The 72,089-nt window shown below is 36.8% G+C and overlaps 5 protein-coding genes, 2 long non-coding RNA genes, 1 other non-coding gene and 2 pseudogenes across 10 annotated transcripts in view; 6 read left to right on the top strand and 4 right to left on the bottom strand.

The window, feature by feature from the left end:
* Positions 1–1,048, bottom strand: part of LOC146722127 (uncharacterized) — a 1,421-nt gene extending 373 nt beyond the window's left edge. For both annotated transcript variants that reach the window (XR_014925329.1, XR_014925330.1), the window contains exons 1-2: positions 603–1,048; positions 454–513 (exon numbers count right to left, since the gene is read on the bottom strand). This is a non-coding gene — a long non-coding RNA (uncharacterized LOC146722127). The remainder of the gene's footprint in view (positions 1–453; positions 514–602) is intronic.
* A 16,146-nt stretch (positions 1,049–17,194) lies between these two features.
* LOC114939125 (uncharacterized) lies at positions 17,195–24,115 on the top strand. The gene is made up of 2 exons (XM_029313354.2): positions 17,195–17,338; positions 22,487–24,115. Exons 1-2 carry the CDS (start codon positions 17,262–17,264, stop codon positions 23,394–23,396), a joined length of 987 nt encoding a protein of 328 aa, XP_029169187.2. The 5' UTR covers positions 17,195–17,261; the 3' UTR covers positions 23,397–24,115.
* On the top strand, positions 23,839–25,291 carry LOC146722126 (uncharacterized). Its single transcript, XM_085485403.1, has one exon. The coding sequence runs from the start codon at positions 23,839–23,841 to the stop codon at positions 25,225–25,227; it is 1,389 nt and encodes a 462-aa protein (XP_085341529.1). The 3' UTR covers positions 25,228–25,291.
* A 9,419-nt stretch (positions 25,292–34,710) lies between these two features.
* LOC114943613 (uncharacterized) lies at positions 34,711–36,996 on the bottom strand. The gene is made up of 3 exons (XM_085485402.1): positions 36,569–36,996; positions 35,840–36,094; positions 34,711–35,301 (listed from the first exon to the last, which is right to left on the bottom strand). The coding sequence occupies exons 1-3, from the start codon at positions 36,972–36,974 to the stop codon at positions 35,084–35,086; spliced, it is 879 nt and encodes a 292-aa protein (XP_085341528.1). The 5' UTR covers positions 36,975–36,996; the 3' UTR covers positions 34,711–35,083.
* Positions 36,997–37,000: 4 nt separating this feature from the next.
* LOC146722125 (uncharacterized) lies at positions 37,001–37,802 on the bottom strand. Its single transcript, XR_014925328.1, has 3 exons — positions 37,671–37,802; positions 37,226–37,515; positions 37,001–37,044 (listed from the first exon to the last, which is right to left on the bottom strand). It is a non-coding gene; the product is annotated as an uncharacterized LOC146722125 (long non-coding RNA).
* Positions 37,803–37,862: 60 nt separating this feature from the next.
* LOC146722124 (uncharacterized) lies at positions 37,863–40,193 on the bottom strand. Its single transcript, XM_085485401.1, has 4 exons — positions 39,710–40,193; positions 39,351–39,449; positions 38,332–39,257; positions 37,863–37,958 (listed from the first exon to the last, which is right to left on the bottom strand). Exons 1-4 carry the CDS (start codon positions 39,840–39,842, stop codon positions 37,863–37,865), a joined length of 1,254 nt encoding a protein of 417 aa, XP_085341527.1. The 5' UTR covers positions 39,843–40,193.
* Positions 40,194–40,407: 214 nt separating this feature from the next.
* On the top strand, positions 40,408–43,157 carry LOC114943615 (ABC transporter C family member 9-like). 2 transcript variants are annotated; one of them, XR_003822058.2, is made up of 4 exons: positions 40,408–40,938; positions 41,020–41,211; positions 41,280–41,525; positions 42,658–43,157. XR_003822058.2 is itself a non-coding variant. In XM_029319268.2 (3 exons), exons 1-3 carry the CDS (start codon positions 40,931–40,933, stop codon positions 41,413–41,415), a joined length of 336 nt encoding a protein of 111 aa, XP_029175101.2. In that variant the 5' UTR covers positions 40,408–40,930; the 3' UTR covers positions 41,416–41,568. The 2 variants fall into 2 exon arrangements, 1 of the variants encoding a protein (XP_029175101.2); XM_029319268.2 differs by lacking the exon at positions 42,658–43,157 and having other exon boundaries at positions 41,280–41,568.
* Positions 43,158–46,820: 3,663 nt separating this feature from the next.
* LOC146722123 (small subunit ribosomal RNA) lies at positions 46,821–48,070 on the top strand (annotated as a pseudogene).
* Positions 48,071–48,877: 807 nt separating this feature from the next.
* Positions 48,878–49,037, top strand: LOC146722122 (5.8S ribosomal RNA). The gene has a single exon (XR_014925331.1). It is a non-coding gene; the product is annotated as a 5.8S ribosomal RNA (ribosomal RNA).
* Positions 49,038–50,104: 1,067 nt separating this feature from the next.
* Positions 50,105–52,434, top strand: LOC146722121 (large subunit ribosomal RNA; annotated as a pseudogene).
* The last annotated feature ends 19,655 nt before the right edge of the window (positions 52,435–72,089 follow it).

The following is a 72,089-nucleotide window of genomic DNA, read 5'->3' as shown; positions in this document are numbered from 1 at the left end:
GACAAATATATTAACTTTCTTATGGCTATATAAGTTTATACATTATGTAATCACAAGTAAGTTTATATATTTGTATAGCCTTAATTATTATTACATATGTGAATAATCTTTTGTAGTAGATAATTGGCTATGTAAGTTAATATATTTGTCTGCATTGCCATAATTATTGGTGCGCTAATATCTTTGTATAACTATAAATATATTTGTATACATATTTTTAATTAATTATATAATTATTATATAATATACAAATAAGAGAAAAAATAACTATATACATTTATACAATTATATATGTGGATATTTATAGCAATGTGGCTACGTAGCAAATTTAATAGCAAATAAGTGGCTACGCAGACAAATATAGATTCATATAGCCATGTTATGACTACAACAGATTAATTATATTATTAATTATATTATATATTTTTATTAATTATTAATAACAAGATTTACTTGTTTTCTATTATTAATAATGTTTTCTTCTTCAGATATCTTCAAGCGAGTATCTTCTTCCTACATATAAATAAAGAAACAATAAATAAATAATAATAACAATATTCTAAATAAAGAAAAAAACAATAAATATAAAAGAAGAAACTTACTCCTTTATTTATATCTTCTTGAGATATATCCATAATAATACACTTCACTTAATATTGTTGTTGACAATAACACGCAACAGGTGACAGCTAACCTTTCCTATCAGTCCCGTCATTATTACTTCGAGATGTATATACCAATGTCACCAACATTCCCTATCCGGATACTACAACGAATCTCATTGGTGAATCATTTTTCCTCTTAGGTTCACACAGCAGCCAATGAGAGACCGTATTGACGAAATAATACTCATTTTTCACTTTTTATTAATAGAATAAATAACGATAATAATACGCTTTAAACCTTCCTTGATTAATAAGAAACTTATGTTCCAAAGTTGATATAAAACTATGCAGTAGTTATCGAGAATTAAGGTCACGACCGATCCGGGCTCGATGAAACGCATACTTCCTCTCTTTTCGCCAACCTACGGTTGGCAGCAGTCGGGAGAAAAAATCATAAAAATGAAAAAGTCAGGCCATGTTCAAAAGAAGGTACTCAAAAATTTAAACGATCTAATAATAAATTATCACGAAAAGTAACTGATATGTTATTCAAGGTGCCAGTTCAAAGTGAACATACGTAAAGTGTATATTATCTAAATTTAGTAATAATATATTACCATGAAAAGTAACTGTGATATTTTATTCAAGGTGCAAGTTCACATTGAATATACATACATATAAGTAAAACTGATTACAATTTGATTCTAGAAAATAAGTGCGATATGTTATTCTTAGTGCACAAAATATAATAGTCGTTTATAGAGATTTGATTTGAAATTCATACTAGCCCGTACAATGAAAAATAATTGCTCGTAATTCCAGAGTACCAATTTGTTAATGACTCAGAAAAATAACATGGCGGCCTGCTCTCAAAAAACTATGATGTTTCTTGATGTCCATTTAGAAATAATGTCGAAGCTCTTACAGAATAACTACTACAACATTTGAAATACGAAAAGTATTACATTAGAAGAAGATTAGATTAAAATAAGGATTCAACGTATTTTTAAAAGCTCTACACACACAACGAAGTGAATATACAAAACTATATACAAATACCTTTTCCTTCTGTGTTTCTGAAGAAAATTGTAAGTCAAATGAAACCTTGCACTTTGAGAACCATGTCACTTACTTTTCAGAGTCAAATTGATAAATTTTTTTTGTATATTTTAATGATATTTATTTCTCACTTGTATCTTGAATAATTAATATGTAATTTTTTATTGTATATTACGACAAATAATCAGTAAACTTTTTAAGCGTATAGCTTTATTGTAGTTGACCTGAGAACTGTACATTTATAAATTTTACTTAATATACACCCGTTTCGAGCAACAAGGCAAAGTTTTCTGATCAATAACTTACTCCCTGAAAATACGGTATAACACAAATCGGAAGTTGATACAAAAATTCGAAATTTTACTAAAGAAAGATTGGAGGTTTTTAATTTATACAATTTTCACAACTCTTATTTCAATTATTTATTCTACCCATCGAAAGTTTTTTGAGAGCAGGCCGCCATGTTATTTTTCTGAGTCATTAACAAATTGGTACTCTGGAATTATGAGCAATTATTTTTCATTGTACGGGCTAGTATGAATTTCAAATCAAATCTCTATAAACGACTATTATATTTTGTGCACTAAGAATAACATATCGCACTTATTTTCTAGAATCAAATTGTAATCAGTTTTACTTATATGTATGTATATTCAATGTGAACTTGCACCTTGAATAAAATATCACAGTTACTTTTCATGGTAATATATTATTACTAAATTTAGATAATATACACTTTACGTATGTTCACTTTGAACTGGCACCTTGAATAACATATCAGTTACTTTTTGTGATAATTTATTATTAGATCGTTTAAATTTTTAAGTACCTTCTTTTGAACATGGCCTGACTTTTTCATTTTTATGATTTTTTTAGGATATCACTTACTTTTTAAAGTACAGATATATAGAGCAGCTTTCTAGTAATTCAAGTATCACAAATATATGTATTTTCGATTCTTATCACATAACTTTGTATAAGTAACAATTTATGCAATACAGTCCAAAATAATTGAAATATATGGTATATATGTACATATATAAAATATATAATTATATTATAGTATACATATATATTTTATTTAATCATATATGTAAATGTTTGTATAATTGTAATAACTTTTAACGATACATTGCACATTTATTTCAATTGCAACAGAATGAATTTATATTCTTGTATGAATATTGAAAATAAAGAATGGGCCCCTCCATCGCCCAGTCTCGTGAGAACGCAACCATATATTTTTCTTCGTCTCTCCGATTTTAACACGACATACATATTTCTGTCTGATAATTTTTTTCTTGATGATACTTTTTGAAATGTCATGAAGCCTAGGTCAAATTAGAAACTTATTGCACTCGTTTTAATGCAGCGCTTACAGCAGCTTTTATAAAGCGCCAGAGCAGCCGATATTTTATTTTGGCGCTTACGGCAACTTTTATACAGCGCTAGAACAGTTGATGTTTTAATGTAGCGTTTACGGCAGTCTTTATACAGCGCCATTATTTAATCTGTTTTAAGAACAATATGTATGCCCTTGTGCTTCTTTGGGCCATTTTTTCTTGAACACTTCCATATCATTAGAATAATACCATTCCGATTTTGTGTCAGCTCTCAACATACACGTGTAGTGACCACGATTCATTTCTTCACCTTCGTGAAATATAGCGCTTATTAGCTTGTACTTTTTTTTATTAATCGTGATATTACTCGTCGGCACGGCGGTCATTCGATTGTTGATAATTTTTTTAGAAGCACCGTTTATAAAAGTATATAAATTGAGCTGTATTACTACGACGGATAAAGTTGATTCGATTACGGTTTTCTTTTTCAACACGGTGCCCTTACATTCGTTACAATTGCCGTTTATCGTTTCCCATTTAAAAAATTCTACATTAATCAAACTTTGTAGAGTGACACCTTTTTTCCTTTTTAATGTCGAATGTATAGGTAATATTAACAAACTACTGCTTTCCAGCTTAGTTACATTGTAATTACATTTGACATTCGAGCAACATGTTACGTGCTTTAATTCGAGTTTTAATACATCATTGATGTCGGAATACGTCGACATTAGAGCCGTAAAAAATTCCGAAACATCTTGTTGTGTTCGTTCTTCGAAGCGTTTTCCGACAGATCTTCTAACCGCTTGAATGTTGCAATATTTACGTTCACCATACGCGCAGATAGCATCAATCAATGCATTCGATGCTTTATTTTTCAGTATTTGTTGCCTAATACGTACGCAATGAAACGCACATTGTAATATTACATTAGCGTAACACGAAACAGCATCGTTATTGCAAAGGCCATATATTTTCCACGTAACTATACTTTCTGGTTCCTCACAATCATAATTCTGCATATCATTAATGATATTAGGGATGTCCCATCGACGATCGTACATTTTCACAACCTTTTTCTCGGACGGATTGATTTGTGGCAGTTCAGATTTGAATATAGATCTCAGTCGATTCTACAATGGCTCTCGAGTTTGCTTTAACTGATGCTGGATTGAAATTTATCAAATGTAGGCCTTCCAATTTACTTACTCGTGACAAACCTACATAGGCTTGACCATCACTGAATACAGTCGTTCCTAAATCCATCATTGCATTGTTACATGTAATTCCTTCGATTATAAATAATTCGACATTCTTTAATTTGTCTCTCGAAATTTTCAAGACCATGTCTGACAATTGCGTATATTTTGGTGTAGATTCATGACTAACCGGTAGTTGAAACATTCTATGGATTGTCAAGCCATCGATATTGAATGCTGCGATACCCGTGGGAGCAGATATGGCAGTCGTTTTTTCCAAATTTATTCTGATCCAATGTTTAATCGTTTCAATTAGAAAACTTTTCCCTGTACCACCCTCGCCACTTACGTACAGTCGCAGAATCTGATTCTTATCTTGTAAAACTTGGCATACTCCATCAAAGACTCTTTTCTGGTCTTTGTTCAATTGCGACATCATTTGCGATAAATCAATCGGGTCGTCAATCTTACCAAAATCTTCCAGATCTTTCATCGCGTTGTCAGCTTCTATCGGATTACAATCCAGTTCATCGTCATCGGATCTGTCTCTGTCTGCTGTTTTCAGATCATTTTCGCGCTTCTCGATTAATTCAGCAACGTTCTCTAAAGCTTTCTGTATTTCTTCGAGCCTTTCGTGATATTTCATTGCCTTCGTTAAAACAGACTCTGAATTCTTAAAGGCATCCGTGTAAGTCTCGAATGTACCTTTGAGTTCACTCAAATCTCTCCATGGTTTGAACAGAAGCAGCGAGTAAAAGTATTTTTCGGGCTCAGTTTTTATATTAAATCGATAATGGTTAATTAAATAACCCTTTTTTCGTTTTTTTAAAAATAAACCCGATGCCAGTTTGTAACACTTGACTTCGTCATTATTTGACATCTGTTTCGTAATTTCCCAGAATCTGGCAAAATCGTACAAATTCAATGATTCTAATTCCTGAGGTCTATTTGGATAGTAATCATTGATGAGTGACGAACAGTAAATATTCGTAGAATTTTCATCGAGAGCTTAAATTTCATTAAATGTTTTAACTTTTCTATTTCTCACCTCATTAACATCGATCCATTTGACTATGGTATCATTATCCGTACCGTACAAGGGATTCCCTAATAGTGTATCCGCAGCTTCTAAAGCACCGCATTCTCTGTTATTTAATGAACGCATTGCAAAATTCCACAGTTTTGATGCCAAGGACTTATTCGAATCTATCACTTCAAAGTCTGTATTGCATTTTTCCGACTTTGTCGTGTATTTTGTTAAATAATCTCTAAAAACTCACCTTTAAAAAAAGGTAAAAAAAGGCGACCAGTTAAGGGCACGCCATTAACAAAAATTATCCATTGCAAACCCATGTAGAATCCTATCCTATTGCAAACCCATGTAGAATCCTATGAAAAATTAATCATTGCAAACCCATGTAGAATCCTAGGCAAAATTAACCATTGCAAATCCATGTAGAATCGTACCCATTGCAAACCTATGTAGAATCCTATGAAAAATTAACCATTGCAAACCCATGTAGAATTGTATTAAAAATTATCCATTGCAAACTTATGTAGAATTGTATTAAAAATTATCCATTGCAAACTTATGTAGAATCCTACATTGCAAACCCATGTACAATAGAATTGTATGAAAAATTATCGATTATAAACCCATGTACAATCGTAACAAAAGTAATGAAATAAAAAAAAAATTGCGCCAAGTGAAAGTAGAAACTTGTACCAGTGGAAAATTAAAGTTGCAGACATATATAGAGTCGTAAAATGAATCAATAAAAATTTAAATTTGCAAATGTAGAATCGTACCATAAAAAAATTTATCTTTTAAAAAAAAAGATAAACAAAATGCCAAGTCCATGCGCCATGTGAAAAAAAAATAAAAAAATTTTAGTTAAAAAAACTGGGCGCGCTGCTAAGTTTCAAAATTACAATGCACCTTAAAGTAACATTAATTAATTTAAACACAAAACATATTTTAACTGTAATGAGTTTAAAAGTAACAATTTAATTTTAATATTGTTAGAATATTATTTAGCAGCGCTCCCAGTTTTTTTAACTAAAATTTTTTTATTTCTTTTTCACATGGCGCATGGACTTGGCATCTTGTTTATCTTTTTTTTTAAAAGATAAGTTTTTTTATGGTACGATTCTACATTTGCAAATTTAAATTTTTACTGATTCATTATACGACTCTATATATGTCTGCAACTTTAATTTTCCACTGGTACAAGTTTCTACTTTCACTTGGCGCAATTTTTTTTTTATTTCATTACTTTTGTTACGATTGTACATGGGTTTATAATCGATAATTTTTCATACAATTCTATTGTACATGGGTTTGCAATGTAGGATTCTACATAAGTTTGCAATGGATAATTTTTAATACAATTCTACATGGGTTTGCAATGGTTAATTTTTCATAGGATTCTACATGAGTTTGCAATGGTTAATTTTTCATAGGATTCTACATAGGTTTGCAATGGGTACGATTCTACATGGGTTTGCAATGGTTAATTTTGCCTAGGATTCTACATGGGTTTGCAATGATTAATTTTTCATAGGATTCTACATGGGTTTGCAATAGGATAGGATTCTACATGGGTTTGCAATGGATAATTTTTGTTAATGGCGTGCCCTTAACTGGTCGCCTTTTTTTACCTTTTTTTAAAGGTGAGTTTTAAGAGATTATATCATTCATTTTTGTATATTTTTATGACCGGAATAGAACAATTATTAAACATGTTTATCTAAACTTCTTTGCTTAAAATGATGTGTACAATCATATCCTAGAATCCTGATCATTCCTCCTAAAGCACCCTATTTATATAAATTTACCCATATGTGTGTGTGTGTGTGTGTGTGTGTGTACTAATGTCGAGCATTTTTTATACATTTTCTATTAAATTTAGATAAAAGTTGCAGGATTTCGAAAAAGAAAAAGTTGACACAGACTTTTTCCTAAACGGCGATTTTCAAGGTTATTTAAAGGTCACTTATATTTTCAAAATAGAATTACCTTAATTTTTCTCATATAAATCGATTCCTCGCAATATTTACTATAAAAAGTTGTAAAGGTATAATTTTTACATAATCTTACATAAACTTCGAAATATTACAAATATTTTATTTTATGAAATATTTCAGTTTATGTAAAATTATGTTAACTATCTTTTAAATTATTCACTTTTAGCCATCTTACCCTTACAACTTTTTATAGTGAATATTGCAACAAATTGGTTTATATATATAATATATATATAACATCAGTTATTATTAATTGATGTTTACATTTATTTTTAGACTTACTAGAGCTCAAATGCTCCACATTTTTTGCAAAAACTGTTTATTCTACAGATTTCAAATATGCTTTTAAATGATGATTGAATATTTCCTTTTTTTAATTATTTTTATTATTATTTTTCAATCTCAATCAACTTTTATAACTTTATGCCAGCACGATACAAATACATGTGTCTTTATTTTTTTTATTATTTTCATTATTATTTTTCAATCTCAATCAACTTCTATAACCTTATGCCAGCAGGATACAAATACATGTATGTCTTTATTATTGTATCAACTCTTGTCTTTTCCATGTAACCATGTCTTCATAGTTTGAATTATCCCTTCATCTTCTCAATCTTTCGCAGAGATTTAATTAATTAAATACACTTCACACGAAATAAAGTTTGCTGGAAGATATACAGCAAACGATAACTGTAAAAACATGATTACGTGGAAAGAACAAGAGTTGGTACAGTAAAGGCAAGTAAGTAAGTACATGTAATGTATCGTATTGGCATAACGCTATATCCGCGGAGCAGATAATGTGGCTGTAGAGGTAGTCTGCAGTGCAGCTAATGTGGACGTAGATGTTGATTGAGATAATTGTCTAATATAAAATAGAATTTAAAAATTTAGTTTAAAAAGCTGTTGCATATATAAATAAAGTTTATTTTTTCTAAATTTGGAATATGTTTAATTAATTAATTTTTTAAGTCTATGTTTAATAAATTTTTTAAGTCTGTATTCAATAATTTTATTCATTTGATAAATACATGTATGTCTTTATTTTGATATGTTTAATATAATTAGAAATTCATTATTAATTAGATATGTAAACTATAAATTCATATATAATATTTGAAAATATATGTGAATATTTAAATTTTTATCTTCTCCTTCCTCTCCTTCATTCTCTTTAATATCAATAGGTGTATGTGTGTACACGCGCGCACATTTGTACGTATTTATTTAATTATTGGATAGTTGAGAGTACTTAATTGATAAAAAATTATGACAATAATAATCCTTGTTTTTTTTTCTTATTATTTACTCAGATTTTTTTGTCTATCTTATAAGATAAACACTTTAGAGATTGAATATTTCAAGTAAACTAATTGTAAGTAAATTTCACATTAATGCATATAGATGTTTAATCATGAATGTACTAAATAAGTACACAAGACGAACAGTGAGTGAGTGAGTGAGAATGAGAGAGAGTGTGTGTGTGAGAAAGAGAGAGAGAGAGAGAGAGAGAGAGAGAGAGAGAGAGAGAGTTAGCCAACATAACCCCGCACGCTGCCGATCATGAATGTACTAAATAAGTACACAAGACGAACAGTGAGTGAGTGAGTGAGAATGAGAGAGTGTGTGTGTGTGTGCGTGTGTGTGTGAGAAAGAGAGAGAGAGAGAGAGAGAGAGAGAGAGAGAGAGAGAGAGAGTTAGCCAACATAACCCCGCACGCTGCCGATATGGCGGAGCGCCACTATCGCCATCTGTTGTAAAACGTGCGAGATGGACAAAATTACCACTACATGCATCTTGCATGTGTTGTGTACGTGTGATATATGTGTGCGCATGTGTTGTATACGTGTGAATACGTGTAGCACGATACTACTATGTATGCGTGGTCGATGATGATAATGATGATGATAATGATGATAATGATGATAATGATGACGGGGACGTTTCTTAATAGAAATTTTTCATATTTCGACTTTGCATTTATATATCTCTGCTTACAAATCACGTAGAGCAGAAATAAAGACACTTTTATTATATAATTCGAACTCAATCTATCGATTAAGTCTAGTATAAACTCGATTGCTTCAGCCATTATTGAGGATTCGAAATATTATAAAGACTCAAATGTCCGACTCGCGTTAAGATACACGGTGTCTCCGCTACGCCCTTAACTGGTCGCGAGACACTACCGTGTCTCTTGATATGAGTTTAAAAACTCTGATTTTTCTCTAATAAATTGTATGTCCATATTTCCCTCCCAGGCTAATTTGATAGACGGATTATAATCATTTATAAACCTTTCCGACTCCTTGCGAGGAAGATCGTACAATCTGCTCTTACTGCGTAAATTTTTTCTACCGACTATCGAAGTGATAACGTCTCTTAAAACGAAATTCTCAGTAACTGGCCGAGGAAAATCGAACCGACACTTTCTGTATATATTAGTTTCCGTTTTTTTCGTACGCATGCAATACGAGTTATGTTTATGATTCTGATCACTTATTACCATATCGTACAACGTTGGCGAAACATTTTCATCTGGAATTTCACACGTTACGTATTTTTGAATAAACGTAGCAACTTCTTCATCCGGCGATTTTCCTAATACTGGAGCATCTTTTATCCAAATCATACAATGCATGTGCTGGATACTTCTACGTTGATATTCCAGTCGCCAGAAGTAATGAATAACCTTTCCTATTGGATTATCGGACGAACAAATAAAATCAATCATGGCTTTGAATTTTATGCACATAAATCTAGAAGTACTTACAGGATCGTATGCGATTAGTTCGCTGATGCCTAACTTCTCTTTATCGGGATTCATATCTCGTAAATATTTACCCAAATCGGACCATTTCCATTCACTAGGACTCAAAGTCAAAAACCACGTCGCTGGACCGTAATGCAAAGTCATGCATTTTACATTATTGGACGGTTGTCGCCAAAATTGATCCGTATTTCTCAATTTTGCGAAAATACTCATTAAATTCGATTCTAATTGGTAACCTTTCAATTCGTTCAAGTATCTACCAGCAGTGTATCTCTCTCGTGGGTTAGTAACCATCATCGTATAATAGATACCACTTTTCAACTGTCGGTAGTTAGCATCATTGAGAAGGAAGAACAGATACTGCAGATTCAACCTGAATCTACTATGTTTCATCAATCGTGTTCTAATAAATAAATATTCCGGCAATGCAAAGTTTCTATCTTCTCGTTGTCCATTGACACCATCAGGATATAAATCAGGGAAACACATGACATCCAGATATTTATAACGATTATCCATTGGAAAATCTTCAATTTTCACCATTTGATAAAGCTTCAATGCAGATTCGTTATCGATTCTTTTCGCGTGTATTGGGTATATTGTATACTGATCGTTAATATCCGAATGTTCAGTGATTTGTGTGAGAAAAGCCGTACGTTTTAAAACGGTTTGATTATTATTGTTTTTGTTTTGCTGTACATTGTACAAATTCAATGCTGGTAATTCCTCAACCACCTCATTTATTTCGTCATTGTCGCTTTCCTCATCGACAATCCTATATTCTGTTTCCTGCAACTTATCCTTTAATAGATCATCAGATGACGCTGGAAGACGAATTTTTGAGTAATGAGGATTATTTTCTTTCAACCATTGTAAAGCCTTATACATTTTATTAATATCTACCAAATTTTCCCAAACCACTTTAGATTTCTTGGGTATACCTCGAACGAGAATGTGCAACTCGTGATTCAAATTTATAGGATCTTCCGGAGGACATACCTTATCCAATGTTTCTTGTAAAGGCAGAGGCAAATGAAATGTTCTACGTTTCCTAAACAGAGTTCGATTATATAAGTTTCTTGATTTAAAATGTGCTATATTTAAATCATTTAATTATTTTTTTCGTTCAAGTACAATTAACAGCAAAAACTGCATATACGTAGGTATGTATTTGACTCTACTGCCATTACTTGAAACAAATACATTATTCGATATTAACAAATTGGAACTCTGGAATTACGAGTAATTATTTTTCATTGTACAGACTAGGTTTAAATTTTTGAGGACCTTCTTTTGAACATGGCTTGACCTTTTCATTTTTATGATTTTTTGGAGATAGGGTGAGAGAGGACGAATGAGGGTAAGAGAAGACGAGATAGGCGAAAGAGGGTGAAAAGAGAACGAAAAAGGGTGAGAAAGGACGTACGAGGGTGAAAGAGATGAGAGAGGGTGAGAGAGGACGAAAGAGGGTGAAAGAGGACGAAAGAGGGTGAGAGAGAACGAAAGAGGGTGAAAGAGGACGAAAGAGGGTAAGAGAGGACGAAAGAGTGTGAAAGAGGTCGAAAGAGGATGAGAGAGGGCGAAAGAGGGTGAGAAAGAATGAAAGAGGGTGAGAGAGGACGAAAGAGAGTGAAAGAAGGTGAAAGAGGACGAAAGAGGGTGAAAGAGGGTGAGAAAGAATGAAAGAGGGTGAGAGAGGACGAAAGAGAGTGAAAGAGGACGAAAGAGGGTGAAAGAGGACGAAAGAGGGTGAGAGGGAATGAAAGAGGGTGAAAGAAGACGAAACAGGGTGAAAGAAGGTGAGAGAGAATGAAAAAGGGTGAGGAGAGGACGAAAGAGGGTGAGAAAGAATGAAAGAGGGTGAAAGAGGACGAAAGAGGGTAAAAGAGGACGAAAGAGAGTGAAAGAGGACAAAAGAGGGTGAGAGGGAATGAAAGAGGGTGAAAGAGGACGAAAGAGGGTGAAAGAGGGTGAGAAAGGACGAAAGAGGGTGAGGTAGGACGAAAGAGGGTGAAAGAGGACAAAAGAGGGTGAGAGGACGAAAGAAGGTGAAAGAGGACGAAAGGGGGTGAGAGGGAATGAAAGAGGGTGAAAGAGGGTGAGAGAGAATGAAAGAGGGTGAGAGAGGACGAAAGAGGGTGAAAGAGGCGAAAGATGGTGAAAGAAGACAAAAGAGGGTGAAAGAGGGCGAAAGAGGACGAAAGAGGGTGAAAGAGGACAAAAGAGGGTGAAAGAGGACGAAAGAGGGTGAAAGAGGACGAAAGAGGGTGAAAGAGGCGAAAGAGGGGTGGGAGTGGGGTGGGAGTGGGGTGGGGGTGGGGCGTGAGGCGGGATGTGGGAGGGAAAGGGGTGGGTGGAAGTTGAGGGAGGTGTGAGTGAAAGGTGAGAAGAGATTTATATATATATATAATCCTGATGACGTCAGCGGACAGAGAAGAAGACGACGTTACTTCATTTTTCATGAAAAACGTCACTTTTTGACCACTTGTATCTCCAGAACGGCTTGACCGATTTTATTTTTTCTTGGCTCAAATTACTCGTGGCGATGCCGCCTTTCAGGTTATATTACGTGCAATTCAAAATTTTTTATATTTTAGTAGTTCTACACCCCCAAAAAATGGACTTTGATGGTGCAGGATAAGGAGACTTGTAGTGTCTTTTAAGGTCTTTTAGGGTTTGAACATGGCCGGAGACACTACCGCGTCTCCTAATATTCCGATCGTTCGAAAATTCGAAACATTATTCTATATGCCTGATACGTAATAAAAAAATATATTTCTACTTACTACTTCTTCTTGTAGCGTGCGATGATCTCTGCATCTTTGCTGCACATCTGATCCGACTGATCGACACGAGACACGAGCACGACTCAACACGATTCGCACAAGACAACGACGCGACGCAACTGGACGACCAGGACGACTGCTACGAAAACGAAACTGGACGAAACGACGAAACAAATGAGCGGCGTAAACAGCACACAAGTGCGACTATGTATGTGTACATACGTATATACGTGTGTAGGTTTGCAAGCAGCGACACGAAAACAACAGCGTGCGCGCACGTGCTTCTGGCGTTCGACTTCGAGTAGTAGAAGAGGACAGATATATCATCTACTGTCTCTTTCTTTCTCGAGTCATGTTAGCGCTGGCGCCTGTTTTATCTCTCACGTAAAAATGAAATTATAAGTAGAGTACATCTTGTTATTATACAGGGTGTCCGGTAACTAACGGACCAATGATTAAGGGCGGATTCTCTGGCCAATTTGGAGACGATTTTTCCTTAGCAAAAATGTTGAGAAGTCAATAATTTTAGAGTTATAAGCGATTGAAAAAAATGGGTTTTTTGAAAACTAAACGTTTTGGAGTTAAAAGTCTAACATAATTACATTCTTCAGTTAATTTTAGATAGAATTTACTATAATAAAATTTTAATTTGAGGCTTAGTTATAAAAATACATAATGACAAATATTGGAAAGTTGTAAAAAATGATGACCTTTTTCGACATTTTCGCTGAGGAAAAATCGTTCCCAAATTGACCAAAGAATCCATTTGTAATCGTTGGTCCGTTAGTTACCGGACATCCTGTATATATGTATAATGTTATAACAATTTATCCATTTATTTATCCTATATATACGTACATTGCACCAAACATTTTTATGAATATATATATATATATATATATATATTTTTTACGAATGATTTTCAAGAATATTTTGTTTTGGGGATATATATATATATATATATATCCCCAAAACAAAATATTCTTGAAAATCATTCGTAAAAAATATATATATATATATATATATATTCATAAAAATGTTTGGTACAATGTACGTATATATAGGACAAATAATGTAAAAATTATAAGTAGATATCAATGTAATTACATATGTCTAATGTTATATCATGAATATGATAATTTTATCCTTTATATTGAAAGTTCTTATTTCTCCTGTATTTCATCGGTTGCATAAAACATTTTCTTCAAGATCATTTTGCTTCAAAAATATTTTTTAAAAATAGAAGATACTTAAAAAATTATATGTATAATATTATACACACACACACATACATATATATATATATATATATATATGTGTGTGTGTGTGTGTGTGTGTGTGTATAATATTATACATATGATTTTTAAGTATGTTCTATTTTTAAAAAATATTTTCGAAGCAAAATGATCTTGAAGAAAATGTTTCATGCAACCGATGAAATACAGGAGAAATAAGAACTTTCAATATAAAGGATAAAATTATCATATTCATGATATAACATTAGACATATGTAATTACATTGATATCTACTTATAATTTTTACATTGTTACGTGAGAGCTAAAAGACAGGTGCCGGCGCTTACATGATTCTTGAGACGTTAGGTATATGTCTCGAGAAAGAAAGAGATAGCAGATTCTTGTCTGCGCTCTTCTACCTGAACGTCGAGCCGCCGAGCAGTATATGTATGTACACATGGTTTCTTCGTCATGTGGGCAGCGGACGAATGTGACATTTCTTCGACGAGCGTAGTTGGCTTTTCCCTAATCAAGATTTTTATGTTGCTACGCTCTCTTTCTTTCTTTCTCTCTCTGTCTCTCTCTCAAATTTCTCGAGCTACTGTACACACATATACATGTGTAAAGTATATAAATATATGTATGAAAGTTTGCTTTGATTTTATTTTTATACAAATATGTGTAAACGTGAAACAATAATCTGACTTAAAAAAAATTCGATTTATAAAGTTCCTAAAAATAATTTTACTCCATTATTGTTATAAACAAATTATGTCGAGACAATAATAATTTGGTTTATTACATATCGAGGCATAATAATAATTCCAAATTTTTTAGTGTGACGACATAGTTTTAATTCACTAATTTCAACAAATTAGTAATATTCCTGAAAAGAATTCATCAAATTTTTCATTATGTCCCGACGTGTAATTCAACAAATCATTATTATGCTACAACATAGTTACAATTGAGTGAAATTATATCCCAATAAAAATGTCGTAATAAAAATTCTCAATTATTCTTAAATAAATACCGCACTGTGTGTGTTATTATGTTCTGGCAATTTTAATTACTCAATAACAATTGAATACAATTATTCTTTGAAACTTAGCGACGTGCTACAGATTTGTTTCACGTTTACTCATATATTCGTATAAAAAATTAAAATAAATTTTTTTTACATATATTTATATATTTTAAACGTGTATATGTGTGTATAATTGCTCGATAAATTAGGAGAGAGAAAGAGAGGGAGAGAGAGAGAGAGAGAAAGAGAGAAAGAGAGAGAGCGTAACCATTTTTTTCTATCTTCTTTCAATGGTTGGAAAACCCGATTTGATTGGCGAGATATCATATTCGCCCCTCTCACGCGTATATTTTTTTTAAATGATAAAAATAAATAAATCCATCAATATTTATGAAAAATAGGTTTTCTTTTAAATAATGTATACACGTAAACTTGATATGATACACAACGATTAATAGAAATAATTACTATATATATTTTAATTTGAAACATCTTTATTGAAAGATTTTAATTTTTTTTAAACGTTTATATCTCTATTATAAAATAATATTTGTGTGTACTTTATTACATAAATATTTATCATATATATATATATATATATATATGTATATCAGTGCTCGGAATTATCTCAGCATTTCAGCCGATTTTCGTATGTCGACGCCTCCTTCTCTCCCTTTGCCGCGCGCGCTGCAGCCGCTAGGACGAGCGCGGCCGAGCCTCAGGAACGGTACTATCCAATTATGATACGATCTTTCTCCCTTGATTTTTAAAATTTCAAAAAATGTATTAAACATAATTTTTTTTATATAATATTATTATTATGATTATATACCGTTTGATGAAGCATGGCAAAAGTATTTTTTAATCATAAATTTATGTTTATATTTTTATATTTTTATTGTTTAATCATAAATTCTCCTCTCTATTTTTTTCTCTACAGTGGAATAGGCCTACTAGGGGATACCACTCTAAAAAAACACGTCAGCAATAATACCTCACATGAAAATATATTGAAATATTTCTACGTATAATGTAAAAATAAAAAAAATTATGTTTAATACATTTTTTGAAATTTTAAAAATCAAGGGAGAAAGATCGTATCATAATTGGATAGTACCGCTCCTGAGGCTCGGCCGCGCTCGTCCTAGCGGCTGCAGCGCGCGCGGCAAAGGGAGAAAAGGAGGCGTTGACATACGAGAATCGGCTGAAATGCTGAGATAATTCCGAGCACTGATGTATATATATAAATATGTTCTTGTCGAAGATGTGAACTATATTTTAGAAAACGTTTATAAAATAAATAAACGTCTTTTTAATAATATAAAGAAATAAAAATAGTAGGCAGAGTAAAAAATCATTCAATATAAAAGTTTCTGATTGATTCTGTAGAAATTATAATTATGTCAAACATAATAATAATTTGATGAATAATGTTGGGACAAAAATTTTTATTATGTCACGATATAATTTGCATCAATTTTGTTTTATGTCTCGAAGTCATTTTTCAAATGTTTTAGAAAATTATTTTTTCATATTTTTTTATATTGCATGAAATTTTTTTACTCGGCATGCAATTTTTATTCCTTTATATTCATCATAAAAAAGATGTTTACTTATAGACAAATATACATGTACATACAGTTTGCAGTTTTTTAGGTATAAATGTGTTGTAATTCAAAACGTTCTTCTAAATATTTAGTTCACCTTTGACAATATTATTATATCTATGTGATAAGTATTTAGCTAAAATTAAATACCACTAATCACTTTATGTATATACAAACGGTTTAAAAAAAACGTGAATCAAATAAAAATACATATGATAATTATATGTATAAATAATTATGTCTAATAGCGAGTTTACGTATAAACATTTCTTACAAATCAATGTCTTTTTCGTCGTGAATATATAAACAGATCTACATATATACGAAAAATAAAATAAGTTATTTTGCTTACGCGCCAAAAACGTCTATTGCGCGTATGACCGGGCTGGTACATACCTACACTTGCGCGCATTGTGTACTGCTATCTGTACGCGGCTCGCAGTAATAGCGCGAGATAACAGCTGACTTACACACGTTGAGTCTAGACAGACTGTGTATATACGTGTAGTGAAAGCTGTATAATGTTTATAGTAGTAAGTGTATAGAAGTGTTTAGAAGAGTGTATACAAGTAAAAGAAGAATATATTATAAAAGTGATGGGAAGAAAATACGACAAAACACATTTGCCTCTCACTCGCCGCAGGATGTCGCGAAAGAAAGGATGGATGAAAAGGTTAGTAACACCATTTTAAATTTAGGTGTCCGAAAATTCGCAGAACACCCTGGGAAGGTAGAGAGTGTTATCTGAACAGAAAAGTTCTGTATCATTCTCTACCTTCTCGAGTGTTCCGCGAATTTTCAGACATCCTGTATAGAACTTGGGTTCGGCGAAGCAATCTGAAACGTCTGGATGCTCTTTTGACTCATTCTGTTATTTATTATATATAAATTTATTAGTGATGTAAAAAATACTTTGAAAAAAAAAAATATTTTTAATAATTTTTTTCTTACATTAGATTTATACAGAGTGACCAGAAGTCCAAAAAAGGTGGAATATTTCATGAATAATGCGATTTTGAAAAAAATATTTTAAACTAAATTCGTAAAACAAGGCGTATCATAATTTTATAACCCAATTATATTGTACCTTACAGTTTTTTAAATTTTAATGAAAATAAATTAAACTTACAATATAATTATATATAATTATAGATAAATAGACTAAAAGTAGAATTACACTTAAAAATACTGTGGCCTGAAATTTTCCAATCAGTGTATTGTAATAGAACAAAAATAGAGTAAAGAAAGAGACGTCTGCAACGTCTTAGATTTACTTTGCCGAACCCAAACAGAGTATCCCAACGTATTCCAAGCTTTGAGTGCATAAAGAATAAAAAAAAATTTTATAATTGTTGCAAAAGATATAGCCGGGCAAGCATAGTGCCCCCAACTAGTTTATAAATGACATTTGGCCTGTCATTTTCTAACTATAAAAAACAATTTTTCCTAGTTTTGCTCCCTAACTCTATAATGTCCAGAGAAAAGGTTATTTTTATTTCTTTTCTCTATCGCAAATATTTTACATTATCACACATCAATTTTTTGCTAAATTCTAATAAACCAAAGACACCAAAAAAATTTTTTTTATTCTCGAATAAGAACTCAATTAAAAATTTTAAATAAAATAAAGAAATGGCCTTTTCAGTACGTTCCTTTCGAGGTTCAATCACAAAACTTTTACAGAATATTTTGTCTTTGTCTCAATACTCTCAAATTGTTTCAAATTTTTCGAGTTGGTGCATCATTTAAAAAAAAATAAAAATTACTTTTTTTGCATTATTTCCAAACATTATTTATTTTTCTTATAACAATTATAGTTTTGATCATACATAAAAAATATAAAATTATGTTTATACAAAAATTACAGCAACTTTTACAAAGATGTAATCGAAAAGTAAATTTCTATATGAGAAGAAATTAGCTCTTTTAAATTTTTGAATATAATGCTAAAAAATAGTTTTTATTTTTTTTAAGATATTCCAACAACTTGAAAAAAATTGAAAACTTTGAAAGTATTCAGACATAAAAAAAAGAATATTCTGTAAAAGTTTGGTTATTGAACCTCGAAAGAAACATTCTGAAAAGGCCATTTCTTTATTTTATTTAAATTTATCGAGTTTTTATTCGAGAAACCAAAAAAAATTTTTTTTAGTGTCTTTGGTTGATTCTGCAAAAAATTTATGTGATGATGTAAAATATTTGCGATAGAAAAAAGAATTAAAATAAAAATAACCTTCTCTCAGGAAATTATAGAGTTAGGGAGCAAAACTTTTGGAAAAATTGTGTTTTTTACAGTTAGAAAAAGACAGGCCAAATGTCATTACGAAACTCGTTGGGGACACTTTTATAATAGCATGCTTACCCAGCTATGAACTTTGCTCATTTTTGCTTTATTTTAAAGAAAATAAAGCCATGTTGGTAAATTCATTCAAATATGTACATATTGTTACATGTATTATTAATTTACTTGTACACTTCTAATGAGTAACAGACTAATTTTAAATAAAAAGAGAATAAAATAAACGCAAACAAAAAAAACCATACAATAATTTTGTTATCACGGCTCTATCTTATTTTACTTCAAAGATTTTTAATTTGCTCTAATTTTATATTTTGCAATGTTTATTTTATGATATTTTTTGATATATTTTATTACTGCTTTAAATTTCTGTACCATATTTTTTGTTTGCATTATTATTAAATAAAATACGTTATAGAAAAAAAGAAAGTTTCCTAAAATAAAATTATAAAATTATAAATAAATGCAAGATAGTAACCTGCTTACTTTTATTTGTTTATATTTACATCTCTGTTGTTTTCTTACAAATTATATTACAGTTATTACTCTTCAAAAATGTGCATGTGAATTTATTAGACTTGTGACAATATATCGCGTACATTCAAATGTTGAATAAACTAATATTTTTTTGGTGATTTTCTACAACACAGCATAAATGAGTAAATCTGAAGTATAATATTTTCTTCATTTTTTTTACACACCCAAAGTTTTGATATTTTGAGATACGCTGTATAAAAATTATGGAAATTTTTTTGTTCTGTTTTACAATAATTTTATATATAATAACAATTAAATAATATTTTATATATTATTTGTTAACATTTTTTAATTACAAATTTTTTAAATTAATTTTAAAAATTATTATAAATTATTATTAGAAATTATATTTAAATTGTTTTTTTAATTAATTATTTACATTTTTAAAAATACATTTAAAAAAATTTTTATTTTAAATAAAAATAAATAAAAAATAATAAAATAATAAATTTTATTTAAAAAAATTTTTTCATATTTTTAATTTTCATATACTTTACTAGTACGAACTGTACTAATTTTTTTACCAAAGTATAAAAAATACTTTTTGTATAATTTTTAGATACAGAGTAATTGACAACTTGTTCTTGAAATGTTATATCCATGAGTGAATTCTGAGACAATTTAAAATGTTGCTAAAAGCCTATTTTTAATATTGTAAATATTGCTATTTTGTTATATTGAGAAGGATATACTACAAAATATTTTTATTTTAATACTTGTAAAGAAATTAGTTATTACTAAGAAAAAAATAATATAATAATACCGTAAAAGTATAAATAAAAAAATCTGTTTATTTTTATTTTGTTATCTATCTTGAAAACAAAATCTCTGAAAATAAATTACTTTATACAATATATATACTAAATTTACAGAGTAGTGGTGGTAGTAGTGGTAGTGGTGGTAGTAGTGGTAGTGGTGGTAGTGGTGGTAGTGGTGGTAGTGGTGGTAGTGGTGGTAGTGGTGGTAGTGGTGGTAGTAGTAGTAGTAGTAGTAGTAGTAGTAGTAGTAGTAGTAGTAATATAAAGAGTATTATACTTTTATTATTACAGTTGTTAGCACCAGAGGCGATCTTTTCGTGGGCTGGTTATATAAAATCCAGAGGCGGTCTATTCGTGTGCTGGTTATATTAAATCCAGAGGCGATCAATTCGTGTGCTGGTTATATTAAATCCAGAGGCGATCAATTCGTGTGCTGGTTATATTAAATCCAGAGGCGATCTATTCGTGTGCTGGTTATATTAAATCCAGAGGCGATCTATTCGTGTGCTGGTAACTTTCTAGATTAGAAACGATTTGCATGTGTGTTCTGGTTATACAAAATTTGATCCAGAGGCGATCTTTTCGTGGGCTGGATTATATAAAATCCAGAGGCGGTCTATTCGTGTGCTGGTTATATTAAATCCAGAGGCGATCTATTCGTGTGCTGATAATTAAAAAAAATATTACACAATTACAATTACAATTTTACATTAGATGTGGTTTGCATGTGCGCTACAGTAGTAGTATTTATATTGTTAGCTATCTATTTTTTCAGTAATACATAATTTTATAATTAATAATTTATTTTTAATTGTACATTAAAATAAAGTTAATAGTAGATATCTTGTATCGCCAGTGATGAATAAAATTAAAAATAAATGTGAGACGACCCAACTGGCTTAAATTAATTCTTATTATTATTAGTTTGATGCCATGTACAAGAAAAGACAACGTTTCGACCTTAGGTTTAGGTCCTTATCAAGTCTAAAATTAACATTAAAAAATACAATAGATGTACATACAAGAATTTTGATTTTTAAGAAAGTAAAGCGCAAACCAAGATTATAATAACAATTTAAACGTACCTTACAAATTCTTTAGTGCAATATATAATTAATTTTTTTCATTTTACATATTTCAATATAAATACTGTGTCACGTAAACGTTCAGTATGGATGGTAAAGACGAACTAAATTAAACAGCTTTGATTATTCTATCATAGATCGGATTCAAATTCTCTGTGTCTTTCTGTAGGTTGATCGTGTTATTAAATTTTTTTATAAAAAACATTTCAGCAATCTCTCTTTTCCTAGTGTTTGTTTCTCGATGTAAAATATTTAAGTTTGTCCATTTAAAGTCATGCGAAAAATCATTTCTATGTTTGCTTATAACATTTTGATTGCTGACATGCATTTTTATATTAAACCCCGAAAAGACAAATTACCTAAAGCCGATATGACCGAGATAGTTTATAAAGTTGACTGCAATGACTGTGACGCCACATACATCGGACAAACTAAAAGACACCTTAATACTCGGATTAAAGAACATATGAATAATATAAAAATGCATGTCAGCAATCAAAATGTTATAAGCAAACATAGAAATGATTTTTCGCATGACTTTAAATGGACAAACTTAAATATTTTACATCGAGAAACAAACACTAGGAAAAGAGAGATTGCTGAAATGTTTTTTATAAAAAAATTTAATAACACGATCAACCTACAGAAAGACACAGAGAATTTGAATCCGATCTATGATAGAATAATCAAAGCTGTTTAATTTAGTTCGTCTTTACCATCCATACTGAACGTTTACGTGACACAGTATTTATATTGAAATATGTAAAATGAAAAAAATTAATTATATATTGCACTAAAGAATTTGTAAGGTACGTTTAAATTGTTATTATAATCTTGGTTTGCGCTTTACTTTCTTAAAAATCAAAATTCTTGTATGTACATCTATTGTATTTTTTAATATTAATTTTAGACTTGATAAGGACCTAAACCTAAGGTCGAAACGTTGTCTTTTCTTGTACATGGCATCAAACTAATAATAATAAGAATTAATTTAAGCCAGTTGGGTCGTCTCACATTTATTTTTAATTAAAATAAAGATTTATTTTTAAAAGATTTTGTTTTCAAAAATATTTATAAATATTTTTTTATAATTTTTATAATAATATTTAACAAAATACTTATCAATAAATGTTTTCTTGCAGGCGACAGTTACTTATCAGTGAGAAGACAAAGCAAGACGTAAAAAACTTGTCGGAGATGTGTCAAATTGTAAGTGATACAGGTATGTATAATGTCGAACAAGATGTTCGATTAGCTAATAAATTAGACTCGAGAAGCATTGAAGATGTTAGTATGGAATCCGTCAACTTTAAAACATCGGATGAATTATTTCCCGATATGACGTATTCAAATATCAAAACAATGCAGTGTCTCGAGTCAAATACATGCATGTATGTCGAACAAGATATTCGTCTTTTCGACGATAACGAAAAGTTAATTGACTCGAGAATCGTTGAGGATACTAGCGAATCCGTCGATTTAAACAAATCGGAAGAATTATTTCCCGATACGACGGATTCAAATATCAAAACAATGCAGTGTCTCGAGTCAAATACATGCATGTATGTCGAACAAGATATTCGTCTTTTCGACGATAACGAAAAGTTAATTGACTCGAGAAGCGTTGAGGATACTAGCGAATCCGTCGAATCGGAAGAATTATTTCCCGATACGACGGATTCGAAAATCCAATCAATGCTGTATCAGAAGTCAAATACAGCTATGTATTCTGTAAAGCAAAATGTTAAACTTGGCATAGATAAATGTTTCGAAAGCATGTATATTGATGATTCCAATGACTCCAAAAGCATGCATTATGATAAATCCATTGATTTTGAAAAATCGGTAGAATCATTTACCGATACAATGGATTCTAATATTCAAGTAATGCGATGTCTAGAGTCAAATACAGATATATGCAATGTAGAAAATGGTGTCGAAGATGACAAATATTATGTTATAGAAAAAATTAAAAAGAGCTCTATTGATAAAGATGATATCAAAGAAAATTTGCCTGCAGGCCGTCGCATTATGGACTTCTCTTTTATATAGACTGAGCTGCACAGAATCTTTGACAGACATAATAAAGCACTGGACTGCTCGTCAATTGAAAATTTGTTACTTATAAAGTCTGAAAAATGTGGGTTGAAAACCCAGCTGTTCTTCCAATGTAAAATGTGCAAAACAAAAGCCAGCATTTGGTCAGAACCCACAAAACCGGAAATAATGGATATTAATACGGCTGCTGTAGCAGGAACACTTACTGTGGGAACTGGTTATGACCAGCTGGAAAAGCAGCTTGCAGTCATGAATGTTCCTAGCATGTCCGAGCCAATGTACATCAAGAGTAGAGACAAATTAGTCGAGGAGTTTGTAAACACATCTATAGAAAATATGAAAACGGCTGGTGAAATTGAAAAAAAAAATCGCTCTTGATAACAACGAAGTTATAAACGGTATTCCGTATATAACAGTTGTAGCGGATGGTAGTTGGATGAAAAGATCGTATGGTACCACATACGACTCTCCTGCCGGTATTGGAGCCATAATTGGTTACCGCACGAGAAAGGTTCTCTACGTCGGTGTTAAAAATAAATATTGCATAATATGCGATATGGCAGAGCGAAGAGGTATCGAGCCGAAAACTCACAATTGCTATAAAAATTTTGATCGCAACGTAAGCTCCACAAAAATGGAGAGCGATGCCATTGCAGAAGGTTTTAATTGTAGCCTCGAAATGCATGGTCTAATTTTTAAAACGCTTGTTGCTGACGGTGACAGTAGCGTATACCAAAGTATTAAAAATAATAATCCATACGGAGAACATATGAAAACAGTTACCAAAATAGAATGCACGAATCATCTGCTACGTAATTTATGTAAAAAAATTAAAACTGTAGCAGAGAAAACTCGGCCAAAAACATCCAGACGGCCTGGCTTAATACAAGTGCGAAATGTAATAAAAAACAAAATTTTAGAAATACGAAAGAAAATAACTGAGGCAGCCGCTCTACGAAGACAAGAACGGCAACCTCAACATCGTCAGGCTATGGAATTACAAACAGATATTTTAAACATTCCTAGGCATGTTTTTGGCGATCACAAGCAATGCAAAGAACGTGGCAAAGAGACTTGCGATGGAGAAGAAAATTATATAGATTCTTTAAAATCACATGGTCTCTATTTAGAAATAGAAGAAGCTGTCGAGTATATAAGTGGTTACTCTGACAGCTTATTGTTAAATTATACGAATAACATTACAGAGTCATTTAATTCGTCGATCTGCGCACAAATTGGCGGCAAACGTATTCTTGTTAATAAAAAAGGTGGTTACAATGCTAGAGTTGCGGGGGCAGTTTTGCAATTTAATACGCAACAAGTAATTACAGAAGTACATAAAAGCATGAATAAGACTGTTCCGCCTATTGTCGAGAAGTTGGAGAAGCGCCGAAGAGAAAAATTAGAGAAAAATAAAGAGTATCGACAAATAGAAGGAAGATCAAAAAAATTCAAACAAAAATCGGGAACAGACTCTTATTATGGTCCACACTCGCAAAAACCGGATCTACCGTCCGATGTAATCGAGCAATTTCGACAAAATCATTTTAAAAAATTGTCCGAAAATGCAAAAAATTGGCAAAAAATTGAACGCGACACTACAAAACAAAATGAATCACAACAATGGCTACAATTGAGACGTAAAATGTTAACGGCATCTAATTTTGGAACCGTATGTTGTAAAAGAATGAAAACGTCTTGCGCATTGCCTGTGAAAAATATTTTATATCCTTCTGCTATTGAAACCGAGGCAATAAAATATGGTCGCGAAAAAGAACCAATTGCGAGAAAAGAATTAGTCGAAATACTAAGAAAAAGAGATTAAACCTTGTGGATTATTCATTGATATTGAACATCCATACTTGGGTGCTTCTCCAGATGGACTTATAGATGAAGACGGTCTGGTAGAAATAAAATGTCCGCACTCAGCTAAGAACTTAACAGCTGAAGAAGCTATAAAGATGGCTCCACTAAAGAACATTTTTGATAAGAAAAATTCAGAACAAATGAATAAAAATCATAAATATTTCTATCAAATTCAAGGCCAGTTAAATATAACGCGGCGAGAATATTGTGTTTTTACTATGTGGACGCCAAAAAGCTTAAAAATAATACGTGTTATAAAGGATAATGATTTTTGGAGTAATAAAATGCTACCCTTTTTAACAAATTTCTATTATAATTGCATGCTGCCAGAAATCTTGGATAGTCGGCATAATAGACATATGCCTATTAGAAATCCAGATTATATAATAGAAGCTCAAAAAGGGGTAAAAAAATTAAATAGTTGTCGACAATGTAATACAGAAAACAAAAATATTATCAAAGAAAGTCAATGTTGCGAATATAATAGTTTATCTATGAAAGCAACTGTCACTCCTGTTACTGTTATAAGTGCGGAACAAGATGACGATTGCGCTATTGTAAATAGTTACTCACAAAATAAAAAAGAACTAACTGAAAACGATATGGCACGACAAAAAAATTTTCTCGATAATCGTCCTATATCTGATAGTGAAATAGAGAAAAATGGAAAAATATTACCTGTGGATAGTCTAATAAACGACAATTCATTGGACAAATTCTTGCGCGTCGTAAAAAATACATGTCCTTTTGAAACACAAAGTGTGTTATATTTAGAATATTCTCATTTAATTAAAGCAAGTCGTAGCGACAAAAGCTTACAAATTATTGGAGGAAATTGCAGTAATCATTGGCGATGTATATTTTTTGACGGCACCAAGCTTCGAGTGTATGACAGTCTACCCGATTGTACATACAATAAATTGGTGCCTAAAGAAAAAAATTACATTCATCGTCGTTATCCACAAATAAGTGCAAATGATATTATATTTGAAAAGGTTCAAAAACAACCTGATGGCACATGTTGTGGAATTTATGCTGCAGCTTTCGCTACAACTATAGCTTTAGGAGAAAATCCTTGTAATATGACATATTCGAATCGTATTGATAATATGAGGCAACATTTTCTTTACATTATCGAAGAAAATAAACTGTTGCCTTTTCCAAAATTCTAAAAAAAGAATCTTTAGGAAAAGATGCCTCAAATAAATATAACATAAATTTTATGATAAATAATAATCCTTAAGGTTGCCAGTAATAATTAATAAAAAACCACTCCTCAATGTTTAAAGTCGACCAGACTGGCAATAATTTATTATAAATAATTATTTGAAATACAACAACGTTTCGGCTGTCATTGCAGCCCTTTTCAAGTACATCTATAAAAAGTTCAATCAAAATAATTATAATTTAATACACTTATTCGCAACAATTAATTATACATTTAAAAACAAAAATGTGTTACATACCAAATTTAAAACAGTAAATCAACTTCTATGCAAACTACCGACAATGTTAACGCTTGTTTTGATGAACAATGCAAGACTGACAGAAGTAAGCACATATTAAATAGATGTTAACTGTTCACAAGAATCTTAGTCACTAAGCGTTAAGAAGAGAGAGACGAAACTAAATGTGTCTTTCGTAATTTAAATCGTCATAATAAAGTCAAATAAATAAAAATAAATAAATAGGTGGATATAAAAATAAAAATAAAATTAAAAGTAAAAATAAATATAAAACGACTTAAATAACGTCAAGAACACGATCATAAATCCCACTGAAATTCTCCGTATCTTTCTGTAAATTAATACTTTTTACTTGTTTTTTTATGTAAAACATTTCTGCAATTTCTCTTTTTCTTGTCTGTTTTTCCTCATGCAGAATCACCGGAGAATCCCAACGGAACTCATGATCGTTGCAAGTCCGATGTAAACTAACAACAGAATGCAATGTCTTGTCTTTTTTTATGTTATTTCTATGTTCTTTAATGCGCGTTTCTAAATGTCTCTTTGTCTGTCCTATATAAGCCGAATCGCAATTCGCACAATCAATTTTATAAACAACATCAGTTCTTTTTAAGTTTTCGATCCCATCTTTACCTCTTTTTATCAACGTGTCCAATTTTTTTGGGACAGTATACAAAGCATCAATTCCACTTTTATTGATGCAACGCGTAATATTCTCGCTAAGATCTTTAATGTAAGGTAACACAATGCAATTTCGCGTATCAAATTTATTTCGATTGGGCGAGTTAAGATTACCGCCAAATTTAATCGCTCGAAGTCTTTTATTGATGTTTTTGTTAATAATTGTTAACGGGTAACAATTATTAATAAGGATTCTTTTGATTAAATTAATATTTTCTTCATGAAAAATAGGGTCAGCGAGTAAAATAGCCCTATCAACTAGGCTTGTAATCACGCTAATTTTATATCTCATAGGATGATTTGACAGAAAATTAATATAGCGGCCTGAAAACGTAGGCTTTCGGTACCAATTAGTCGTCAATCTACCACCGATACGTATAACGTTCGTATCCAATCCAAAAAACTCAGAGAACAATTTTTCTCTAGTTCGAACGTAAACTTAAGTCGAGTGTGGAAACCATTGAACACACGAAGCATATCCTCAATTTTTCCTTTCGGAATAATTGAAAAAATATCATCGACGTACCTAAAATAACAATAGGGTTCGAAATCCAATTGACGCAAACAGTATGATTCCAAATCGTCCATAACAATGTCAGAAAGAATCGGAGACAATGGAGACCCCATCGGAGAACCGAAAACCTGTTCGTAAAATTTTCCGTCAAAAACGAAGCTCGTTGAGCGCATAACCGTGTCAATGGCGTGTAAAAACTGCGCAAGGCTAAACGAAGTAAATTGTGAGATGTCATCCCATCGGTTTTCTATTGCTATTTTAGTTAATTCCCAAGGGGTGTTAGTAAAAAGTGAAGTCACGTCCAACGAAATCATAACATGGCTGTCGTCGATGTTTCTGTCTTTAATCTTGTAATAGATACTCCGACTGCTCAAAACAAAATTTTTGAAATCTAACAAAAATATTTTTGCAACTAAAGCTGATAAAGGTCAGGTTACTGTACTGATGGACCGGACAGACTACGTTGAGAAAATGAATTTTTTATTGAAAGACGATTCTACGTATAGATCACTTAATAGGACTCCGCTGAAGTCACTGAGCACGAGGGTTGCTAATTTATTAAAATCTTGGTTAGATAATAAATTAATAGACGATAACACATACAGACAATTGAGGTGTACGAATGGTAATTTGCCTCGTGCGTATGGTTTACCAAAGATACATAAGGTAGGTTACCCTCTCCGCGTCATAATTTCAACTGTAGGAAGTCCTATTTATAACATAGCATCCTTTTTGAGTGAGATACTACAAAATGCAGTCAATAAACCTCGATCTCATGTCAAGGATAGTTGGTCCTTTGTGGAGATTATTAAAGACAGAAACATCGACGACAGCCATGTTATGATTTCGTTGGACGTGACTTCACTTTTTACTAACGAATTAACTAAAATAGCAATAGAAAACCGATGGGATGACATCTCACAATTTACTTCGTTTAGCCTTGCGCAGTTTTTACACGCCATTGACACGGTTATGCGCTCAACGAGCTTCGTTTTTGACGGAAAATTTTACGAACAGGTTTTCGGTTCTCCGATGGGGTCTCCATTGTCTCCGATTCTTTCTGACATTGTTATGGACGATTTGGAATCATACTGTTTGCGTCAATTGGATTTCGAACCCTATTGTTATTTTAGGTACGTCGATGATATTTTTTCAATTATTCCGAAAGGAAAAATTGAGGATATGCTTCGTGTGTTCAATGGTTTCCACACTCGACTTAAGTTTACGTTCGAACTAGAGAAAAATTGTTCTCTGAGTTTTTTGGATACGAACGTTATACGTATCGGTGGTAGATTGACGACTAATTGGTACCGAAAGCCTACGTTTTCAGGCCGCTATATTAATTTTCTGTCAAATCATCCTATGAGATATAAAATGCGTGATTACAAGCCTAGTTGATAGGGCTATTTTACTCGCTGACCCTATTTTTCATGAAGAAAATATTAATTTAATCAAAAGAATCCTTATTAATAATTGTTACCCGTTAACAATTATTAACAAAAACATCAATAAAAGACTTCGAGCGATTAAATTTGGCGGTAATCTTAACTCGCCCAATCGAAATAAATTTGATACGCGAAATTGCATTGTGTTACCTTACATTAAAGATCTTAGCGAGAATATTACGCGTTGCATCAATAAAAGTGGAATTGATGCTTTGTATACTGTCCCAAAAAAATTGGACACGTTGATAAAAAGAGGTAAAGATGGGATCGAAAACTTAAAAAGAACTGATGTTGTTTATAAAATTGATTGTGCGAATTGCGATTCGGCTTATATAGGACAGACAAAGAGACATTTAGAAACGCGCATTAAAGAACATAGAAATAACATAAAAAAAGACAAGACATTGCATTCTGTTGTTAGTTTACATCGGCAACGATCATGAGTTCCGTTGGGATTCTCCGGTGATTCTGCATGAGGAAAAACAGACAAGAAAAAGAGAAATTGCAGAAATGTTTTACATAAAAAAACAAGTAAAAAGTATTAATTTACAGAAAGATACGGAGAATTTCAGTGGGATTTATGATCGTGTTCTTGACGTTATTTAAGTCGTTTTATATTTATTTTTACTTTTAATTTTATTTTTATTTTTATATCCACCTATTTATTTATTTTTATTTATTTGACTTTATTATGACGATTTAAATTACGAAAGACACATTTAGTTTCGTCTCTCTCTTCTTAACGCTTAGTGACTAAGATTCTTGTGAACAGTTAACATCTATTTAATATGTGCTTACTTCTGTCAGTCTTGCATTGTTCATCAAAACAAGCGTTAACATTGTCGGTAGTTTGCATAGAAGTTGATTTACTGTTTTAAATTTGGTATGTAACACATTTTTGTTTTTAAATGTATAATTAATTGTTTTGTTGCGAATAAGTGTATTAAATTATAATTATTTTGATTGAACTTTTTATAGATGTACTTGAAAAGGGCTGCAATGACAGCCGAAACGTTGTTGTATTTCAAATAATTATTTATAATAAATTATTGCCAGTCTGGTCGACTTTAAACATTGAGGAGTGGTTTTTTACAAATTTTATGTATTTATATCTAACGATATATACATAAAGAGGTGCATGTTTTTGTATATAATAACAATTATATTGTTGAGTGGAAAATTACAACTAACAATTATATAACTGTAACTTGGTATTTACTGGGTATAATACTGGAATAAAATAATTTTTTGCAATATTGTACAATAAAAGATGTTAACGATAATCAATAATTTTATTAAATCATTGGCTTAAATTTCTGCGCCAAACGCTCTGCGCAATACATGTGTGCGTGTATAGCAGGCGCCGGCTTCGCTACGTAGACGTAGATTTATTTACATTTGTATACCTGTATATGCAACATTAGTTTATGGTTGCAATAACAATGCATTATTGCAAACTCATAACATTGCAATATTGTTGTAATATTTTGTTGCAATCTTCCAAAAAGCGGACATTTTAACATTGCTGCAATTCAACAGCAATGATGTAGCAACATTTTGCAGTAAATTTGCAATATTGCAATATTGCGATGAAAGATTGTTGTAATGTTTTTGCAATCTATCGGTGCTGTATGGGTATCGAAATTATATATATATCGATTTTGCAAATAATACATAAATGTCAATATTGCTATAAATATCAGCACTTGTCTCTTCTCCCTGTAAAATGAAACAAAAATTCTTTCTCGATTTACACCTACCTTGTCGTGGTGAAAAAGCTTTATACTAAAAGGTGTAAATAAGAGAGCAACAAAAAATTAAATTAGAAGTACATTTTATATCATGTTTTTTAGTGTCTAAAAGAAATTGTACAGACACTTGTACCTTTTCATCATATAAATATAAATATAGAAACACATATACATATTATGTATGTCAAAGTGAACAATAAATTGTGTTCAAATAAAGTAAAAAAAAACACATTTATATTTATATTCTTATCATCGACATTATACGCAAATATATGCGTATAAGATGATGTGTAACAATGTGTATATATAATTATTTTGTATAAAATTACAAGTTATATAAAATGGGACATTCTATTTAAATATATATCCTATATATACATATATATATATATATATATATATAGGATATATATATATATATATATAGGATATTTAAATAGGATGTCCCATTTTATATAACTTGTAATTTTATAAAAAATAATTATATATACACATTGTTATATATATACACATATATATACACATTGTTATATATATATATATATATATATATGTGCAGAGGTAGTTTTCGGGACATTGTGTGCGACACAATGGCAGTTTCCAGGACTTTTGTTGCTTTTCAGGACTGTCCTGAAAAAAATTATGTATCTAATGGCAGTTTTCAGGGCGTCCCGAAAACTGTCTTTGGACATATAAAGGAACTGTCCTCAAATGTACCTTTTAATATATATTGTTTATATATATAAATTTATTTGTATAATGGTACATTTCAGGACATATTAAGAAAATATAAAATTAATATGTACTAATGAATATATATATAAAATACAATATATATATTTCAAAGAATGATTTCTAATAAAGATTCTAGTTAATATAAGCTTTATATATTGATTCCTATTTAATATACTTTAAAAATACATAAATTAATTTGTATACTGGTTCTTTTCAGGACATATTAAGAAAATATAGAAATTAATATGTACTAATGTATATATATATAAAATACAATATATATATTTCAAAGAATGATTTCTAATAAAGATTCTAATAAATTTAAGCTTTATATATTATTTCTTATTTAATATACTTTAAAAATACATAAATTAATTTGTATAATGGTTCTTTTCAGGACATGTTAACAAATTTACGAAATTAATATGTTGTATCGATGCATATATATCATGAATCACAATATATATTTTCAAGAAAGGATCTCTAGTAACGATGTAGTAAATTTATAAGCTTTACAATTAATTTTTTATTTAATATAAAAGTACAAAAATTTATATTTGTGTAATGGTTCTTTTCAGGACATGTTAACAAAATTATGAAATTAATTCGTTATCGATGCGTATATATATCGTGAATATCACAATATATATTTTCAAGAAAGAATTTCTATTAACAATTCTGATAAATACAAGTTATATATATATATATATGTCAGTCTACTATTTTGACGACAGCAAAAAAGAATAAAAATTTTATTGTATACATAAGAGTACATTGACACTCTGATGTATACATTACTTGTGATTTGTGGTAAAATGCACTGGTACATATGTATAAGCAATTAAGTGTAGATCGGTTAGTACAGCGACAGTACAAAATTAAGTATAGTACATTTATACCCTAGCTATTTTGACGACACCATATGTTCAAAAAACGATTATTATGACACTCCAAAAGTAAATAAAGAAATTCTTCTTTTAAATAGCCATTATCATTCATCGAATATGCAAACAATCAAGATATAATAATTCAGGTTTCTCTGAACAGTTTCATAAACAGTCAAGAAATAATGCTTGCAAACATTTATTCATATGGTAGTTACACGATAGTTATTGCAGAATTGCTATTGCAGAGAAACACCATCAATTCTTTCTAGCAAATATTTCACTTATTTCACAATGCTCTGACATATGTGAGATTTAATTTTCAAAATAGTACAGTACAACATTGTTTATATATATTCTTAATTGTTTACAGGCAGCATACAAGAAACATCGATATGCAATATTATAAAAATATATTTTAATCTACATTATTTTAACATCATATTTTAAGATATGCATTATGAGATGGTACATACATACATACAATGTAAGCAATTTGTGTAAGCAATTAGGAATTCATCATTAAGAAGGTGAAAGAGGACGAAAGAGGGTGAAAGAGGACAAAAGAGAGTGAAAGAGGGTGAGAAAGAATGAAAGAGGGTTAGAGAGGACGAAAGAGAGTGAAAGAAAACGAAAGAGGGTGAGAGAGAATGAAAGAGGGTGAAAGAAGACGAAACAGGGTGAAAGAGGGTGAAAGACATATTATATATATATATAATCCTGATGACGTCAGCGGACGCGGACAGAGAAGAAGAAGACGACGTTACTTCATTTTTCATAAAAAACGTCACTTTTTGACCGCTTGTATCTCCAGAACGGCTTGACCGATTTTATTTCTTCTTGGCTCAAATTACTCTTGGCGATGCCGCCTTTCAGGTTATATTACGTGCAATTTAAAATTTTTTATATTTTAGTAGTTCTACACCCCCAAAAGATGGACTTTGATGGTGCAGGATAAGAGACTTGTAGTGTCTTTTTTAAGGTCTTTTAGGGTTTGAACATGGCCGGAGACACTACCGCGTCTCCTGAAAAGAAAGAAAGAGAGAGAGAGAGAGAGAGAGAGAAAATATAATTATGATATTTAAAATAAAATCGTAGTTAAGATAAAGATTTCTGATAGAAGATGATATTAGATGAAAACGATACATCTAATGCAATTTACTTCTCTGCGCTTGTGTTATTTATGAAATGTGTATTCACAAGATATTACTAGTTGTCAAGTATAATATATGTAATCCTTTTATAAAAAAATTATATAAATTATTTAAAATCACTATATTTTACTTACAAACTATCTGTCATTGCTATATAGAATTAATTTTAATATTTTTTTCAATTAAAAAGACAGGAATATAAGTAAACATTTGAGACATTTTGAGATACAAAAATATTGTGGAGCTCTTAAGGAAACGGGAGGGCCCTCTTTTTGTAATATTCCAAGAAATTAATCTTGAAAAATTACGAAAATTTCAATGCAACAGACTCAGTTTTATATATATTATTAGATCAATGCAAAATAATAATGTTACAGAAGTTGTAATTGTATAAAATATTGTTTTAAAAGTTAATCAAAAAAAGCATAATTGTCCGTTTTAGGACAATTATTTAAATAATTAGTATCAAAATTAATTTTACTGATTTATTTTTTTTTTACAATTTGATGAATATAAATGTTATGTAAAAAGTAGAAGGATAAAACATTAAATATGTAGATAGTAGGAATTGTAAAAATATATTTCTATGTATAGTCTCAAAAAAGTATTCTTATATATTTGTTTAAAGCAATTTGAAATATTTTTAGTAAAATAATAATTGAACAATGAACGTATGAGCATATACATGTATATTATATATATAAAAACACAAACCTAATACATATATGTATAATAGTATGTTGCACTTGTAATCATGAATACATATTATCAATGAAAGAATTAAAATAAATAACTTTACAAGTATTGCTTCTATACATATAATATAAATATATGAAGAAATCAAAATAAAAAACTTGTGTAGCTTTTGCTTTCTTTTTTATAAAATTCTCGCAATGTAACTTAACTTTTAGCTTAACGTGTTATATAATTAATTTCACATATTGCACTTGTAATCATGAATACATATTATCAATAAAAATTATAATAAATAACTACACAGTACTGCTACTCTACATATACATAACTTAACTTTAAGTTTTATGTGTTGAAATAATAAAAATTAGGTATTCTACTTATTTTTTGCATTTGCTTAAATACAAGTAATCTACGTATTATTTTTGAATAAAAAATTAAAATATTTCCGATTTGACTAAATAAATATTTTCTGAAAAAATATTTATTCATTTAGTGACGCTTAAATTTGCCAGATATATAGTTATGGATCCACGTTTTAATTTGAGCAACGGATCGATTAAATAAGCACTTATTTTTTTCTTTTATACAGGAAATTTTTTTGTTAGATGGCAGCTGTGAAGTGGTAATTTCTTTTTGAAATTCTTTCAATATTGTATTACGTTCTTCTTCCGTCCAACGTCTTCGTTTTGTTATACCAAATGGAGATGCTACAAAATAAATTAATTATCTATGAATCAGAATAAATATTTCTATATAAAAAGCAATAATTTACCTAAATTTTATTTAAATGTATTTTTATTTAAATTACTAGTAGAATAAAATTACTTTAAAATTCTCTTCAGAGTACTGACAAACTTTCATTAATAAGAAAATATTAAAATTATAACGTCATAATTATAAGAATAAAAAGAAATAGAAATGCAAAAATAAAATAATATAAATAATATAAAATAATATAAAATAATATAAAAATACAAATAATATAAATAAATATATAACTAAATTAAGCTAATGTGTGTGGAACCTTTATCATTTATCATTATTATTTTTTAATTAAATATTGTTATTATGTACATTAAAATTCTATCAAAAAATGCATTATAAATAAAAGCTTAATATATTAATATACTTTGACATAGTCACATGAAAATATAATACTAAATAATATTTAAAAGAAAATCCACTCTGACTTGATAAGTTTATAAAAACTGAATACAATATGTGAAAATGAGAAAATAAACTTACTACTGCCACGTTTCTTTATCTTTGGGGAATAAGTTTCGTCAGAATCATTGTCATTATTCACTATAGTATGGTTTTGATGCACGATTTTCTTTTTTACAGATTTTTGTTGTTCATCTGTTACGCTAAGAAATTTCGGTAATTTCCTTTCTGTTCGTAATAAAGAAGGCTTACGTGAACTTATCATACATGTTTCGGCATCGTTTTCCGATTCTGCACTCGAAGTATCTTTGTTTGTTTCTTGCATCTCTTCCTCTTCTGTTAATAATAACACAATATTATGATAATTATTATATATGTATATATATATGTAACCAATTCTTGAAACTAAGGGCTAATATATGCTACAACCGCGGACGTCGATGCATAAAAATTGAGTAAAGCAGAATGAACACAATAATGAAACGTATTCTCAATTTGAATCCATTTCAATGAATATATCATATTCATACTTTGATTTAATAGGTTCCAAACGTAACGTTTCATTGTTGCATTCATTATTACTACTTTTATTTCTACACAGACATCCATGATCGTGGCACACATTAGCCTTAATTTCATAAGTTTTGGTTTATACGGACTTTTGTCTGATTTTTTCTTCTAATTAAATAGATATATTAAGAATGCAGAAAAGTTTAAAAAAGGAATACAATAATTAATATATTTTATACAAAAATTAATATATAAAAAGTACTTGTGGCATATATATAATAAGATAAATAGTGTATATACCTGAATCACTATTATTAGATTGCTGTTGCTCATTTTCACCTAATGCTGCTTCAAGAAATTTCGTCATACGAACTATCTCTACAGCTGCTATTGACTGTCGATAATGGCGTTTATGAATTTTCTCGTGATGTCCCATAAAGTTCGCCAAATCATCCACTTCATTGTCAGATAAATTTAACGTAATGCATGTTGTAGCAATATGTTTACGTAATTCAGTACCTCTTAAAGAATGTGGTATTTGTGCATCACATTTTTTAGAAAAATATCGCATAAGGATACACGCCCTTAAATATTTGAAATGACGTTTGGTACTACTAGGTATGCCAAACACATACGGATTTTTCTCAGGAACATTTGCATCCTTTCGCTGGTTCAAAATTAGTTCAACACATTGAACTAATACCATGTCTAAAATCACAGGCACTGTACGTCCCTAATTTTCCACGAATTAAGAATCTTACGTATTTATCAGCAACCTATATACAAAAGTTATATATGGATTATTATTTTGCATCATATACCATATTGTGTGTAATTTAATTATAATATTTGTAAACAAATAATATTTATACATAATATTTATAAATAAATTTATCATATTTAATACTTTGTGTAACATCATCTTTTCCTCAAAACTGGGAATAAAAATTTTCTTACTGTCTCAATTGCACATTCATGAATTCTGCCCATCAAAGCACGTCCTAAAACTTGTACATTTCTGCCTTTCGATTTTCCTACACATTCTTTAAAATGATGCCTGATATTATTTTTAGTGAACCATCCTTTACACTTTGCGCAACTTATAAAATCTTGTACTGTTTTGCAACTATTTTTGGCAGGCCTTCGACAAACAATTAATTCTCCCGTATTTAAGAAAGGATCCGTATTATGTATGAAATTCCTTTTTTTTCTAATAGACTCTATAATTTGTTTTCTTTCTAAATTACCTGCAATGAGAATATTAAATAATGTATATATATAATGTAAATATATTAATAAAAATTATAACATATTAATATATTATATTTAACAAATAATCAATATTTATAAAAAAATATACTATAAACTTAAATAATTATACAGAATTGAAAAATATGATCACCTTTTGGTAATAATACAAATTTCTTTACTTCAGGTTCCAATTTATGCACGTTTTCTAAATGACGTGCAATTTTACTCTGAAACTTTTTGCAATAGTAGCAAAAATTTTTTTTTTGATGTCCCTTTGGTTGAAAAAATGGAACATATAAATTGTCTTCTCTAAAACCAAATGTATTGATAGAAGAAAGATCTATCAGTGATTCTGAAGAATTTTTATCATTAGTTGCAGATACTTTATTGCGGAAGCTTTCATGTTCCGTAATTTCTTTGTCAATTGTAATTTCCAATGCTGAAGGTACATATTCCAAAATACTTGATGAGTTTGCAGAAGCAATATTGTCATTAATATCATCACGGGAAATCATATTATTATCACTATCATTACTTAATGTGTTTGCACAAGCAATGTTGTCATTAATATTTTCATCATCACAGGAAATCATATTATTATCACTATTATTATAATTTATAGAAGCTTTGGCGTTAGTGAGATCATTTAACATAATAAAATTATTATCATCATTAAAAAAATATATCATGACATCTTTGAGAACAATACCCGTTTCAGACACATTGAAATTATCATTATCACAGGAAAATGTAAGATTATTATTATGAGAATTATTACTGTTCATAAAATTAATATCAATATCAGTATTTACATAACAGTTATCATCATCACAAGAAAGTATCACATTATCAAAATCAGTATCATTTGCAGAATTGTTAGCAGTAATAGTACTATCTACTACATTATGATTTCTGTCATTACAGGAAAATGTAATGTTAAGTTTAGTAGCATTTACTCTATTCTGTTCATTATTAGACTTACTAGAAATTATCATAGCATTATTACAACCAACAATTTTGTTAGAATTATTAGTGATGCAACCTTCATCATTTATTGCATTGTGATCATGTTCATTAGAACATGATATATCAATATTAGGATCATTATCATTCGCAGAATTATTGATATCACTATGTACTGTTTTCCAACCATTATTGTTCTCATAAGAAAGTATCACATTATCAAAATCAGTATCATTTGCAGAATTGTTAGCATTAATAGTACTATCTACTACATTATGATTTCTGTCATTACAGAAAAATGTAATGTTAAGTTTAGTAGCTTTTACTCTATTCTGCTCATTATTAGACTCACTAGGAATTATCATAGCATTATCACAACCAACATTTTTCTTAGAATTATTAGTTACACAATTTTCATCATTTATTGCAGTGTGATCATGTTCATTAGAAAATGTCCCGTTGTTATCAAAATCAGTACTATTCGCAGAATTATTGTCATTAATATTTTCTACAATGCTATCATTTCCATTATTATCGGCATTATTATTTGTAAAATTATCAGTATTACCAATAATTTTCGTTTTAAATCCGTTATTAGAATCAACGTGTTTTATAAGATAATTGATGTTACTTTGATCATTTGCATTGTGGCCTTGTTCATTATAAAGAAATGATACTACATTATTGTCAAAATCAATAGCATTACTTAAATTGTTAGTATTAGTATTCTTTTTAGTATAATTCATATTGATAATGCAAGCATCTTGTGGTATTTCTGTAGTTTCTACAAAAAAAGTATAATTACTGTAAAAAATAGAAATGCAATATATTGCATGTAGTTTTAAAATTATAATACTATAATACTTACTATTATTATTACTGACAATTAATTTTATGTTTTCCAGAGCAATACGTGGATTATTTGTATTTAAACTTTTAGCAATTGCAAGAATATCATTTTTATTTTCTGTAACAATAAATATAGTAATTTCAATTATTTATATATAAATAACCACAGAAATTAACGCGTTGATGCAAGAATTTAACTGAAAAGTAAATTAAAAAGCAGTGCTGAGTAAAAACTTTAGATTTTTACGACTTAAGTTAATATTAACCTGTTAAAAATCGAATAAAAAGGTTACGTGCTGTTGTGCTCAATATTAACAATATTATTGCAATGTAAACATTTTATATTATTTTAAATAAATATAGAATGGTGATACTTACTATTCTGTGCAATTGTACGTATAATACATGTTTTTTTACGATTCCTAACTGGACATTTTACGCGTCTTCTCTTGTGTTTTATATTTACATGATATTTATGATAATTACAAAAAAATAATATATATTGTGACATTTTTCACTTAATGTGATGCAATCGCGTACAAACGAAACGAAACGATTTTCATTAAATGTAAACCGAAATCTTATATATATTACGCAATATCTTATGCAATATTGCTAATAAATATGGAAGGTGCCGGTCCCGCCAAATTATAAGTTTGTTCGCATAGCAGGCTCTCCCCCAACATACTTCTCGCTCCAATGCGATCCTATTGGATTATTTGGATATAAAGATGCTTTTATATGATAGCATCAAACGTGTCGGCGTAAAAACTCATTGCGCAAATGTTAAATAAAATAGATTTCAGCTTCTTGCTGCTAATAATAAGATGAATCATACGAGATCATACGATGAATAAGTCGAGATCAAATGAATATTAGCACATATTAGTACTGAAAATTAATATAATATTAATTATAATCATTATATTTATTATATTTATTAATATTATTAGCCACAAGAAGTTATTTTTTATCTTATGTGACATCTGCGCAAACGTAGATGCTTGACGCTTGATGCTAGCATGTAAAGGCACCTTTATGGCTCCTGCACACCAGCGCGATGACGCGACACGCGATGCGCGATATCCAATGAGCGTGCAGCTTTTCCGCACGTCATATCCGTCGCACTATAGAGTGCGACATCGCAAAAAAGTTGACCAAGTTTGAAGATTTGTAGCGCGCGACGAGCGATTTACTGCGATCCTATCTATAGATGCGATGTCGTTATAAACAAAGAGGATCTCTTTGGTTATAAATAAACGTGCAACGACATCGATCCGAGAGTGATATTGTCATTAAATTATAAAATTGCAATAAATGGTAAATATGCAATAAATGATGTTAGGTTTCGTAATCGCGCATCGCGTTTATATGAATAGGTAGAAAATCCTATTCTCGCGATTCGTCGCATATCGCGTGTCGCGTCATCGCGCTGGTGTTACTGAGACTGAGAGAGAGAGAGAGAGAGAGAGAGAGAGAGATTGCGGTAGAACGAGTTAAACAGTATTTAGATCATGTGCCGACTGAAAATACAATGGGCACTAATCAACCTTACGCGTGGACTAGTCAAAGTGTTGTGGAATTAAAAAAGTTGTTTTGATGTACAGGTAATATTTTCAAATTTTTTGATAAAGATAATGCACGATTGTAACATTTGGTAAAAGAAATTTTTGTAATTATATTCGCAGGAACCATTTAGTGCCATCGTTGAAAGAGATAACATTCGTTACTCGACCAGCGGAAAAAATAGACGTCGTTGGTCGCACCGATGCTGGAAAAAGTTCGTTACTAGCTTCGTTGTTTAGACTGACAGAGATCAGTTCTGGGAGTATATTAATCGACAACGTGAATATTCAAACGTTACAACTGAACACATTAAGGTATTCATAAACTTGCAAAAAATAATCATTGTATGTTAACAGTTGTAAAGAAAAGAAAAACATTCCAGATCCCGTTTAGCAATTATACCTCAGAATCCGTTTCTTTTCTCGGGTACTAATCGAGAGAATGTGGATTCGTTGGATCAGTATACTTATATGCACATATATACAAAACCTTCGAGAAATGTAAAGTGCATTCTTTAGTTCATCGAATGGATGGTTTGGATGCAGTCTTGGATGAAGGTGGTAGTAATCTCAGCACTGGGCAGAGACAATTGTTCTGCTTAGTCAGAGCTGTGCTACACAATGCGAAGGTACTTCTTATCTGTAATATTCAAGAAAGCAATTGTTCCTGTATTAATGACTTGATATTTATTTATCTCTGTGAAATTAGTCTTTTTTTCTTACTTTCTCATTTGCTTTGCTTTTGAATAAAAAATTCTTAAGTACCTCAAATTGAAAAATTATCTTCGTAAATCCAATGTTTAATTATGGGTTCTATGTAATCCCTCATGGATTCTAACAATTATTATTAAGAAACTAGAACTAAGAGTGTAAACATTTTCTGCAATTCTTCTGAAGATAAATATTTCAAAATTAATTTAAATAATTTTTTTTAATTTGCATTTTTTTACATAATGGGAAATGTCGTTAAGTTATAATCTTTTAGGTATTCAAATTTTTAAAAATTTTTGTAATATTATGTGATAAATATAAAACACAAGACGATACACATTAATTGTTCAGTTAATAGGAATTTTAAGAAAAACATGTATTATATGTATAATTGTACAGAATAGTATCATTATTATATATTTATTTAAAGTAATATAAAATGTTTTCATTGCAATAATATTGTACGTATTAAGTGCATACAACAGCACATAACATATTAATTTGATTTTTGGGAGGTTAATATTAATATAAATTGTAAAAATTCTAAAGTTTTTACACAGCGCTTTTTAATTTTCTTGTCAGTTAAATTCTTGCATCAATGCGTTAATTTCTGATTACTTATATTTAAATAATTAAAATTACTTTATTTTTATAGAAAGTAAAGACGATTTTTTGGATATTGTTAATAGTTTAAATACTTTAAATAGAAATAATCCACGCATTGTTCTGAGAGACATGATCACAAAGCTTAATATATTAATATACTTTGACATAGTCACAATTATAATACTAAATATAATACTAAATATAATACTAAAATATAATACTAAATATAATACTAAAATATAATACTAAATATAATACTAAATAATATTAAAGAGAAAATTTACTCTGATTTGATAAATTTATAAAAACTGAATAGAATATGTGAAAATGAAAAAATAAACTTACTACTGCGATGTTTCTTTATCTTTGGGGAATAAGTTTCGTCAGAATCATTGTCATTATTCACTATTGTATGGTTTTGATGCATGATTTTCTTTTTTACAGATTTTTGTTGTCCATCTGTTATGGTAGGAAATTTAGGTAATTTCCTTTCTGTTCGTAATAAAGAAAGTTTACGTGAACATATCATACATGTTTCGGCATCGTTTTCCGATTCTGCACTCGAAGTATCTTTGTTTGTACCTTAATTATTATATATGTATATATATGTGTAAACCAATTCTTGAAACTAAGGGCTAATATATGCTACAACCGCGGATGTCGATGCATAAAAATTGAGTAAAGCAGAATGAACACAATAATGAAACGTATTCTCAATTTGAATCCATTTCAATGAATATATCATATTCATACTTTGATTTAATAGGTTCCAAACGTAACGTTTCATTGTTGCATTAACCTTAATATCATAAGTTTTGGTTAATAAGGACTTTTGTCTGATTTTTTCTTCTAATTAAATAGATATATTAAAAATGCAGAAAAGTTGAAAAAAGGCATACAATAATTAATATATTTTATACAAAAATTAATATATAAAAAGAACTTGTGGCATATATATAATAAGATAAATAGTGTATATACCTGAATCACTATTATTAGATTGCTGTTGCTCATTTTCATCTAATGCTGCTTCAAGAAATTTTGTCATACGAACTATCTCTATAGTTGCTATTGACTGCCGATAATGGCGTTTATGAATTTTCTCGTGATGTCCCATAATCTAATAATAGTGATTCAGGTATATACACTATTTATCTTATTATATATATGCCACAAGTTCTTTTTATATATTAATTTTTGTATAAAATATATTAATTATTGTATGCCTTTTTTCAACTTTTGTGCATTTTTAATATATCTATTTAATTAGAAGAAAAAAGTCCTTATAAACCAAAACTTATGAAATTAAGGCTAATGCAACAATGAAACGTTACGTTTGGAAATTATTAAATCAAAGTATGAATATGATATAACCATAAAGTTCGCCAAATCATCCACTTCATTGTCAGATAAATTTAACGTAATGCATGTGGTAGCAATATGTTTACGTAATTCAGTACCTCTTAAAGAATGTAGTATTTGTGCATTACATTTTTTAGAAAAATATCGCATAAGGATACACGCTCTTAAATATTTGAAATGGCGTTTGGTACTACTAGGTATGCCAAACAGATACGGATTTTTTTCAAAAACATTTGCATCTTTCGCTAGTTCAATATAAGTTCAATACATTGAACTAATTCCATGTCTAAAATCACAGGCACTGTACATCCCAATTTCCTACGAATTAAGAATCTTACGTATTTATCAGCAACTATACAAAAGTTATATGTGGGTAATTATTTTGCATGTATATACCATATATATAATTTAATTACACGCACATATAAAATTTATAAATAAATAATGGTAATAATAATTTTTAGCTGCTGTAATTTTGTGCCTAATGATTTATATAAATTTAAATGAGTCTTTTTCGTTATACCTTCGCGAGTATTAAAATCTTTAATAGTAACCCGTTCTATTTTTCCTGCTCTTCTATTAAAAACTTGCATTGATATAACTGTTGCAAGTTCTAGCCATGTTTCGTATTTAAATTTCTTCTGAAGTTTTGCATACAATAATTTTCTTTCGTTATTTAGATATGAGTGTAATTTTTTTGTCTTCCATAGATGGAAAGACTTTTAGCTTACTTTTAGCTTAACTTTTCTAATAATTTTTAGCAATTGCCAGACAATCATTTTTATTTTCTGTAACAATAAATATAGTAATTTCAATTATTTGGATATAAATAATCAGAAATTAACGCGCTGATGTAAGAATTTAACTGAAAAGAAAATTAAAAAGCAGTGCTGAGTAAAAACTTCAGATTTTTACGACTCAAGTTAATATTACCTGTTAAAAAATCAAATAAAAAGGTTACGTGCTGTTGTGCTCAATATTAACAATATTATTGCAATGAAAACATTTTTTGCAACTATTTTTGGCAGGCCTTCGACAAACAATTAATTCTCCCGTATTTAAGGAAGGATCCGTATTGTGTATGAAATTCCCTTTCTTTCTAATAGACTCTATAATTTGTTTTCTTTCTAAATTACCAACCCTTAACCCTACACCCGTGGCCATGAAAGAGAAAAACAAGCGCCTTCCTCATAGTCTGTCTCATCTTCCAACTTCTTCATCCCCATTCTCCCCTCATTCCATGCTCTTTCCCCCCTCCTCCATCTTTACTCCCCCCTCTCCTCTCCCCTTCCCTCCTTCTCCCGCCTCTGCAACACTCTCCTCCCCTCTTTGGTCCGTCCTATAACCTCCCCCTTTTCTTTCGCCGTCCAGGTGTCCAAGTTTAGGGCACGGGTGGCTTAATGACGTGCAATGTTACTACTTTAAAACTTTTTTGCAAGGTAGCACAAATTTTGTTGTTGATGTCCCCTTAGGGTGAGAAAAGTGAACATATAAATTGGGCTTCTCTCTCAAGAAATGTATTGGATAAAGAAAAGATCTATCATTATTTCTGAAGAATTTTTATTATTCATTTTTGTAGATACACTTTTGTGTTGCGGACGCGTTTCATGGTGTCCGTAGTTTTTTTTTTCATTGTAATTTCCGAATGCTGAAGGTAGATATTCTAAAGTTACTTGATGGTGTTTCAGAAGCAATATTGAATGCAATCATCACCACAGTAAATCAGTTTAGCCTATCCTTACTTAATGTGGTTTGCAACAACATATTGTCATAATATTTTTGTTTTTTTTTTCACATCAATCCCCAGGGCAATCTATTATTATCATTAATCATTCATAATTATAGAAGCTTTGGCGGTTTTATGAGTCATTTACGATACTATATATAACTGATTATCCTTAAAGAAAATATCATGACACTTTTGGAGACATACCTCCATAACCCTTTTCACACAGACCCCATGTTCAACACATTGAATTTTCATTTCACAGAAAATGTCAAGTATTTTAGTGCAGAATATATACTTGTTTTTATCAAATTAATATCATATCAGTATTTTACATGACAGTTTTTGTCATCTCCACAAGAAAGTAAATCACCTTAATAGTCAACCTCACCTCACAGTTATTCTTAGAATTATTACGTTCTCATCATGGTTTATGTACATTATTGCACCACATTTAGCTACTCACTCCCTATTAGGAATCATTCTCATTCGTGTAGAGAAACTTGATACGCTCATTTGCCTCTCTTCCCACCCGTTTTCAACCCGAACCACCCTTTCCTATTACTCCTACTAGATGCATCCTCTCCCTTACGTCACACCGTCGCTGTGCATCATTGGTTGTCCAACTTGTATATCACTATCATCTTACTCACTCTACTACATTTAATGGATTTCTGTCATACATGAAATGTAATGTTAAGTTAGTAGCCTTTCTCTTTCGTGCCATTATTAACGCCTATGAAGTATCTAGCATTATCCCACAACCAACATTGTTTGTTAGCATATTATGACACCAACCTTCATGCATTTAGTGCATGTGATCATGTTTTTCAATAGAAACTGTACACGTGTCTTATCAAAAATCAGTACTATTCGCAATTAGTGTCTTAATGATATTATGCTACAATGCTATCATTTCCATTATTAGCCGGCATTCTTATTTGTATTAAATTATCGATTACCAATAATTATCGTTTTAAATCCGTTCTTAGAATCAACGTGTTTTTTACTAAGATAATTGACGTTTACCCCGGGGGGGGGAACAAAAGCAACCCGCGATCGGACTTTCGCATTTGGGCGAGGGTTCGTACCGTAATCGCGGTCACCGCGCTTGCGTGTTGGATCATCCGTAATAATTTTGAAATATATGTCTCCGACACGTGGGGTTTTTAAACACGTTTTGAGTTGTAATTTGGACAGCGCCCCCCATGTCCCCCGAAGGGGCCGGGAAAAGTAAGTAACTTTCGTCCCGAAAAGTTTTTACGTAGCTCCCTCGTTTTCCCGGGGCCCGTAAATCGTGTTAAGTTTTCCGGAGGTACCGCCGGCGGTCGTTTTGATTCGAAAATCATTCGGGGTCCGGAGGTGGGCCCGTCCCCGGGGGGGTTTGCCCGGGCGGGGTAGTTTTCCCCCGGAGGGTTTCCCCCGGCCCCCGGGGGTCGCCCCGGCCCCGGGGGCGCGGTAATTTCCAGCTCCAAATAGCGTTATTAAAATTTTTGCGGTTTAAAAAACTTTAGTTTTAAACTTTGTTGCCCCCACCGTTTGGTTTTACCGCTCGCGGTGTTTTAAAATGGCCCTTATGTAGGACGTTCCCACCGGTGGGCTTAGCCTCGCGGGGGGTGGCCCAACTAATATCCCGTCGCGGTGCTCGTTACTGATGTCGAGTAGGGCCGGTACTTTACTTTGAACAAATTAGAGTGCTTAAAGCAGCTACCTTCGCCTGAATACTCCCGTGCAGGGAAATAATGGAATAGGACCCGGTTTCTATTTTGTTGGTTTTGGGAAACCCCCGAGGTAATGATTAATAGGGACAATGGGGCATTCGATTGCGACGTTAGGGGGTGAAATTCTTGGATCGTCGCAAGACGGACAGAAGCGAAGCATTTGCCAAAATGTTTTCATTAATCAAGAACGAAAGTTAGAGGTTCGAAGGCGATCAGATACCGCCCTAGTTCTAACCATAACCGATGCCAGCTAGCGATCCGCCGAAGTTCCTCCGATGACTCGGCGGGCAGCTTCCGGGAAACCAAAGCTTTTGGGTTCCGGGGAAGTATGGTTGCAAAGCTGAAACTTAAAGGAATTGACGGAAGGGCACCACCAGGAGTGAGCCTGCGGCTTAATTTGACTCAACACGGGAAACCTCACCAGGGCCCAGACACCGGAAGGATTGACAGATTGATAGCTCTTTCTTGATTCGGTGGGTGGTGGTGCATGGCCGTTCTTAGTTGGTGGAGCGATTTGTCTGGTAATTCCGATAACGAACGAGACTCTAGCCTGCTAAATAGGCGTACCTTAATGGTATCGCGAAGGCCCCCGGCTTCGGCTGGCGGGTTTTTACTACCAACGTACAAACAAATCTTCTTAGAGGGACAGGCGGCTTCTAGCCGAGATTGAGCAATAACAGGTCTGTGATGCCCTTAGATGTTCTGGGCCGCACGCGCGCTACATTGAAGGAATCAGCGTGTGGTTCCCTGGCCGAAAGGCCCGGGTAACCCGCTGAACCTCCTTCGTGCTAGGGATTGGGGCTTGCAATTGTTCCCCATGAACGAGGAATTCCCAGTAAGCGCGAGTCATAAGCTCGCGTTGATTACGTCCCTGCCCTTTGTACACACCGCCCCGTCGCTACTACCGATTGAATGATTTAGTGAGGTCTTCGGACTGGTGCGCGGCAATGTCTCGGCATTGCCGATGTTGCCGGGAAGATGACCAAACTTGATCATTTAGAGGAAGTAAAAGTCGTAACAAGGTTTCCGTAGGTGAACCTGCGGAAGGATCATTAACGTTCCGGAGGTCCTGCTCTGCGTCGAGAGTCCTCTCTTTTGGGAGAGACGCGCGCTCGCAGCAGTCGGCGACTGAATGGACGCGCTGAAAAGGCGCTCTCAGAGAAAAAGAAAATAACGGATTTGACGGAATTTGTTGTTGTGTTTTGATATAACGACGGACGCCGTCGCGCCTCTCTGACCGAAAGTAATCGGCAAGCAGAGCAGCGCGCCCGGCGGTGTTCGACGACGATTCGGAGCGAGACGCTTCGCGATCACGCTCGTGTGTGTGCCATTCTTCGGCCACACACACACAGAGCGTCGATTCGGCGTTGAGCGCGAAACCGGTGGTAACCTATGCCCGCGCACGCGTGTGTGCAGCACCCACGACGTTCGTCGACGCGCGCCCTCCCCGTTGTCGCGGGGCAGTGGTCAGCGTGCCGAGAACACACGGTGTGCGCGAGTGCCGAGCGAGACGGACCCCCATATATTATTATAATATATATATAACACAGAGAAGGGATCGATGATATTTCGACCAATCTGTCAACTGTGTCGGTCCGACGGTTTCTTCAAAGAGCTTCCGCCCTCGGCTCTCCCGTTGCGGGAGAGACGCTCCGAACGAGAAACACACAACTCTAACTTTGTGCCGTAGCCTTCCCTGGCGGGAGGCGGCGGTCCGCGCGCGTCCTCGGACGCGCGCGGACAGGCTGATCGAAGAGCCACCACGATTATTCTCTCTCTCTCGTCCGAGAGAAGAGACCACGATGGTTGAACGAGAAGCGCGTTCTTCTTCGCGAACGCAAAAATTTCGAACGATTACCCTGAACGGTGGATCACTTGGCTCGTGGGTCGATGAAGAACGCAGCTAATTGCGCGTCAACTTGTGAACTGCAGGACACATGAACATCGACATTTCGAACGCACATTGCGGTCCACGGATACAATTCAATTCCCGGACCACGCCTGGCTGAGGGTCGTTTTAGTACCCCTAAACTGCTTGCGCCCGAAAAGCGCGCACGGCCACGACGCGGGCGACCAGAGAATGGCGCGCGCGTCGCCTGTGCCCTGTGCAACGCTTATAATGGGCGTACGAGCGATCGTTGGACGTTCGCCCGAGGTGTCTGTGCCGCGCCGACCGGCCGCGGTGCAAATCCTGGCGTCGTCTGAAATGACACACCGAAATAATAATAATGAGGAGGAGAAGCGCACAAGCGTGTAAAACGTTGGCGAACGCGCGCCCAGAGAATGCTGCGCGAATTAAGAGGGGGAGCGTGTTTGTGTATCCAAGTCGTGTGTGTACGCGAGAGCCGAGGAGAAATGGGATGAGAGTAAGAGCGCGCGCGAAGGGAGCAACAAACGGCCAAAAAAAGGGTCAGGACGGTGAATGGCACCGCTTTCCCTAGAGCGGCGCGTGCGTCGTTGTCTCCCGAAAGTAGGTTAGGTAGCGCTTGTCTCACCGTCTCTCCTCTCCGTACATCACACAGACTGACCGGACTGCTCTCGCACTCTGTGCCGCGTCTCTCGGTGCGATAGCGCTCGCGCGTCTTATGCCGAGGCGCCCTTGCCCGCACACATAACGGTATTACGGAGAAATATACGGCGCGTCGTCGTCCGGCGGAGGAGAGCATTCGTAATCCTTTACCTCTTTACGGAGAAGGGTTTTGAATCGCGAGCCGACCGCGTGTCCGAGTCCACGAAATTTTCGTAAAGCGAAAAAAGGGGACCGGCGCGCCGCGTCGTGTACTCGTCGAATCGATTCCGCCCGAATTTCGTATATAAAAGAGAAGGGAGAGCCGAGAATCTCGAACCCCGCGATATATCGTCTCCATTACCACCAACGAGTGTGTGTGCGGTTAGCGCCCCGGCGATTTGCCTTCTCGCGTATTTCGTGTGCTGCCGCTGCTGCTCTCCTCGTTCGACGCTCTCCTCTCTCTCTCTCCCTCTTATAATATATATTATAGAGGAGAGACGACGATGAGCGACGCGGAGGAGGCAAACGGTTACGAAAACTCACTATGCGACGACCTCAGAGCAGGCGAGATTACCCGCTGAATTTAAGCATATTATTAAGCGGAGGAAAAGAAACTAACCAGGATTTCCTTAGTAGCGGCGAGCGAATAGGAAAGAGCCCAGCACCGAATCCCGCGGTTCCGCCGCAGGGAAATGTGGTGTTTGGGAGGATCCGCTTATCCCGAGGTGCAGCGTCGCGTCCAAGTCCATCTTGAATGGGGCCACTTACCCGTAGAGGGTGCCAGGCCCGTAGCGACCGGTGCGCGCCTCGGGAGGATCTCTCCTTAGAGTCGGGTTGCTTGAGAGTGCAGCTCTAAGTGGGTGGTAAACTCCATCTAAGGCTAAATACGACCACGAGACCGATAGCGAACAAGTACCGTGAGGGAAAGTTGAAAAGAACTTTGAAGAGAGAGTTCAAGAGTACGTGAAACCGTTCAGGGGTAAACCTAAGAAACCCAAAAGATCGAACGGGGAGATTCATCGTCAGCGACGCTGGCTTCGCGTCGGTCGGCGATGTCCCGCGGAGTCCTTGCGGCTCGCGCGCGGGCACGCTACCGTGCGCCGATGTCCGGCGCTCGTCGTCGTGCACTTCTCCCCAAGTAGAACGTCGCGACCCGCTGGGTGTCGGTCTACGGCCCGGGTGCGGTGTCTGTCGCGTCGCCGGTAAAACGGCACGCGACAAACCCTCGGTCGCCCGGCCGGCTGCTCGGCGGTACGCGCAAGGTATCAGGCCGCACTATTCACGGTGCGTCGAGACCGTCGCAAGCGCGCGCCACGGTACTCGGAGGTTACGGACTTCGCGCCGTCCCCGGTCCTGGCCCGCTATTGGTTACAGTACGGTACACCTTCGACAGGCCTGCGAACGTCTCCCGCGGTCTCGCGGGAGACCGATACCGGTCGGCGACGCTACTGCTTTGGGTACTCTTAGGACCCGTCTTGAAACACGGACCAAGGAGTCTAACATGTACGCGAGTCATTGGGACTTGTCGCGAGACCTAAAGGCGTAATGAAAGTGAAGGTCGGCCCTGGCCGTCGACCTAGGGAGGATGGGCCGCGTCGCGATGCGGCCTCGCACTCCCGGGGCGTCTCGTTCTCATCGCGAGAAGAGGCGCACCCAGAGCGTACACGTTGGGACCCGAAAGATGGTGAACTATGGCTGGTCAGGACGAAGTCAGGGGAAACCCTGATGGAGGTCCGTAGCGATTCTGACGTGCAAATCGATCGTCGGAACTGGGTATAGGGGCGAAAGACTAATCGAACCATCTAGTAGCTGGTTCCCTCCGAAGTTTCCCTCAGGATAGCTGGCACTCGGCCGTTCCGCACGGAACGCGCGCGAGTCTCATCTGGTAAAGCGAATGATTAGAGGCCTTGGGGCCGAAACGACCTCAACCTATTCTCAAACTTTAAATGGGTGAGATCTCTGGCTTTCTTGAATTATGAAGCCACGAGCATCTTCGGATCAGAGTGCCAAGTGGGCCATTTTTGGTAAGCAGATCTGGCGCTGTGGGATGAACCAAACGCAGAGTTAAGGCGCCCAACTCGACGCTCATGGGACACCATGAAAGGCGTTGGTTGCTTAAGACAGCAGGACGGTGGCCATGGAAGTCGGAATCCGCTAAGGAGTGTGTAACAACTCACCTGCCGAAGCAACTAGCCCTGAAAATGGATGGCGCTGAAGCGTCGAGCCTATACTCTGCCGTCAGCGGCAAGTGGGGCGGCAACCGGGAGCGGGCGTTAGTCTTCTCTCGCGTCGTCACGAAGCCCTGACGAGTAGGAGGGTCGCGACGGTGAGCGCAGAAGGGTCTGGGCGCGAGCCTGCCTGGAGCCGCCGTCGGTGCAGATCTTGGTGGTAGTAGCAAATACTCCAGCGAGGCCTTGGAGTACTGACGTGGAGAAGGGTTTCGTGTGAACAGCCGTTGCACACGAGTCAGTCGATCCTAAGCCCTAGGAGAAATCCTATGTCAATGACGGCGTACAATATACTCGAGTGTCGAGAAATAATAATATATATTATACGAAAGACACACGCCCGTCGGGCGAAAGGGAATCCGGTTCCTATTCCGGAACCCGGCAGCGGAACCGCATACAATTCGGGCCCTCGTAAGAGTGTTCGTCGGGGTAACCCAAAATGACCTGGAGACGCCGTCGGGAGATCCGGGAAGAGTTTTCTTTTGTATAAGCGTTCGAGTTCCCTGGAAACCTCTAGCAGGGAGATAGGGTTTGGAACACGAAGAGCACCGCAGTTGCGGCGGTGTCCGGATCTTCCCCTCGGATCTTGAAAATCCAGGAGAGGGCCACGTGGAGGTGTCGCGCCGGTTCGTACCCATATCCGCAGCAGGTCTCCAAGGTAAAGAGCCTCTAGTCGATAGAATAATGTAGGTAAGGGAAGTCGGCAAATTGGATCCGTAACTTTGGAATAAGGATTGGCTCTGAGGAGCGGGGCGTGTCGGGCTTGGTCGGGAAGCGGGTCTGGCTGACGTGCCGGGCCTGGGCGAGGTGAACGGTCGGCGTTCTCGCGCCGGTCCCGGGATCCGAGCTCGGTCCCGTGCCTTGGCCTCCCGCGGATCTTCCTTGCTGCGAGGCTTCCGTGGCGGCGCGAGCCGTCGTGGTCGTCCTCTTCGGCCGCCATTCAACGCTCAGCTCAGAACTGGCACGGACTAGGGGAATCCGACTGTCTAATTAAAACAAAGCATTGCGATGGCCCTCGCGGGTGTTGACGCAATGTGATTTCTGCCCAGTGCTCTGAATGTCAACGTGAAGAAATTCAAGCAAGCGCGGGTAAACGGCGGGAGTAACTATGACTCTCTCGGGGGAGTAACTATGACTCTCTCGGTTCTCAAAGCAACACGCCGCGATGGTACTTAGAGAGAGAGTCGTAGTTGGGTCGTGATGCGCCAACGAAGTCCTCTAGTAAGGACCTTCAGCCTCTCACGTCCAAGTTGTACCCCACCTCCTCGTGGTCACTCCCGGGCAACGTCCCCACCATAGCAAGACGGTACGGTGGGCGACGGCTAACGGGTGTACAGCGCCGAGCAAATTAGCACGCTCGGAACTCGCCAAGCTGGCGCATCAGGGATAACTTGTTAGGCCTGTCATCGGCCGAAAAGGCGAAGCGAAGAAAGGAATCAAATGGCGTAAGCCATCATGGGGGAACAGATTATTCTGTGAAAAAGGGAAATTGCTGTCCCAGAATTGGGAAACTAACCCCCAGCTCGCCTTTTCTCTTCTTCCAAGCCGGCTCTTTGTAGTCCGGGTATACCTTGTGCAATCAGACACCAAAGAAACCATCGGGGTGAGGAGCAGCCTAGAGTGCCCAGAGTTTGTTTGCGGAAATCAAAAGCAACACGCCGCAAACTAATTTATAACCGTCGGGGTGAGGTGCAGCCCACGATTGCCCGACCGTCGTCTTGGCTCCAGGCGACGGTCTATTCAGGAGCAAATATGGATAGTGAAATAGAAAAAGCCTCGGAGGCGGACGACCCCGAGAACGCTTCTGGCGGGGCGGACGCTGCCTATGTGGCGAAAAGGCGAGGAAGCGCGAGCGGCGCCCGAGTCCCAGGGGCGCCGTCGGACGGGCGATGGGACCCAATACCTATTCGGGTTACCCAGCCCTTGACCATCCAAGGAAGTACAGATGCAGTCATGGACTGCCCAAAATGTTTGGAGAACAGTAGAAGTATCAGTTGCATTGGTGCAAAGCAGCTGAACGCACACTTTCTAGAACAACATCCAGATGTGCATGTCAATTGGGAGTGCGAGAAATGTCGGGAAGTCTTTCCGAAAATCCATTCATGGCGCTGTCATTACCCTAAGTGCAGGGGTAAAAAGGTCAATCCAGCGGCCGAGTACAAATGCGAGAACTGTAACTTGAGCTTCGAATCAAGGATTGGGCTCTCGCAACATGAAAGGTTGCTCACCCGAAAATAAGGAATACAAAGAGAGCAGCCGAGGCTGAAAAACCAGCCGAAAAGAGTGGCAGAAAGTTAACCGTGTGGACTGCGGATGAGATGGAGCGGCTCGAACAACTCAATCTAAGGTTCCAAGACGAGCGAAACATTAACATCAGGTTGATGGAATTTTTCCCGGGTAAAACCAATAAGCAAATAAGCGATGCAAGACGTCGACTGAAACCGGCCGTTGTACCGGCCCCACAACCTGATGTAGCTCCACGGCAGCCAGAATTGGCTGCTGTAGTCGAGGTTCCTAGAACGCAGAACGAATCTCCGGCGCGAAGTGCAGCGCCGGAGCAATTATCCTTTGAAGGCGAGGATTGGAGAGAGAGTGTGCTGGCGGAAATCGAAGCGAAAAGTGAACTGAAAGGCGTATGGGCAACCATGGTTGCAAGACTGGTCTCGTTAGCAAGTAAAAGAACGACCAGTGAGGATATTGACTTGCTATGCGACGAGATAACAGAATGCCTGAATAAAAACAAGGGAGTACATAAAGATTCCAGAAAACGTAGGAATCGAAAAACCAAAAGCCGTCCGCCAAACAGGATGGAGAAGAGGCGCTTCGCCTTTGCAAAATGCCAGGAGCTAATGAATAACTGTCCAAGGAAGCTGGCAGATGCCGTGGCCGCCAATGACCTATCGCTTATACAATTGCGACAATCGCCCGAGATGGTGTTACGTCCGGCAATTCACCTTGCGGTTAATCACCTTATGCACAAGTCGGTCTTCTCTCGCGTCTACCTCGGTAAACGTTCGAGAAGCTGCTCTCTACTTTTTTAGGGCAACCTGCTAGGCCGGCTATACCCTGGGATGCCGAGAGCTTGAGATTCGATTGAGAAAGTCGGAAGGAGAAGGAATTCTGCGGGTCGGGTCGAGAAATAAAGATATTTTACAAGTATAAAAATTGTTTATTCACTTATAAATCCTTTATGTCGACACAAAATCTACTGGTCCTGACTCGGTTCAGGATGAGTTTGGAACTGTATTACAATGTTATTGAGCTCCTGTTCAGAGTCGTTAGATTGGTTAAGATAGTTTATAAAGGAACTAAAATTATTCTGTGCTCCTTCTGGGATGAAATTATTGACGTCGTCGGGAGCGAGTACCACGGTGTCCTCGTCGAAAATATTGGAATTGGGTTGTAAAAATGGATCGTATTCAGGAGATGCTAATTGTTGAGTTTGATCATGGACGTAATATTCAGGGTCAGTTAGAAATTGATGATTTGGATCTATTAAGTAAGTATTTGATTCTGAATGAGACTGTTCAGGAAATTGAGGGTAAAAATAGTCAATGTATGGAGGAATATTATTAATTGGCGAATAAGCGTCTGGAGAAGGGGATTGTATGATTATTCGCGTTGGATAAATTTGAACGTTTAGATTTAGAGGTCTTCGAGATCTACGTTCGCGTAGCCTATTTTTCCCAAATCTACGATTTGCATCTGCATACGTCTGCGAAAACCAACGTCGTCTTTTAATTTTTATCCAACTATTCAATATATTTCCATATCGAAATTTTTTATCCAACTATTAAAAAAATATATTTAAATTTTTTATTTATCACGGGCATTTTTTATTATGTATCCCCCCCGTTATCCTACAACCTTTAGGGGAATTGAAAAACCTTTTTTTTTCCTCAACCATTAAATTTTTATCCTGTCAAAGGGAAAATTCGAAAATAAAATCTCAGAGATGGCCTTTAGAAAAGTGAACGGGCCGCATTAGCCAAATAAGACCGGGAAACCTAAAACCCCGGGAATAACCGATAAAACCTTTACCCCTTTTTTTTTTATCTTTTTAAAAACCCTTTGGGCACTTTCCAAAAGGGGGCAAAATTACTTTAACCACACCAACTGACATTGATTTTTTGCATATTAAAATTTAAATTTTTTTTTGACAAGTTCTCCCCCCTTACCCCTATTTGCTACTATTAAAACCATACCCGGTCATAAGGTAAATTCGTTACTACGTTTTCTAAATGCACGTTCTGTAATTAACTTCGCTTTAAACCTTGGGCCCCCGGGAAATCCACGGAAACCCGTACTTTCTTCAACCCGCCCCCTCCCTGCTTACCCTCTCTCGGGGCTTTCCCAAACCAACGAATTCCTTTACCCAAAACCAAAAAGGCGGGTCTTAATGATTTTATTAAAAAAAAATTAAATTAAACAATTTACAATTTCTTTGAGGGCTTGAACACACGTATTAATCTATTAAATAGATTTTAAATCCCTTATTTCAAACCTCTTTTCCAAACCCCCCTCATACCCTTTTAGATTTAAAAAAATTTTTCCTTTCAAAAGGGGAAATTCGCAAACCCTCTAAATCCCCGTTCAGTAAAGGAAGGTCGAAATGGGCCTATTAAGACCGGGCCTTTTGAAAAACCCGGGGGAAAAACCGGGGTTTACACCTTCCCCTATTCTTTCAGGGCTTTTAATCCCCTGCATTTTCCAAAAATTTGCGAATTATTTAAACCATACCAACTAAACAGTGATTTTTTGGTTTTTATTCATTGAAAATTTGTTACTTTAAAAGTCAAAAGACTTTTTATTCTTAAAAAATTATTTTTTCCCCAAAGTTTAAGTTTTAAATTATTAAAGTTGAAAAAACAAGTTTAATACCAAACGCGGGGTTTTAATACCCCTTATTCAAATCCTTCCTTTTACCCACATTTTCCCAAATTTCTCATTAAAAACGGGGGATTAAATAATTCCTGACAAAAGGGGGAATTTAAATGGTGAAGGGCTTTCCCCCCGGCAAAAGAAACCCCCGGGGGCGTTTTCAAAACGAAAAATCACGTACAAACGGGAGCCCAACAAATTTCAAATAAAGAAAAACCACCTTTTTTCGGGTAATTTTAAACCCGGGGAAAGGGGCTCTCCCTTTGGGGGACAAAGGGAACAACGATCGAAACAGCACACCTTCACAGGCACGCAAAACGTAGACTCGAAGCCCTCTAAATCAAAAAGTTCAAATTTACCCCAACGCGAAAATCAACAACCCCCCTTTTTTTAGAGGGTTTTCGCCAAAAAAACCCCGAAAGGGACTTTCCACCCTCAATTTCCGGAAAAGCCCCAAACCCGAACCCCCAAAAAACCTTATTTAATCGACCCAAAATCATCAAAAAACGGCCCCTAAACGGGGGAAAAACCAAAAAATTAGCACTCCGGAAACGACCTTTTTAAAAACCCAAATTCCCCAAATACCCCAAAGGGGAACCCAAACCGGGGTACCGCTCCCGACGAGGGGTAAAAAATTTTCATCCCAAAGGAGAAACAAAAAATTTCCAAAAACTATTTTAACCCCAATCAACGACCGGAACGGAGTTTCAATAACATTGTAAAACAGTTCCAAACTCACCTGAACCGGGGCGGCCCAAGGAATTTTTTGGGGTTCGAAAAAAAGGGTTTTTAAAAGGAAAAAAAATTTTTATATTTTTTAAAAACTTTATTTCGGGCCCCCCGCCGCAGAATTCCTTCCCTTCCATCCGATTTTCTAAATCGAATCTCAAGCTCTCGGCATCCCAGGGTATACCCCGGCCTACGGGTTGCCCAAAAAAAGAGAGAGCGGTTCCGAAGGGTTTCCCCGGGGTAAACGAAAGAAAACCGATTTGGGGGCAAAAAGTGTTTCCCGAAATGAATTCCCGGACGTAACAGAGGTTTGAATATAAGTATTAATATCTATATTAAGAGTATTAATACGTGTAGCTTCAGGCATCAATAATTGAATTGTAAATTGTGAATTAATTATTTTTAATAATCATTAAGACCACTGTCATTTGGTTTGGTAAAGTAATTCGTTAGGTTTGTAAAGCAGAGAGAGAGTAAGCAGGGAAGGGTGAAGAAATGTACGGTTGCCCGTGGATTCCGGTCCCCGAAGGTTAATGCGACGTTCACTTTACAGAACGTGCATCTCAGAATCGTAGTAACGAATTTACCTTATGACAGGGTATGGTTTTAATAGTAGCAAATAGGGTAAAGGTGGAGTACACTTGTCAAATAAATTTAAATATCAATATGCAAGATCACTGTCAGTCGGTGTGGTAAAGTAATTCGCAATTATTGGAAAGTGAAAGGTATTAAAAGCATAAAAGAATAGAGAGGTAGGTATACATCCGGTTATTCCGGGTTCTCAGGTCCTGGTCTTATTAGGCTAATGCTACGTTCACTTTACTAAACGTGCATCTCTGAGATGATTTGCGAATTTACCTTCTGACAGGATATAATACTCTAATGTGTACTGAGGAATTAGCGTTATTCAATTCGCTAATAGGTAGTAGGATACGGGGTTACATACATATATAAATAAGCAGTGATATAATAAAATACATAAGTATATTTATTATAATAGATTGAATAAGTATGCGATATCGGTTAAATAATATTGAATAGTATTGGATAAAATATTAAATGGATCGACGATTGTAACGCAGACGTATGCAGATGCAAATCGTAGATTGAAATAATATCGGAAACGCAGAGCAATATATGGCTTATGTCTGTATTCAGATTCAGAGTTCGTAATATGAAATAAGATTGAGTTCGAAATTCAGTGGTTAAATAGTTAATTAAATACAATGATTAAATATAATGAGTGTCCGTCGCGCTTTACTATTTAGGGATATGTGAACTGGCTTAAATACTCACAAGGTTAGACAATGTCTTATGTGCCTTGCTATGGTACACTTCGCTACTGTGTTCTTCCCTCTGAGTTGAAGAGCTGAGGAGCCTCGGTACCTCGGTCCGAAATGGCGGCTATGTCTCGATGTCTTCAGAGCTCCGTAGTAATTGCTTGGTTGGTTGCTGGATAACTTTACTTCTTGACTGCGGCGGGATCACTCTTGAGTGATAGATGGTGAGTTCACTGCTGAGTGATGGAGGACGGATTCACTGCCGTTCCGTGCCGGGAGCCGGGTTTATATACCCAAAAATGGGGCTCGCTCCTCCCATCGGGCGATGTGGCTCAGCCAATGGTAAGAGAGATGTGCCGGGGAAGTACCGGAGATAATCTGTTCCTGGTAGAGATTGCGACGGTTAAGTCCCGGAGAGATGGCTTCTTAGTAGAGATAGCGGCGTTCCTAGGTGACTCATCGCCGGTCGCTCCGACTTTCCTTATCCTATTCTCGGTAGCGATAGCTGTATGCCTTTGTTGGCTATGCGCTCCGACTTATCTTATCTTCTTCTTGGTAATCGATTTTGCAGGTGGCTGGTGACTCATCGCTATGCGGCTTGCAATGGGCCTTGCAGGTTGCAACGTGTTTCAGCGTTGCATCATGCATTGCATCACGCTATTGTTCTAGAACCTTCTAGAATCTTCTGGATGTTTCCTTGCGAGTAAAGCCGAGTTCACAATTGTAAAGCGGGTTTCACGTTTGATTATCCAATTATAATATACTACATTATAAGTGGTGTACATATATTCTTAGGTACTATCCTATATAGAGTATGTCGATTCCTTTGGGCGTATGATGGATATAATGTTATTTTGCGCTATGTATATGATCTTTGGGTTTTATAATTATAAGTAAATGTATTTGTAAGAAGTTTTGTGTGTTAATATATATATATCGCGTATATATTTAAAGTTTAATACTATTGAATAATACATTTTTAATATTAGTAAAATGAATATTATATCGTAATAGTCGATCTGTATAATTAATCGAAATTTATTCAAATCGAAATTTATTCAAAAAAAATAAATAATTACTATCTATTTAAGTCAAGAGAGAAAAAGGAAATAATTGTATTATATGTCAAACGTTATATCCTATACTGTCGTTGAAATCACCGGAGAATACCATATGTCTTATACAGTCATTGAAATCACCGGAGAATACCATATGTCTTATACAGTCATTGAAATCACCGGAGAATGTATAGCGTCGTCAAAGTATACGATTGACATATATATATATATATATATATATATACGTTCTTAACCTTATTTTAAGTTTTCTCACAAATAATCAATGAGGATTTTAAATATTCATAGTCGAACTATGGTATCCTTATTTAGTACTTTCGAACGTGTGACGGCTACAATGTTACTACGCATTACGTGCACGATTTTTAAGTCTCTTGAATTGCCCCCAGCAAGAACCAATCGGTGTTGCAGACGCCGAGGTTCCGCTGAGAGATATCTTCCTACCAATAAAGCCAAAGGAAGTGCAGGACAAAATCAGACGCATTTGCCAACTCTTCAGCTGTTGGTTTAGATAAGATTGAAAAGGCTGACTTGAAAGGAAAAGGCATCAGTATTGTTTTGGCTAAGTTCTTCAATCTCCTGCTCCTAAAAGAGGCTTATCCAATAGCTTGGAAGCAGAATCGCACTACCCTTATACCTAAAGCGAGTAAAGATCTCTCGGATGTTAAAAACTGGAGGCCTATAACTATCTCCTCAATGTTAAGCAGAATATTTTCATCGCTGCTGGACCGTCGCATACGCGAGGTCATTCAACAGACGCTAAGACAGAAAGGCTTTACTAAAGAGAATGGCTGTTTTATAAACACTAGACTACTCAGTGCAGCCATTAGTGAAGCAAAAGCGTCGGGCGGTGTTTTCACCGTCCTGGATATATCGAAAGCATTCGATACTATCCCACACAAGGCCATCTATTGGGCATTAATAAGAAAAGGAATCCCGGCCAAAGTGGCAAATTACATCGTGAACATGTACAGTGGTTGCAAGACCACTATAAAGGCTAGAAGTGACGGGGTGCCGATCGAATTAAAGAGAGGTGTCAAGCAAGGCGATCCCCTGTCACCCACCTTGTTTAACTTGGTGATTGAGCCTATAATTGAAATGGTGCAAGAAAACACCGTAAGTGTTAAAGTCGAGGAGCGCAATTTGGCAGCAATGGCATTCGCTGATGATATGGTACTCTTAGCACAAGACCGACAAACGTCCATCGGTCAGATCAACTCGGTCTATACCGAGTTAAGAAAGCGTGGTATGGCGCTTTCTATTGAGAAATGCTTCGCCTTCGAGTACGTACCAAGACCAAAAACCTGGTACATTAGAGACCCGGAGATGGTCGTAAGAGGAACCCCGATTCCATATGGAGAACCAGATAAAGCCTTTAGATATCTAGGTGCAACAGCCACACCTTGGAGAGGCCTGATCGAGGGTTCAGAGCTCCATACGATTCAGGGAGTCATAGAGAGGGTGAAGGCGCTCCCTATTAAGCCAATGCAGAAGATACTTCTGTTGCGCACGTACCTGCTGCCCAGATTCATCTATGGGTTGGTAATGCGTCCGCCATCCAAAGAGACGCTGAAAAACATTGACATAGCCATTAGAAGCGGTGTTAAACAGATCTTACATCTGCATGAGACCACAAATAGTGCCTTCCTATACACGCCTATGAAGGAAGGGGGACTTGGTCTTCTCGAGACACTTCCCATGGTCTATCTGGCAGCACTCAGGAACGCTGCGAAAGCGGCCGCATCTGACGATATACTCGTCCGAAAAGTTATCTGTAATGAAGCATCGCAAAAAGTGCACAAGTCTTACGCTGCAGCGCTGCGACTATCTTGGCCAGCGTCCATCAAGCAGATAGAGGAAAGGAAGAGACAAATTAAGAACAATTACAGGCAGGAGTGGGCGCAATTAATTGCGCAAGGACAAGGGGTCCAAGACTTTGGCCAAGAACCACTCAGTAATGCATGGCTATCTCGTAGCAATCTGTTACGCTCCTCGCGTCTTATAGACGCGATTAAAATGCGAACCAACACTTATCCTACACGCATGACTATGCGAAGAGCGCACGATAATGTAGACACCGTCTGCCGGGCTTGTGGCGAGGCAGACGAGACATTAGGTCATATACTTGGTCAATGTAGTGCAACCAAGACAAAACGCATAAAGCGTCATAATGAGATAGATGATCATGTGATAACTCTTCTCTTTCGTACTCGTCTTCACATTCACTTCCTGTACCTTTTCAATCACGCTCTTTTCAACATTTTTCGCACTTACGCTCGCATAGCTCATTCCGCTTCCGCCGTAGGCTAAATACCGACTCGCTCGACGCATACACTCATCCAGTTTCCCCTGTATTCTCTCATTCTTGCACAACATTTTCATCATCTGTTCCTCATATTCTCCCACAATGTCCAGTATTTTCTCACTCGCACTCTTTGAAATTTTGTTTGTCTCCGTAAACAGAAATTTACGGAGCCTCGCACCAATTACTCTCATGCACGCTATCTCACTCACTTCCGCAACGCTCTCATTCTCTTCCTCATTCACTCGTTTTCGCTTCGCACTCACACTCACATCACTCGCCTTGCTCGTCACACTATCACTCCTGTTTCTTCCACACACTTCCGCGTCTCCAGGAGCTAAGAACTCCTTGTTAGCGTCCTCCGTTCCTTTTCCTTCTACGGCCTTTGGCGCGCTGGGGCCAGGAAAAACGAATACCTCGTCGGCCTCTCTCAGAATCCTTGTGCCATGCGGCCTTGCCGTCCTCCTCTCAGCTGGGGAGTCGTACGCCTCTACGCCCTGCTCCAGCGGAGTTGAGCAAGGCCTGCCCGCTCCTCCAGCCACCACCATTTTGGCAGACGGCGGCGATCTGGGAATGGACTCCCTTCTCTCAAAAGGGTCCAGTTCCTTATCCTTCTCTTTATCCATTTTTTGTGCCATTGTCGTCGTCGTGTATCTCTGTTTTAATGTATTTGTTTGTAAATTTTTCTCCATAATAAGTCCCACGATTCTGGCGAGTCGCAAGGTCCACTCAGGCAGAGCCCCCAGTACCCGAGTAAGGCGACTTATTTACCGCAGGGTTGCGCCAGGTGCCCTACGGAAATCGTTCACGGCCGTGTACCACCCCCACGACCATGCAGCCCTCGGCACGCTGTCTCCCACCTTGGCTTCGGGGTTCCGCTATAACACACCCCACGTCCAACAGCGGCTCAGCTCTGGGTGTTGTGCTGGTTGGTTGACCTGTGGGTCCGCATTTATTTCTTCCCACATGCACTCTCATATTGCGGTTATGGCATTGCCTGATGTTCGGCTGCCGAGTGTGCATGCGGCGCCAACACCACTTAGCCGTTGTGCTAGAAGCACAACGTTACCAGCGAGACCACGAGGAGGTAGGCATTGACAAGACGCAAGGGAGGCTATACGTTACGCATCTTGCGCCCGCAGCACTCCCTCCCTGCCGAATCCAAAGGGCACGTGAGAGGCTGAAGGACCTAACGAGAGGTCTGCATCGCATCAACGACCCAACCATAAGCCACCCCAGACCCCGGGCTTACCTGCTCAGCATCTCCTGCGCGATGCAAGATTAGCAAAGCAGTGACACCCGGGCGTCCTCATGGGTGGCATGGTTATTTCGGAGGAGGGAGCGCCACAAAGTGACCACACCCCTGACTCAGGAGCTATGATGTTATTTACTCCGGCGTGTTGCTTTGAGAAGACAAGTCTCCTCGCGGCGTGTTGCCCCGAGAAACAGGGCAGGCATAGGAGCTCCAGGCAGCGTTCTGCTTACCGCATAATGTCCCGCGAAGCGCTGCTCGCACAGCGCCCCGCGAAACGCACATTTAAATCGGCCCGCGCCGTTCCGCGCAGAGCCCAAGTGTCAACGCGGCGTGTTGCTTTTAAATCGGACAAAGTCCGAGCGCGGCGTGTTGCTTTTTTGAATCGGACAAAGTCCGAGCGCGGCGTGTTGCTTTAAATTTCGGACAAAGTCCGACCGCGGCGTGTTGCTTTAAATTTCGGACAAAGTCCGACCGCGGCGTGTTGCTTTCGAAGCCTGGACAAAGCCAGACCGCGGCGTGTTGCTTTCGCAATCCGCATTAAGTTTGATCACGGCGTGTTGCCTTTAAAGAAGCAACAAAGCCCGATCGCGGCGTGTTGCTTTTGAAAAAGCAACAAAGCCCGATCGCGGCGTGTTGCTTTTAAGAATCGGACAAAGTCCAACCGCGGCGTGTTGCTTTCTAAATTCGGACAAAGTCCGAAGGCGGTATCGCCTTGTCCAGGCAACGAAGACCTGCCGAATCGGACCCTGCGCCGGGAGCCAGCGAGACGCCGAGCCTCACAGCAAGATGCAGTGTCGCGAGAACGGCGTTTTGCTTCGCCTGCTGTCGCGGGGTCAGCATTTTGCTTAGCCCGGTGTCGCAGGGTCAGCGTCACGCTTAGCGCACAGCGACATATGCCAGGATGGTCGTGGCATATTCGTGGCGTCCGAGTATACGTGCTCGCAATAGGTGGTAGGTGCTGAGTTAATGCACGTTGGTCGTCATAGTACATAGAAATAGAAATTTCTCTTGGAGAAGAGCGGCAAAAGCAAAATAAAAGAAAATGACGAAAATTTTCTCATAAAAAAAGGCCAGACGCGCGGTGTTATGTGAACACCACGCGCCTTGGCCATTCAGCACTTTGCTCACCACTGCAGGAGGTATTACCACGGTGGCGAGCTCAATGCTCTTTGAATGCTCCGTTGAACTCGAGACCGGCCAGGGATGAGCCTCGCAGTCACCGACTGTGGATACCTCGTCCTTTTCGAGACCCACAGTGGGACGCATCGGCCCTTTTAAAACATACGTTTCCGCTTAGCCAGTCAGGAGCTCGTGCCTAGGAGCATTCAGGTTCAGAGGGGTATACCTCTCCGAGGCCGGCAGGCAAGCCATGCCATCAGGATTTCGGTATTCACCCCTCCTACGAGTTTTTGGTCCGTGTCAATCTACGGTCCTTCTGGACCCAGTTGCCAGCTCTTCTCCAGCTGCAGCATTGGTTGCAGCATATCCTCATTAGCCACTTTGTGCGCATCTTGCCGCTTAGCCCGGCGAATCGCCGACGCCGGCATCAGTTAGTTATCCCTGTTCTAGTATGATGGATTGAACACTTGGGCTCCCGCAAAAGCGGCGCCTTCCCACGATACAAAGAGGAGCTCATATGCCCACCCCGCCCCTGGTGCAACATTGCAGCCGAGACAAGAGGCATGGCCACCTCGCCAGTAGATAGGGACAGTGGGAATCTCGTTAATCCATTCATGCGCGTCACTAATTAGGTGACGAGGCATTTGGCTAAACCTGCGCCCGCGTAGCGGGCGGACTTCCCGGAGTAGGTCTCCAGTAACCGTGTCGGTTCATTCACCCGCTTAGATGAGTGTAAATGGGTAAAACATTATTAAATTAGATAAATAAATAAATAAGCAAATAAATTATTATTATAAGTTAATACAGCAATAAACGTGCCAGGGCTCGGCTCGCCGCGGTGGCGGGAATCACTTCCGCTTCTCCCACGTTGCAAGGCCGGCCAACTCCGATGCCCCAGGTTAGCATCTTCGTTATAAGTTAAATTTTAAATTAGTTTGTACTGTGAGCACATTGAGACAGGTTATTTATCCATGAATGCATTTGCGATCTCGATTGAGCTTCTTAGAGCTATAAGGGACATGGTTAGCCAGTCCTCTTTCTTTATTTTTAGCTGCTTTAATTCCAATACTGTTTCAGTTGGTAAAGCTCCTCTTGAGCCAACGACAATAGGCACTACTCTCGAGGTAGGGACGTTAAAGTTGTCCTTTAATTTATTAGAGATGTCTTTGTATTTATTGTCACGTCCGGCTTCATTACTATGTCCGGGTATGTAAATTTTTTTCCATCTATAAGAAATAAATCCTAAAACTATCAAACATCATTTGAAAAGCGCGCCAAAGCCGGCCATGACGCTTAACTCCGCCTAGAAACTAAGCGTGGCGCTTCGTAGCGCCTAAGGGTCTCCCACCACGGTGAGAGCCCCTACTCCGGAGAGCTCCCCCTCTCCAGGCCGCCGCAGGCCCGAGCAGCCGAAACAAAGGACCTCAGAGCAGTCCCGAATTTCGTCAGTTCTCTGCGCGACACCGAACAGTACAGTCGCACTTCTAAATTCTAACTCTGAGTCCAAATTCTAACTCTAATTCTAAAATTCTAACTCTAAGTATAATATCCTAACTCTAAAATCTAAATTCTAAGTCCAAGTCTAAATTCTAAGTTCTAGTTTCAAATCCTGTACTACTATACGAATAAATCAGTGTATTCATGTGTGAAAACTAGTGTTCAGTACTCTTCAAAACTTCCACTCCCGTGATAAAATACGATAACGTTTAAATCTGTCATACGGCGTTTGAATTCAGAATAATTTAAACTGTTTTGGAGCGGACCACCGCTCATCACAGTTAGAATTAACATTCTCAGCATTTGCCAAAATAAGAATTGATAGTGAGGTCCGCCGCATATCAACCCTCCTTATTTGAGTAATCATTCAGAGGATGCATCAAATTCAATATGCCTAAGACGCGACGCGCGGGAAGGAATAATCAACTACGAAAACTAAACCGACTCTATCGTGAATCAGCGACCGAGGAATATTCTCAATTTCTCGGAGTGGAGTATCAGGCCGATCCTGAATACGAGGACATTTTCAACATTAAAAATAATAACAACGACGAACTCCTACAGTGGAAGTGCATACCAATAACGTTCCAACCACGACGCCTGCCGCCGCCAAACATCCCAGTGAACGACCCTCGCCGCACGCACTACCTCCAAGTACGAGCCGACACGATCAAGAAAGTGCTACTAAAGGTAAGTGAAATTCATGTTAACCTAAGGAATCGCGCGTGTTAGCAAATTCAGAGACGGTTCTACCACGTGGAAGAGAACATTCTAGAAAATCTCCGACGCACTTTTCCTCTTTTCCATCGTCACGGCGGAAGCTATAAAAAAAGGGTCAGGCTATAAAACTAGGGTCGTCCACTGCACACGGTACAACTCTCGAACTTCTAACACGGAAAAACGCAAATAATTCAATCTCTTAAAAATCTTCGTGTCTCAAGAAATAACTTCGTAAATCCGACAACAAGGTAGTCATTTAAACAATAACAATTAAGAACACTCTCGATTTACGACAGTATACCGACACACGTTCTTTTACCAACATTACCGACATTATACCGACACACGTTCTTTTACCAACATTACCGACATTATACCGACATACGTTCTTCTACCGACGTTACCGACATATACCGACGTACGTTCTTTATCGACGATCTTACCAACGATTTCCACCGGCTTTTACCGACGGCCTTTACCGACGATCGTTACCGACAGTTGCCGACGTTATATCGACGCCACATCGACTCACTTTACCGACATTTACCGACTTCTCGACAACGTCCGGTCTCATCAACCATCTACGAGCGAACAACGCATGATCTTTTAATACAACTAACGTGGCGGTATAGATGTGCCCATCCCTTTGAGGTTTAGAGCCACCCCTCTTCCAGATTAATCTCCTATACCTTTTGGCTCCCAAATTTCGTCAAGTCGGAGGGGCCTTCATTTTGAAACAAAGCCCCCCTTTTTTTTCATGCTTCCCCCGGTCATCAAAAATTCCATTTTTCTTGACCCGGGTCCCGGGAAAAGCCTAACCATAGGTGGATATTAGTTGGGATTTTTCGAACTTGCAGCAACCGCCCCCCTTCACGGGGGGCCCGGGACCTATGCGAACTTTTGGGGAGTCAATATACGAGACTACCGCGTAACCCATGGTCCGGCCCAGTGAAGACGGACCACATCATTACTGTAGAATTTCAGTAGGCTTTCCCGCCGTAACTGCTACTTTAAGGGTCCCCTTTTTTCCCTTTCTCCGCAAAGTGCAACCCTTTTTCGAAACCCTTCGTGGGGTTCCCCGAATTTCCGTAATCACGTTTTTCTGGCAAAGTTTTGAGTAAAGTGCAACGGAATCATCACTCGCGAATAACCCCGCGCCCGCGAAGGGCTAAAAATTGTGACGCGGTGGATCCCTAATTCGAGCTAGGGGTTTAACGCGCCGAAACAAGGAGAAAGGGAAATTCGGTAGAAAGGAGGGAACGAGAAAGAGTTTCCGAAAAGATTTAGCTGAAATTCAGGTTAAACTAAACAAACGAGAAACCGAGTTAGCCGAAACTCAGACTAGACGAAGACTAGGGAAGCCGCGTTGGTCACAAAAAAATATTTTGAAAGACGAAAGCCGCCTACCGAACCGACCACGTAAAAAGCGGATAAGAGAGACGCGAGTTGGAATTCCTTAGAATATAATGCCAAAAGTCCGTGACGCCGCTCCTCGAGAATGACGGCGTTAAAAGATAGCATCCTCGCTGAATGGAGGATTGTCGCCGGAAGTACTCATCTCCCGCAGAGAGACCAGCCCGTCTCTACGGCTCGCTGGACCACCCTTTTGTCCTCGACAATTCAACGGGCAACCCCGGCCCAGCATTGGAGTCGCCTCACTCCCAGGTCTCATTTCGCTAAGCCACCGGATCTGTACCTTTTTTCGACGGATATACGTACCACTAGGCAAGTCACGCTAGCAGTCGTCGCGCCGGGAATCATTCCTCCTTCCTCGGAGCGGAACCTCACTGCTCTACTAAAACAAAACTTCGTGGACGCGCCTATTACGCCCGTCGAGGACGAACCTTGCGACGTGTCGTACAATTATAGACTACTCAATACGCTTTGGCTCCGCGAAAACTCGATCAATATAAAGGAGAACTTCGTACGGTGTACTTGAAAACCCCACAGCATAGTTAAATTACATTATCGTGTTAAAGGCACTCAATCCGCGATCCTAGACTGCCAACCGCGTCCAACGGGAATTTGAACGACGAAATTGCTTCTCGAAATCGACGCAACTCACGGCACGTCATTCTGTGACGGTCTACCTCTTCATTAACAGACTTCAGATGGTAGACGTTTTTCTCCGTAACCGTTTGAGGCATTTGCAAGGCGCCAAGGAACGTGCAAAGAAGAGGAGCTGACAGAGATCGAATCAGCCGCTCGACCGTCGCGAACCGGACCCCCCACGTAATGAATATACACGCCATGCGCAACTGATACTATTCCGCTCAAATGGAATATTCTCGAGAGCGTTATCCGAATAATTTATCGCGTAACACTTCCGCGAGACCCCCTTACGCGAGAAAGAGAGGATCGTCCAGCCTACAACGACAGACGGCAAACCTATAATAACGCGAACTCAATGAATGACTCTTCTTCGTCAAAATGACCGCCTTAACAAATGGTGTCGCTTTTGTAAAACATGGACACGACAAATCGAGGAGTGTAAAACGCGAGTACAATAATAACGCGCGGAAGAATGAGACGGGAAACCATCGAGCCCTGCGCTGAAAGGTACTTGTACATTTCACCAAGGGGCTTCCTCCCCAACCGCCGTTCCGATAAACTGTCGAAGGAACGAGTACCGAGAAGCCAGAAATCGCCACATTAAATTTACCCGTCCATTCACACGCGCCCACCGTCGCCTTAATTGCTGACGCACTTTTCCAAAAACAACCATTTATGATAGATACGGGGGCCGCCCCCTAATCTCCATTAAAATTCTAAATCTACATCCCGATGTTAAAATTCGTCAAGATGACACGTTGTCCTTAGCGTATAAAACCGAAGAAGATAAAACCTCGGGGCCGCCAATCGTGTACCTGGGTTATCCCCCTCTATCTCCACGCGGTCCCAAAATAATTTCCCAATCGTCAAAGGGATCCTAGGATCCGACTTTCCTCCAGATGCTAAAGCAGCTAATCTCAAGAAGGTCAGGTATCGGCGAAATATCAAATTCCTTTCTCGCAGCGCGAACTATGTAAAGTACCTGCTCGATCGCGCTCAACGTTCTACGTCAACGTACAAATTCCGACGTCGCGTCGGATACGTCCGCGTCCTTAGGTCTGCGCAAAACGTATTCCTCGTAGAGCGATAGTCACTAATCCGGTGGAAGGGCATACCTCCCACGCAATCAATGCTAGCGATACAACCGCGAGTAGTGGTCCCTACTAGACCTCCAGGAAATGAACAAATCTCTAGCGTAGCGCATCCGATGCAACCTTAGGTCATCAACCAATCCTTTCTATTTCCTCAACCACATATTTTCCTCTGTTGAACGAAATCAACTATTCCGGGACCTCCTTCGTCTCGACCATTTGAAACAAAAAGAAACTACCATGTAACTAACCTAGAGAAAACGTCAGCGACTTGGTTTCACCTGCCAACACAGAAGCTAGGGTATCAGGGGTTGCTATCTCACAAATTACTACAGCCGACGATCAACCCATACATACCAAAAACCAAATATCGTTCCCTCCAATCCACAAGGCATGAAATTGACAGCAATAAAAGAATTACTAAACAACGAATGTAATTAACATTCGAATCACCGTACAATTCACCTGTGGGATAGTACCTAAGAAACCCGATCGAGGGAACAAGCGTTGGTAATGGTCGTAGACTATCGATCCACTTTCTAAAACGAAAAGACGATAGGCGACGCGTATTCTTTGCCGAACAGAACAGAATTACTCGATCAGCTCAGGCAGCGCAAAATACTTTAGTGGTATTCGACCTCGCGTCCGGATTCCACAAATACCGATGCCGAGGTCGCACGCGCAAAAAACGGCATTCTTCGACACCGCATGGACATTACAAGTTCAACGATGCCGTTCGGCTTAAAAACGCCCCAGCGACGTTCCAACGACTCAGGGACAGGTTCTATGCGGACTACAGGAATCGAACTTTTCGTTTATCTCGCCGATATCGTATTGTACGCCAGCTCACTCCGGGAACACGAATCAAGTTCAACAAACTAGCCGAGAGATTAAGCAAGCTCCTTGAAGCTCCAACCAGACCAATGCGATTTCTGCGCAAGGAAGTCGGATATTTGGGCCACATAAGTAGCAGCGATGGGTAAAACCAGACCCACTAAAGTATCGCGGTAAAAGAATTCCCGGCCCCCCGCAACACGAAAAATATGAAAATTCCGTGGCCTTGCGGGATACTATCCGTAGATTTATCCCGGATTATTTTTCTAAAATTGCACGGCCCCTTACGACTTGCTCAAGAAAGACAAGCATGTGTTTGGAAACGACCAAGAAAAGAGTTTTTACGAAATCCGCGACGCATTATGCTCGACGCCCATTTTCCAATTTTCCCGATTACGCGACCTTTTGGCGTCCACAACAACGCCTTCCGGTTACGCTATCGAGGAGTCTTGAGCCAGGGGGAAATGCAAAGACCTACCATACTTATACATCTCGTCTTACCGAAAAATCAGGAAACAGCCAGACAGGCTGTGCGAGGGTGGATTGAGATGAGGGGGGGGTAAAGAATGGTGGTGGGAATAGGGTTTTAGTAATAGGCGTGAAAGGGGGAGTATGAAGGGGGGGTGGTGGGGGGTAGAGGAATGGTTAAATGGGCGAAATGGGAGGGGGGAGGGGGGGATAAGGAAGAATGTTGAGGGGACGAGGGGGTTTGCAGTGAGAAAGCGGGGTAAAGGAGGGGATTAGATGGGGGTTTGGGGACTGGGGGGGGGGGTTAGGGTGAGGGGCGGAGAGGAAGGTGGGTTCTGGTTGGATAAGAATGGGGTGGGGGAGTGGGGGTTGGGTGGTGAAAAGTTCTGTGAGTGTGATGGTAGTGTATTGAGGGGGAAGTGAAAAGATGGGCTTAGGGTGTCGGGTGAGATTAAAAGGGGCGAGATGGGGGACGAGACGGGGGGGCGGTTTGAATGCGCAGAAAAATTGTTCAACATCGAAAAGGACTACTAGCTATCGTCACTGCGTCATTACTTCCGTCCTTATATTCTGGACGAAAGTTTACACTATTTTACGGATCATAGACCCGCTGGTGTGGATGCATCCGTACGGACCCCACCTCCACTGCTCATCCGATGGGCGCTTAAACTTGCGAATACGAATTAGCGTAGTATATGCCGGAAAAATTAACCGATAACGCCGATGCCCTTTCCCCGAAACCTACTCCAACTGACTACCCTAACGTGATAAAGCAGATCCTACCTCGTGAAACAAACTCGAGAAACTCTCCAGTTCCGAGGAATCGCTATTTAAACTCAACAAATAAGGCGATCCGTCGAAACGCCGCCAACGGAGAAAATCGTCGCAGCAAACGAAAGCGGACGATACGACGACCCACCAAACACGCGATCTTCTAACGAAACCGATATTAACAACGACGATATTAACAATGACGAAACGGCGCAATAAGCGAGACGAGAGCGAACAACGTTCCGAGCCTAGCGA

The sequence above is a fragment of the Nylanderia fulva genome, unplaced genomic scaffold (genome assembly GCF_048542155.1).
Source record: "Nylanderia fulva isolate GAGA-0341 unplaced genomic scaffold, ASM4854215v1 Scaffold366, whole genome shotgun sequence".
In the NCBI taxonomy this organism is placed as follows: Eukaryota; Metazoa; Arthropoda; class Insecta; order Hymenoptera; family Formicidae; genus Nylanderia; species Nylanderia fulva.
The sequence above is the reverse complement of the archived record's forward strand: the minus strand, read 5'-3'. Positions and strand labels throughout refer to the sequence as shown.

Coding starts and splice junctions, on each gene's coding strand:
- LOC114939125 (XM_029313354.2), top strand. CDS start 17,262: ATGGGAAGAAAATACGACAAAACACATTTGCCTCTCACTCGCCGCAGG. Junction 17,339..22,486: donor AAGAAAGGATGGATGAAAAG/GTTAGTAACACC, acceptor GTTTTCTTGCAG/GCGACAGTTACTTATCAGTG.
- LOC146722126 (XM_085485403.1), top strand. CDS start 23,839: ATGAAAAGATCGTATGGTACCACATACGACTCTCCTGCCGGTATTGGA.
- LOC114943613 (XM_085485402.1), bottom strand. CDS start 36,974: ATGGTATTAGTTCAATGTGTTGAACTAATTTTGAACCAGCGAAAGGAT. Junction 36,095..36,568: donor ATCTAATAATAGTGATTCAG/GTATATACACTA, acceptor TATTATTAACAG/AAGAGGAAGAGATGCAAGAA. Junction 35,302..35,839: donor GATAAAGAAACGTGGCAGTA/GTAAGTTTATTT, acceptor TTTATTTTGTAG/CATCTCCATTTGGTATAACA.
- LOC146722124 (XM_085485401.1), bottom strand. CDS start 39,842: ATGTCACAATATATATTATTTTTTTGTAATTATCATAAATATCATGTA. Junction 39,258..39,350: donor AATTGTCAGTAATAATAATA/GTAAGTATTATA, acceptor TAGAAACTACAG/AAATACCACAAGATGCTTGC. Junction 37,959..38,331: donor GTGATGATGATAACTGTTAT/GTAAATACTGAT, acceptor ATGTACCTTCAG/CATTGGAAATTACAATTGAC.
- LOC114943615 (XM_029319268.2), top strand. Junction 41,212..41,279: donor TTACAACTGAACACATTAAG/GTATTCATAAAC, acceptor AAAACATTCCAG/ATCCCGTTTAGCAATTATAC.